Raw genomic sequence first — 72,089 nt, 5'->3', positions numbered from 1 at the left:
TAAGTTTGAAAGTAGCAGTTAGTGAAAAAAATGTATGGATTATTTAGGTCTCCTTGTTCCTGTACAATCTGTTCCCTATGCATGACTTTTTCTTCTCTTTGGAAAGTTTCTATTTATCCTTCAAGATTCAGCTCAAGCCTCATCTCTTCTGTAAAACTTATTTTCTATCCATCTCTTCTTTCCTACTAATTTTTTCCAGATAGACAGATGCTCTCCCCACTCTGTTCCCATGACACCTTCTACATAACATTTTTTAATTTTTTGTTTATATTGCAGCGAAATTATTTATTTAAAAATGTAGCCTGGCCAGTGTGACTCAGTGGATTGAGCATTGTCCCATGCACCAAGAGGTCACTGGTTTGATTCCCAGTGAGGGCATATGCCCCGGTTGCAGGCTCAATCCCCAGTAGGGGATGTGCCAGAGGCAAGCTGATCGATGTTTATCATCAATGTTTCTATTTTCTCACCCTCTCCTTTCAAAAAATCAATTAAAAAACCCATATTTAAAAAATAAAATAAAAAGAAATGGAACTGGGGCTTAGCATTTTGAGGATTCAACAAAAATAGGTACTATATCAATCAACAGTGTCTTAGTCATAAATAAAGATTGTTGTCCAAGGAAACACAGAGAAAGCCAATAAAAGAAAGAGAGCCGAAACTGGTTTGGCTCAGTGGATAGAGCGTCGGCCTGCGGACTGAAAGGTCCCAGGTTCGATTCCAGTCAAGGGCATGTACCTGGGTTGTGGGCATATCCCCAGTGGGAGATGTGCAGGAGGCAGCTGATTGATGTTTCTCTCTCATCGATGTTTCTGACTATCTCTCTCCCTTCCTCTCTGTGAAAAATCAATAAAATATATTAAAAAAAAAGAAAGTGACTATATAATAATTCTTGTTCTGAATACATGTTTATCATTTTCTCAAATAATTGTTTTATCATGTAGAAAGCTAATATGCTAGTTTGCCAATATTCTGAAATTTTCTCCATTTTCCTGTATAGAGTATTTTCTGTATAGTTCCTGTGAACTTCACTAACATTACTTAACTGAGCCAATTTGGAATCAATCCTGGGACAGCCTCAGGCCTAGAATGAGAATCAGGACTTATTTTAATAATAAGAAGAATTCATCAGAATAACTAAGCTAATAAAACATCTTAGCATCTAACTGGTAAGAACCTTCTGTAAAAACACTACATGTTTTGAAATGTGTGAAGGTAATAGTCCATCAGCTTAAATGTACAATAGTGACACTTTAAAGATTAAAATATCGGAAGTGCCAGGATCATTTGTTTTCTAAGATTATTGTCAGAATTAGAGAGACAAACATATATAGCTTTTATTTCACCAAGTTTATGTGGCTGAATCTCACAAATACTAGTGAAAGGCTTGGGGAGTTTCTGGAGTCAAACTCCCTGGGTTCCAAGATTAGTTTCACCAGTAACAAACTATGTGATTTGGGCAAGATGCTTAAAATCTCTGTATTTTAATTTCTCTATTAATTTAATTTCTTTATAAGAATAGTAAATAAACATGGGAATAATACTCTACTTCATGGGGTTGTGTAAAAAATTAACAAGCCATACATAACTTAAAAAATGCCTGGCCGGTATGGCTCAGTGGTTGATTGTTGACCTATGAACCAGGAGGTCACAGTTCAATTCCTGGTAGGGCACATGCCTAGTTTTTGGGTTGGATCCCAAGTAGGGGACATGCAGGAAGCAGCTGATCCATGTTGCTCTCTCACATTGATGTTTTTTCTCCTTCTACTTTCCTTTCTCTCTAAAATAAAAACATATTAAGTTAGACTAAGTGCTTATATAGGTAATAAAGAAGGTGGCTGATTCAAGATGGTGATGAATTTTTTTTTAAATATATTTTATTGATTTTTTCACAGAGAGGAAAGGAGAGGGATAGAAAGTTAGAAACATTGATTCCACTGGGGATGTGCCCGCAACCAAGGTACATGCCCTTGGCCAGAATCGAACCTGGGACCTTTCAGTCTGCAGGCCGTCACTCTATCCACTGAGCCAAACTGGTTAGGGCAAGATGGTGATAAATTTTATTTGCCGAAATAAATGTGCTAACTTTTTAAAAAGCTCTTACTAAATTGAAAATGATTTTCTCTTGTTTTCACAAAAATGTTTTCTGTTAAGAACAGAAAAAATAAGGGAAATAAATTGAGCAAACTCTAAGTCTACTTGGGAAGGAAAGCCTTATGTCCTCATAATAATATTGAGGACTAATGTGAATGTTCTATGCCATGAGAGTCTGTAGACACACATTCTCTGAGGAAGACCATAATAATAAATTTTGAAACATTACAATTGTCTGAAACCTATTCTCAACAATTAACTTTCATGTTATCACTAAAGAGTACTAGCAATATAATTATTTAGTGCTTAGATATTTTTAGCTGCTTACCTTTATCTAAAAAGCAAAAAGAGAACATGATTTCAACGATAAATATAAATAAATAATAATAAAATAAAAAAGCGCTGTCCTTAATAGGCTGTTCTGTTATCATATGAGGTAGGTGAACTATGTTTTATTTTTTACCACAATTTTCATGGATTCTGACAGCACAAAAGGAAAATGGCTGATTCAGATTTGCAGAAGTTCCTTTGATTCCTGAGAGAAAGCAGAAGGTGAAATCTAAGAGAGGTTAGGTCATTGAGAGCAAGCAGCACCTCTTTGAATTTAAGAGGAGGTGATAGGTTTCTCAATCCGAGAACATCTGGCTTGTGTACTTCAGTTGTCATACTCAGGGTCAAAAGAAGTTTCGAAGCTGCTGCTTGATTTAAGTTCACTATGTATTTGGAGCTCCAAATCTGAAAGAAGTTTTCCATAATCAAGGACAAAGAAGGATACTTTCTATAAAATCTTTATATATTAAGAGTTTCGCCCTAACCGGTTTGGCTCAGTGGACAGAGCGTCGGCCTGCGGACTGAAGGGTCCCGGGTTCAATTCCGGTCAAGGGCATGTACCTTGCTTGCGGGCACATCCTCAGTAGGGGCTGTGCAGGAGGCAGCTGGTCGATGTTTCTCTCTCATCGACATTTCTAACACCCTATCCCTCTCCCTTCCTCTCTGTAAAAAATCAATAAAATATGTTTTTAAAAAAAGTTTCATTCTTTAATATTTATATGAGACATTAAAATATTGGTTAATCACCTAGCAAAACACAGGACCTTTCAGTATGTAAGAGTAAGTGATTGAATTACAGGCCAGAATATTAAAGAAATCTTCTGCATAATTGGTAAAAAATTATTGTAATGATTACTTTGTATGCTTAAACTCATAAGGGGTATTTTTACTTATTTTATGTTTTAATATTCATAGTCAAGAGTAAAGAAAGCTAGTGATATCTCATTTTTCCATTTGAATGTGGACATATGTTGGTAATGCATGTGTTGGCAGTAATAAGAGTTATAGAATCAGATATTAAAATACTCCACTGCCGGGAGAGAGGTACCTATAATAGTTTTTTCCTAGGATTTCATCATTGCTAAGGACCAGTGCCTGCTGTTTGCTTCCCCTTCTTCTCCTCTCTGAATTTGAGTTTGTAATATTTATTCAGTACCTTCTCCAACACTGCATACTGGTTGTGGAATAGAGCAGATGACTTGTCATTTTAGATTGCAGCTTGCAGAACCGTAAGCAGCCCCAACCAGGTTAGGTGGAGAGGGCTGCACACCACCTGGACACTGATCTTGGAGCTGGAGGCAGTAACTGAATGTTATGCCCTATGCCTACGATGGCTGTGTGAGGGTACATGGTGCCCTCCCACAGTGCGGAGTTGGTGCTGAGAAGTAGCTACCCAGCCAGAGTCTCTCTTTCTCTGGCTCCTTTGCATCTAGACTGTACCATGTGTCCAGCTTTTATGAGTGGAATAGAGTTAGAAATCAGGTGTGCCCAAGATTCCCCCCCTCATGCCTTGATTCAAGAAAGCACACTCACATTGGAAACTAGATTTTGAAGATACTGAACTTACAGGGGGCACGAGCCCTGTTCATTGACTCAGAGTTGGAGACCGCATCCTCTTAACGCAGGGATTCTATCTATGGGTCTCATGTGAGAAATAAACTCTTTCAGATATTATACATGTTGGGCATCATACATTTAGTTGATCATTACTTAATGCAAATATATGTTTGGTACTTAAAAGTCAAATGTTCAAAAGAAATCACTTAAATTTTATTTATTGGTGACTGAATTGACTACATGTGAGGACAAACATGTGAGGACTATTTTCAAGTTTTGTCTTTAAATGAATAGCACATCTGATTTTTAAAACTACTGCTCAGTTTCTTTTTGTTGAGGAAGTTAAGCTATCAACTTTAGTAAATTCATCGTGGATCTACGTTTGCCATGCTATCACCTTGTTCTTTACGTTGTAGCACGAAGGAATCACTTGCGCCCCCCCCCCCCGCCCCCCGCCCTCCCCATGTTCTTAAAGCTTCCGCATTTCCAGACAACTATCTCTGTGCCATTCCCATTGTTAGTGTTGCAGACCCACCTTGGGATAGTGTAAAGGTAGGACAAAAGCAGACCCTGACTTGGCCAGGGGTGGTGCTGGATGGATGGGATGGATAGGAAGCAGCATGAAGGGATTAAGTGGGATGAGGTAGAATTCCTGGGGAGTTGCAGGGCCTACTTTGGTGAATATTAAATAAATCTACTGCATAAATATTTGGTACTTAAAAGCAAGATTCAGCCTCCCATTTTAGAAGTACTAAACCTAACACTTATTTTCAGCCGGCCTGGGAGCTACGGGCACAAATAAATCTAGTGCTTTTCTTAGCCTGGTGCATAAGCTCATGCTCAAGGTTTGCATTCATTACAATGGTTTTGTCCTCTTAGACCACCTAGGACTGCCCACAGGGGATCTTAGAGGTTAGAGAAAGAGGGAATCCAACAATTGAGACCTCTGGTACCGGTAAAAATTCTGAGTTAGAACATGGAACAATATTCTGATGCCTTTCATTCATAAACTAGGATCCTATTCTCTAGCCCTTTCTGTACATTTTAGAATGAACTGTGAGCATCTTGTTATACACTGAAAAAAATTTTCATTAGTAATAAAATGTAAGTTAATTAAAATAGGTCTTCACCTTTTCTTGAAATCTCAGACCAGGCAGAGATTCAAGTTCTTTAGGAGAAGATTAGACCATTCATCATTGCTTGTTTGGCTTGTCAGACACAGGAGTTTTTGTTTTTTAATTTATACAGTGTCTTTATGAATATGATATTATATCTAGAGAGTAATTATGTTAATTTCTCCTAATTGTGATATCATCTGCCTAACAATAGCCAAATATTCTAACCTTTAACAACCCCATAGCTATTGTTTTTCATGTTTGCAAAGCATTGCCATAGTAAGCTTGAAAAATATGGAGATATTTCCTGTGAATTCAGGTAAAACAGAAAGCTTCTTGCTTTTCCTCAGAATAAAGCTATTTAAAATTTGTTACTCATGCAGTATGTGCTTATTATGAAAAATATGGTTAACAAACACACACAAAAAATTTGTAACATTTAGATATATTTTCTTTACTCAAGGCAACTAAAACAGACATCTGCTATTCTTTCTGAACACCCAACACCCACGTTTGGGGAATTTCTACCTTATGAAGCAGATTCAGCCTCCCATTTTAGAAGTACTAAACCTAACACTTATTTTCAGCCGGCCTGGGAGCTACGGGCAAGCACACAGCCTAGGCCGCACCAATCCATGCAGCCAACCTAGCCCGAGCTTTGGATTGAAAGCTAGTGAAGCAAAGCGGCAGAGCTGCAGGGAAACCCATCCAGTGAGGGTGGTGCAGTGGCCTTTCATCCCAAGTACCCCCAGGTGACAGTTTAAGTCACCATGGTTACACTGCAGGCTATGGATGATCAATGCCTAATTTTCCGTTGGTTAGGAGTTCAGAGAATGCTCAAGATCAAAGAGTTAAAATGAACTAGAATGCCCTGTGACCACTCCTGGTATCAAACACTATATCAGTCGGGGATTGAGTTAAAAAAATGTCCATCATCTTAGGTATTTCAAGCAGAGATTTTTGTTCCCATAAATGTTAGAAGCCTGAAAGAGCAAAATAAAAGCGTGTTGAGGCAACCCAAAGATTCGCACTTGGAGACAACAGGTATTGTATGGAGTGCTTGGATATAAAAAAGAAAGGTAAGATATTGCTAGACTGAGAACACAGAGAGGGGACCTCAGAGGGCTGATGCTTGCATCTTTATGAAGGTGTCATAGGCCTTCAGGTGAGGAAATGTGGGGTGGTGGTAATCTGATTGCTAAGGGGACACAGAACATTTGTTACCATTACCTTGGAAGGGCATGGAAAGCTAGTACGGGGGAGAGGTGGGTGTTGAAAGAGCTAGTGTTAGGTGTCAATGGTTTGCTGTTGCTGGAATGTCACTTACCAAAGTTTTTCTCCATCTATATTCTGATTTCCCTCTAGTGACTCTCATTACAGAATCTAGCAGAAAAGTCAGGTAACAAGGAAGTCTGGAGAGTGTTTTTCATGAAGTCCCATTGCTGATATTATGGAGAGGAGTGGTGTACAAGGGGGCTTGGTGATACAGCTGGAAAATAGCTGACATACTCTGACATTGAGAAATGAATGATAGATATATGAAGAACTTCAATCTCCATGATACCTTACATAAAAACTCATTTTTTCCCATTTATTTAATAACTATTGAATGACCCCCATTCCCTAATAGATTTTATATATCAATTCAGGGGAATAAGTAGTAAATATGATGAATCATAAATTATATGTTATATTAGTGTGGAGAGCAGCTACAGTGTTTGGACAGGTTCAAGCTTCAGACTAATGAGAGGGCACAGTCCTCTCATGGCCACATGAAAGTTCCAGCTTGGAGGGCACAGCCCTCCCAGCACAATTATAGCCAACAGCTATAGCTGTAAGCTTGAACCTATGGTCCAAACCTGTGGTCCCACGTGCCTGAATAACGTGGGCTTGATAGAGTTCAGGTGCATGTAATTGAGTAGATTGGAAACCCACCAGCATATTGTGAACATCTTGACTACACCCTTCCTTTGCCTCATGGAATCTGACTATAAAATAAAGACAGGGCTTGTAGTCCATGGCGCTGTCTCTCCATCCGGGAGCTGCGTCCCACCCAAACCCAGCTCATTCTCTTGTCTGTCTTTTCTCCATCCTTCACTGCCCCCTCTCAGGGTCACTGAACCTGGCTGAGTTGGCATGGCACATAAGGCGCCCTGTGGCTGAGTATGCCATGGCCGTGCTGGCTCGCCACATTTTAGAAAATGAGAAATGCTATGAAAAATAAAGAGCAGAATGGAGGACCGGGAGGAATAGTTTGGGGTGGGAGTGAGGATTGGTGATATTAAATAAGATAATCAGGGTTAGCCTCGCGGGGAAAAGATTTGGAGAAAATGGAATCTGTCATATAACTATGTTGGTGGCCTACATTCTAAACAACAGGAACAGGCAGTACCAGAAGGTGATGCTTGCTTGGCTGCATGTGGCATGCCAAGGGAGAAGGCAATGTTGATGGGTCCCTGGATCCCAGTGATCATGGGAGAGAACAGCAGGAACAGTAAGAAGGGCCACATCATGAAGCCATGAGAGGGTTTTGAGCAGATGAGAGATATGATGCGATGCTGTTTTAAAAGCATCACTCTGGTTGCTTTATTGAGAATCAACTTTAGGGGAGGGATGGGATGGAGGCTATTGCAACAATCCAGGCAGGGGATGATGGTGGCTTGGATCAGGGAATATAGTGTGAATCAGCAGAATATTGGGAATCTTTTAAGAGCCTAGAGCAGTGGTTGGCAAACTCATTAGTCAACAGAGCCAAATATCAACAGTACAACGATTGAAATTTCTTTTGAGAGCCAAATTTTTTGAACTTAAACTATACAGGTAGGTACATTGTTATCAACCTAACTATAGAGTTTAAGTACTGTTGATATTTGGCGCCTCCCCCGCACTGCGTATCCCGCGGCCCGCCTGCGCCCCATCTCCCATCACCCAACTGGACCGACCCACTTCTTCTAACGCCACTTCTTCAAAATAGACTCGCCCAGGCCGAAAACCGACTTCTGCACACGGGCCACGAAGTTTCAATCGCACTGTACGTGCGCGCCTGCACGTGGTATTTTGTGGAAGAGCCACACTCAAGGGGCCAAAGAGCCGCATGTGGCTTGCGAGCCGCGGTTTGCCGACCACTGGCCTAGAGGATTTCCTGATGTTTTGGATGTTTCGTGGGCTGGTAAAGATATGCTGCTTCTTTCTCTTTTCCCCTTTAGAATGAGTTGGTATAACAGGGTAAGGGATGCGTGGCTTATCTCTGAGTGGGGTGGTAACTGGTGGAAATGCATAGGCAGTGAGGGTCGTTGCTGCCCCGTGACATGTAATTGTCCCTGTTCATTTGCTGGGGTCCAACCCCAGCAGGTCCAGGGGTCCCCAAAGGTGTGGATGGAGTCGGCAAAGAAGGAATGACACAGAGACAGCGTTCAGTTGATCAGCAGCCTAGCCAGGATCTCTAGCCAGGATCTCCAGCCAAGTTCTGGTCTGGATCTCCAGCGAAGTTCTGCTGTTTATTGTCTTGTTACATCCGTATTTATCCCAGTTGATTTTAATCCTGTCAATTTCTATTACAAAGGTTAGGGCGTTTCTTATCTCCATTCCAGGGAGTAAAGATTATGTAGCTTAAGCATGATTGTTTGTAGTGATTAACTACCCGCCTGGCACTTAGTTAAGGAGTTTCATCCCCTCCCTGACTTCAGGGAAAAATTCCTACCTGGGGAAACAACCTTTCTTGGAGAGGTGACCTTGGTTAAAACACACAGCGCTAAGGGGAGCAAACATATTAAGAACAGTATGCTATATACGCCAGGTCCCTTGAAACATATGCTGTGCAGATGTTTCTTTCCTGCAGCGACTGTGTCAAGCAGCAAGGATGGACCGGCTTCTGGCCTTCATTCTTCCTCAGAACTGGGGGTGGGGGGAGGCATTGAGAGATCAGTCAGTGATGCTGCCAAGGGAACCCAAAAAGAAAAAAATTCTGCTTTCATCTATTATCTTCTTATTCTTTAACCTAAGATGGCTGTATCTTTCCTAAGAAGTGAGCTTAGTTTCACGTCTCCACAGCCACTCCTGTGAATGGGCCTTTTCTTTTGTTATTGTTAATCCTCACTCTAGGATATATTTTTCGATGATTTTTAGAGAGAGTGGTAGGGAATGGGATAGACAGAGAGAGACGCATCGATTGGTTGCCTCCCACATGAGCCTGCAACCGAGGTATATGCTTTTGACCGGAATCAAACCCAGGACCTTCAGTGTGCAGGCCAACACTCTATCCAGAGCCAAACCGGTTAGGGCTGAATTGGCCATTTTTAACTTTTCACCTATACAGCTTTTCTTACTCAGGGCCCAGGGCCAAGAAGCAAATTCCCAGACCAATCACGCAGAATCCATGAGCTCTTGTTTGGGTTCTGAAAGCAGCCCAAGCCTAAGTGATAGGATGCCACAATGCTGCATATGCCCCTCAGAGAGCTTTGGATGGGGACAGATGATAAAGGTTTCTCTAATGTTCTCCCCATGCACACAATGATACTAATGATGTTTCAGGGCATTTACTTACTGTTTGTCTCTGACCCATTTATGCATTACAGTATTCAATCCTCACACCAGCACTTAAAGAAATTAATATTTTGTCTCTTTCTTTGATGAGTTAAAAGAGGCTCAGAGCAGAGAATCACTTGGCCCAGGTCTCTCAGCTCGCAGGCGGTGGGACTCAGATGGCAACTCAAGTCTGTGGGTGGATACAGCCCTGATGCCATAGCTCTAAAATGCTATGCTCTGTGTTCAACTATGTGCACTTTCAACTCTGCATGCCAACTCACCTGCTCCTGCTACCTGAACAAAATGTGTCTCTACATTTTGATGCATTTACTCTGCATAATTTTTTTTCAAATTAGGGTAACTTAGGAAAATTAGACATTTTTGTGAGAAAAAATAAGGATGAAAGCACAATAGTCTTGAGGGATGGTTGAGTGATTGTGTTTAGACAAGATAGCACCCTCCATAGCATGTTTTGCTAGCCAGTAAGAAAATATTAGGGATGCTTTCACTTTTAATATCCTTTTTAATGTTTTTAAAGAGAAAAAAAATAGTATCTGTCACATATACCACATATACAAAGGGTATGAATGTATTAAACCGTTTCAGTAGAATTACCACAACTCAAAGATACTTTATTCACTAGCTACAAACTTTATGTACATTTATTTCTTATATTCAAAGAATTTTTGCCAAGCTATTTTACAACACATAATTAGTGACCTTGTACAGAACTACTGGACATTATTCTCCATCCCTGCTTGGCCCTGGGGGAAATTATTACATTATTATTCTATATGGCCAGTGTCATGCTTGATTGCCTTATTTTTGGCACACTATCAACAATGAGTGGGAACTCAAATTGTTACTGTGAAAAGGGTGAGCAGTTGTTGTAACTCTCCCACCTTTGTAGTTGATGAAATAGCTTATCAGACACTAATCAGAAGTTTTCTGATAAAATCCTGAATTAACAAAAATCAAATTATGAGCTGGCCACCATTGCTTTTCACATTCATTTTGTGCTTCTGAGTTATGATACCAAGTTTCTTTGCATTTTTCTGTGTGCTTTGTAAGGGTGAAGTTCACTGTAAACTTGGGAGGATCTCTGTTTAGGAGAGATTGAAAGGATCTGGAAAAGAATATGAATTTGGCTGCTGGGTCAGAAATGTCACCAGCGTAAAGTTGGGAGATGGAATGAATAATGCTAGCTAAAAGCCAGGTGATGTTAGTTTGGATTCTATAATACTTATGTTTACTTTAATTTTTCCCCATGCAGGTAATTTCAAAAGCACTTTGTCCAGGGGCAAAATACTGAAAATACAATGTTTACTATTTATTAATTTTTGTCTTTCATAAAGAGAATATCTAAAGCAATGCAAAGCTTTTTTATTCTTTCAGATTTCTTTCAAAATAGTGTGCATTTTTCTTCAGCTGATCTAAATCCAAAAATATCTTAGAACATTGTAACTATCTGCCTAGTATTTCTAGCCAGTCTTTGCCTATAAATAATAAAAAAGATTCACAGTGAACTATTAATATCAGAGGGTAGGGTGAATTTTGGTGGCAAATTTTTCCAAACCCTGACAAACATATTGGCATAGCCTTATTTAAAGTGACACCTCCTGAAGCTGATTTCCATGTGTATTCTATAATTCTCAGTGACAAAATTCATACAAAAAGGATAAAATCTCACCTGTTTTGTATTGTATTCACTTATTTTACTGTTATTATTTTTCAAATTTTGAACTTAAAAAATTATTTTATAAGTATTGGTTTAAGAGTCATTTTAGTATTGAGTGAATGATGTCAGTCTTTTTCTAAAATATATTTAAAAAGATACTGTCTAGACCAGCCGTGGGCAAACTACAGCCCGTGGGCCGGACCTGGCCTGTTTGAAATGAATAAAACTATTGAAAAAAAGACCGTACCCTTTTATGTAATGATGTTTACTTTGAATTTATATAAGTTCACACAAACACTCCATCCATGCTTATGTGCCGGCCCTCCGGTCCAGTTTAAGAACCCATTGTGGCCCTCGAGTCAAAAAGTTTGCCCATCCCTGGTCTAGACCTTAGTTATTTCTGTCATTCTAGAAAGGTGACACTTGGTTAATAAAACAACAAATCTACTAAAAAAGAAAGAAAGAAAAGAAAACAAACAATATGGCTGACTGGAGCAAATTTTTCTTTAGATGTCTTAACAAGTTATACTGAATTTCTCTAGCATATGTGAAGGCCAAGAATTGTTCTTCAAATGTATTTTGCTGGTGGCTGACCACATTGACTCTGAGCGCCACACTTTACATTTGCATTCTATAGCTGAATATGGCCCCATGTATCAGAGAGGATTCATTACCGCTAGTCCCGTAATCATTCACAAATTTGAGAAGATAATGTGTACTTTAAAATATTAGGCTTTTTTCTTGACACCCACATTGTATGATAAGCATAAGCATTTACATTTTTTTGAAGTGAACATTTAAAAACATTACATTCAACAATTAGATGCTAAATAGTAATACATTTGCTTATCTAAAGCATGCAAACTTCAGAGTTCACTGAATATTGTGGCAACTCTCATGATCGTTGACTATTTCAGCATCCAATTTATAATTTAGTTCTTTGAATTTGTTACATACATTAAAATGTATGTGTCCGCACACTCAAATGTGCGTGTATGTATGTGTGTCTGCTTATTGGTGTAATCAGAAGAAATTCAGCTTAAACACATATGGTGGGGTTGTTTAGACTTTTAACATATTATAACAATTAGATATTTCTAGTTTGGGGTCCAAAATAAAGAGGTTGATTGAAAAATTTAATGTCTTGGCAGCAAAAGACCACGTTTGCTCTTGAATAATTGCTTTAATCTTGTTCTTCAAAAAGCAAATAGTGGGCTCTATATTGATGGAGGCGTAACAATTCTGTAAAGTGTTACAGGTAATTATTTTAGCTGGATAGCTTTAAAAATACAACTGTTTATTTTCAAGTTCTTAGAAAGTTTCTGCTTTCTTGAGCAGGATTGAGAATATCTCTAATTCAAGGAAAGATGATTTATAAGCACTGATGTCTGGAAGATAAATTTCACACTTAATGGTGTATCTTGTTTTGTTATGCTCTCAGAAATGTGTCAGTGTATTTTTCTTATAGTAAAACTAGTGGCCTGGTGCATGAAATTCATGCACATTAAAAGAAAACTAATTAGAGGAAATATTTTAATATTGCTATTTGTCCTTTCTCTATAATAGAAGTGTCAGAGATGAAAGAAAATTAGTAAAATGTATATGAAAATCTCTCTCCTGTTCGAGTCTGGGGCACATAGCAGGACCCAGAGTCAAGTCCCCACCCACCTGCATGTGCCTTGCAATCGCCCGAGACCCAGACCCGGCCGGCCCCATCTCTGTCAAGTCTCACAGGGCGGGGGGCACAGCCTCAGGTTCCCCAGCCTGGCGCTAGGTAGGGGGCAAGGCCTCAGGTCCCCCGGCCCCAGCCCGAGGGTGTGAGGGCCTGACAACCATTTGCATATTAGCTCTTTATTATATAGGATAGATGCTTCTTTAGGACCATTAGTTCATTTCTTTCAGGGAGAGGGGTACTTCTGAAATATCTAAGCAAACATAAGGAAAGCTCTCTCTGTGGGAAGATGTGTATTATACTCTTGTTTGCTGGGTATTAGTTCATATGCATCCAAATTATCGTCTGGCTTTCTATTGTAATAGATGATTCACCTTTCTACATTTTGCTTGATTTCCTGATATGTATATTTGTATATTTCTTAAGGGTTTGCCTTTAAGCATATATTATCATATTTTCCTACATCCCTTACTCTTTTCTTCAATGGGGAGAGAGGAGAGGTAAAGGTCTGTACAATTTATAAAGTTGATGTTCACCTTAAACTTTTTCCTTGGGTTATGGAGGAGAAACACACTTTCCTTTGGAGTAGATAGATGCTCCTGTCTGCCATCGTAACTATGAATTAGTATTTTTAATTCTTGCCTAAAAATTGGTAGGCAGTTTCAAAGATAAATGAGATTCTTCCCTTCTTCATTAGAAGGCATGTTTAGTGTTTTATAATCTACACATGGACAGAGACAACAATATGGTGATTGCTGAGGGAAAGTGGGGGTGGGAGGTACAAGAGGGTAAAGAGGGGAATAAATAGTGATGGAAGAAGACTTGACTTGGGGTGGTAAACACAATAAAATATACAGATGATGTATTATAGAACTGTACACCTGAAACCTATATAATTTTATTAACAAATGAAAAAGAAAATAAAGAATATCATAGGAATTTGCTTTGTCATTTTAAGGTTCAACTTTGACTCTTCTTAGTTTGGCACTTTAAAATATGTAATGGTCAAGGAGTAAATGATTATTTTTTTTTGAAGCAACTTTCTCAGAAAAAAATAAAGAGAATGACATGTAGCTGCTTAGTGATTTGACTAGATTTCCTTTTCAGTTACATTTCAAGGAGACACTTTTTAAATCTTAAATTTTTAAATTAAAAATTTTAAATCATTCTATAAAATTGTTCTCATGAGCAAAAAAATGCTCATCAATTTCTACTCTTTGAGGTTATTTTTCCATTATTCTAGTGGAAAAATTAGTCATTTAACATTTTTTTTCTGTTAAAGCTATAGATGAAGTTGTTTTATTTTATATAGCTTTTGATTGTATTCACTCACAACATTGCATTTGAAAGCTTCTTTAATCTTTTGGAAAAATCATATGTCACTTTAGTTTCACTAATGTATATTATAAGTTTTAAATGGAAAACAAAGCACTTTACAAGTATTTTTCAGTTTGTTACATATAATAATTTAGAATTTTCAAAGGATGGATTTAAAGCCCGTTTTCTTTTTGAGGGAGGCAAATATCCTAGTAATGTCTTTGTGATATGTATATGCTCCCTTTCCCTACTGAAGCAGCCCTGCCTAAAAATTGCCCTTTTCTTTCGGGAGAGTAGGCAGGACAGGACTGATACATGGTGAGGAGAAAGGGGCCTAGGCTGCCACCACGGTGGCCTCACCCTCTCACCTCAGGGAATGGATTTAGGGACACTCGTCCACAGAGGTATAGGGTGAGCTTATGAAACTGGAGGTGGTGGAGGCGGACTTGGAATTCCTGCGGGAGCAGCTATTGGAGCTTGGGTCTCTTGGTGTTGCTCTCTTCTTCTGGCTGGATTTGGCGTTGACAGAGTCGCTGGGATCAAACACCACTGACACGGACTCCATCCTTGTCACCGTGTACAGGCTGCTTTGCCCGGTGGGGTGGAACCTGGTGGCCTTGAGCTCCAGCTCATCATAGCTAGACACTTCGATGAAAGGACACCAGCGAAAGGCTCTCTTGAAACCAGCTCGAAACCTGAGAAGTGGGTCACAGGGAGGAAGTCATGTTTTCAAGAGGAAATTTCTTTCACTGCCACAGAAAGCCCTAGGTAAGGCATTTAGCCAACTCAGTGTTTTAATCTGATTTTCTAGTCACACTCTTAGAATTTAGGCCACAGCATTGGTACTAGTCTTTTAAGTTCTTCTTGTTTGCTTTGAATCTTAATTTACCATCGAAGAGAAGCAAGTCATCAAAGAGTAAAAGGACAGCATCAGGTAATCAATATAACAAAGAAACAGTGTACATTTCTTCAATAATTGTATACATTTGCATAAGTGCAATTGAATTAGTCTTGGCACTTAAATATGACATATTTGGAAACAGCTTTTTTCAGTCATAATTACACATTTATAAATTAAAGTCTTATTTAGTGTTAGAATTAGTTGCTAAACTTGATGGGTGTTTTTTTTATTTTTATTTTTAGAAGAGTTTATTTGAGCCAAACTGACAACATGTACCAGGGAGCAAGATCTCAAATGCCCCCAAATCATGATGGTTTTTATCTAATGACATGTGAAAGTAATCCTCGGCTTTGTAAACTATTAAATGAAGTTGATCAAAAAAAGATGTACTGCTTGTGGGGTGGCTTGAATTGATATATGGCTTATGCAATGAGTTAAAAAAGAGTAAGAATTAAGTAACAAACTTAAGGCACAGTGTGGGGGAGGCCCCGTTGGAAAGAGAGCTTAGAATTTAGCTCAGGCAGTTACTTAGAGGAAGTTCCGTTTCTCCTTGTGCTAAAAGTAGCTCAAAACGCATTGGTTTATTAAGGAAATTATCAGCCCTATGAAATTAACCCCACTCATCCACGTGCTGACCTTACAACTTAGGTGATTTTTACCTGGAAACCACATTTTACTTTTTATTCTAGCCTTAAATTTAACTGTAAATATTCCTTTTTCTTTTTTTTTTTTTTTAACTTCACTTTAAAAACAGCTTTTCCCTGACCACCTCAGCTTCTTCACAACCCATTCCCATGGTGCACCCTCTCTTATTCACTGAGCTCCTTATGCAGGAAGGTAGATTGGAATTCCCCTTGTCTGTATTGTTGCCTCTATCACACTCACAGCAACATCTTCCATTTACAAGTTTATTTACAAAACACCCCTTTTAGTAGCGTACACTCACATATGCCATCATCTGTGCAGGCCTATGGAGTATCTGCATTTCTTTGAGGACCTGAGCACATCTTCAGCTCCCCCTCTTCATCATGAGTGCATCCCTTTTTCCTTGGCATATACAACTATGAAAGGCTTGGAGGGAGGATTTGGCCCCTATAAAAACTGCCCGGTTAGAATCTCTGAGAGCATTGTTTTGAGGTGAGGTATTTTATGTGATAGGGGAGAGTCTAGAAAAATATCCAGCTCTGTGCTCCTCTCAGAGAATTTTTCCATTTTAAATTCACACCAAGAAGCTGGAACAACATTATATGCTTCCAGTGATGCCAGGAGGGAGAAGAAACTGGCATTGGGCAATTTTGTTTTTACCTTTTATTCAGACAGCAGTAGATGATGGGATTGTACATGGTGGAGCTCATGGCCAGCCAAAAGCTCGCCAGGTAGACCTGCTGGATGTATTTCCACCGATTTAGTTGTTGATAGATTGCAGTGAGGATGAAGTAAATATGATAGGGCAGCCAGCAGATGGCAAATGTCACCACAACAATAATCATCATTTTTACAACCTAGAAGAAAAGAAGGAAAAGGTCATATTTGGAAAATTTAAAAGTCATGAAATATATTACTTTCAATAGCTTCCTGAAAATCATATTTTTCTTGGCAGTGCAGTTAAATCCATAGCATGCCTACGGAATAGTCAAGATATGTTTTTATTTTTATTTATTTATTTTTTTAAATATATTTTATTGATTTTTTACAGAGAGGAAGGGAGAGAGATAGAGAGTTAGAAACATCGATGAGAGAGAAACATCGATTAGCTGCCTCCTGCACATCTCCTACTGGGGATGTGCCCGCAACCCAGGTACATGCCCTTGACCGGAATCGAACCTGGGACCTTTAAGTCCGCAGGCTGACGCTCTATCCACTGAGCCAAACCGGTTTCAGCAAGATATGTTTTTAAATGGGAGGTAATAAAGGGACATTGCTATGATAAATCTCAAGGAAACATGCTTGGTCACCATTCCATCTTTACCTAACCTGAGTGAATGGGTGGCACTAAATTAAACTGAAACAAATTTGGTTTAATAGGTCTGTCTACTAAATTTTTTCATACTTCTTTTGGGAGTTTAGAAATAATATAATGTTCAGAATATCTTAAAATAATTTTGAGGCTTACCCACAGATAGATCAGAACACAAACTAGAGAGTTTTGACATAAATGGCCTATATAGCACCTTAGAACTATGAAAATATATCATCTGTGTACTGGGCTTGTCAGTTTTTAAAAATATTTTTAAAACTGATTTTTAGAGAGAGAGGATGGGAGAGGGAGAGAGAAAAATATCTATGTGAGGGAAACATTGATTGATTACCTCCTGCACATCCCCTACAGGGGAGATAGTTCACAACTTGGGCATGTGCCCTGATCACGAATCAAACCAGCAACCTTTTGGTGGGTGCACAGAACAACACCCAACCAACTGAGCCCCACAGGCCAGGGCTGGACTTGTCATTTGACTACAAGCTGGAGATTCAAATGAAAGCTGGCAAGATTGAAGATCACAAGAGACACGATTCTAGAAATAGACAAAGCATGAAATGGATCAGTGTGGAAGGCAAAGCTTTCCCAAGGGCCTAGTCACTGTACCATCAGGTGACTAGTACTGAGCTGATAGAAACTGGCCACCAGAGCTGAAAATCCAGGTCAGTAGCTCATAGAATGTCATCATTGACTCTACCATGTAAAGTCTTTTGATTTTCTCAGAATTCTTTGAATTGTATTTTCCCCCTAAAGATCTGTGTTCAGAGTTCTGCATTTTATCTCTCCTCTTTCTTATTCATATATTTGTAGAATAGAAGTAAGAGCCATATTTTATTACTATCTATGACAATGTGAATAGTGCAGGCTACTATGTTACATATAGTATCAGCAAATGAATGTTTTTGTACAGACTGACCACAAACTCCCTAAGCGTAAACTTGCTTTCCAACAATACCAGTAGCTGAAGAGTTACATAGGCTATGAGAGTCTTTTAAAGTGGCTTCTAATCGCCAAGTCTAGAACATGGGGAAATGAAAGTAAATGTGCAGAATTTTATTAAGTTAAAATGCACCTGGAACAGGAGGTATCAGAAAACTTATTATTCACATATATATGGTCTTAAGGATCTTGTTGCAAAACATTTAGTAACTTATTAGAAGGTTTCTTTTAAAAAAATCTAAAAGACCCTAGGCATAGGCCTCTGCTCACACAATCTTTTTTTTAAAAATATATTTTATTGATTTTTCACAGAGAGGAAGGGAGAGGGATAGAGAATTAGAAACATCAATGAGAGAGGAACATCGATCAGCTGCGTCCTGCACACCCCCTACTGGGGATGTGCCCGCAACCCAGGTACATGCCCTTGGCCGGAATCGAACCTGGGACCTTTCAGTCCACAGGCCGATGCTCTATCCACTGAACCAAACCGGTTAGGGCCTCACACAATCTTGTGAAGTGATTTTTGATATATCAAACTTAGACCCCAGGTTTCCTGTAAATGCAAAAGCAAGCTCTTGGGTGAAAAAAAATTGCCTTGCTTTGTGAAATGCTGAAATGATTAAATTGAAATTGTAATCCTGTCCCTCACAAAATGTCAAGTAAAAGAGTACTTTGCAGCACAAACCTTGAGAAATGATAAACGTGAAAATGCTGTGAGCAGTTCCCCTGTGTGAGTCATGGCTGGACAGTGGCATTAGCACAGACAGGGTATAAATGCTAAGCAGGAAAATTGTCAAGAGTTCTTGAAACTCCTGAGATTTTTAAGCAAGATAAGAGAGTGGGATAGAGATGATGCAAATCTGTCACCATGTATTGACAAATTTTATTACAACTTGACATAAAGATTGATTGACAATGACAGATGATTACTAGAATTAGTGGGGTGATCACATTATGATATATAAAAATGTTGAATCACAATGTGTACACCTGAAACTAATATAACTAATATAATATTGTATACCAACTATAAAATAAAAAACTTTATAAGCCAAATAAAAAAAAGGCAAATCTTAGAACAAAAAAAAGACTAATCTATAAATCCTAAGCTCTGATTTTTATTATTCACTTAGTAGAGTTTGTTGAAAAAGTGAATTTTTTAAAATTTCAAATAGGAACCTTTGAATGAAAAGGAGGTAGAGAAGACACAACTGATTTCTGTATGCACTGAGGTAACTGTTAATGTTTTAATCAAGATTCAGGTTAAGTGGTAGATATAAAAACCTTACTTTTCTGGGGGCTAAACAGGGGTTTCAGAAGGCTGTGTATTCATTTTGAGCAAACAGATGCAAACAAAGGAAATACCAGTTGACAAAGAGTGGTATCACCAGATTGATAAATGATCTGCATTAAGTATGATAATCCTTTTGTGTAACTTTAGATTTCTGCTTTTGTAGTTCATATCCAGTATGCTCCCGGTATCTTTCATAGCTTCAGATACAGTAAAATAAAGTAAGCTTTTGGGACTTCCTTTTGAATCTAATTAGGTGCAAATTATTGTATCTAGAGATAAGATAAAACAGCCCCTGACTTTTTTTTCAAAATTTTATTGTGATAAACATCTACACTAATAAAAGGGAAAGATGCAAATTGACTGTACCTTCGTGATGCCCACCAGCCAATCAGGAGTATGCAAATTAACCCAACAAAGATGGCCATCTTTGTTGGGTTAATTTGCATACACCGATGCTGAGTGGCCGGGGGTGGGGAGGGACGCTTGCATCACCATGGCGATGATGCAGGCGTTCTGCACCACCCCAGCCACTCAGGGCCTCTGGGCAGCATGGGAAGGCGGAAAGGAGGCTCCGGCCAGAGCCAAGGCGGTGCTGGCAGCCAGGGGAAGGAAGGCCCATTCTTGCATGAATCTTCATGCATCAGGTCTCTAGTATATAATATGAAATTTATCGTCTTAATCATTTTAAGTTCAGTTATACTAACTTTTTTTAAAAAAATTAAAATATATTTTATTGATTTTTTACAGAGAGGAAGGGAGAGGAATAGAGAGTTAGAAACATCAATGAGAGAGGAAAACATTGATCAGCTGCCTCCTGCACACCTCCTATTGGGGATGTGCCCGCAACCAAGGTACATGCCCTTGACCAGAATCGAACCCGGGACCTTTTAATCCACAGGCCAACACTCTATCCACTGAGCCAAACCGGTTAGGGCCAGTTATACTAATTAATATTGTTGTGCAGCCATCTCCACCATCCATCTCTAGAACTCTTTACATCTGGCGAAATTGAAACTCTATTCCCATTAAATAACACCTCTCCATTCTCTCCTCTCCCTAGGGCCTTTACTCAAATAAAAAGAATTCTAAATGTTTTTCTTTAAGGTTGATTGATATTGGGTATTCATGAAGCTGAAAGACTTATCCAGCTTCCGAGGCAATGGGATTTATTTTTCATGGTAATGTGGACATTGCAGCCATCCATTGTCCTTGGCACAGAAACTTACCAGTAGGAGGAATAAGGGAGGTGGGACAAATGAAGAAGCACTTGCAGTAACATTGCCTATTTCTCATAGTTAAGAATCCATTTTAATTATATAGGCAGGGTTGAAATGCATGTCATCCTTAGTTAGAAGCAGCTTTGGGCACCTTTTCTTCATGTATTAAAAGGAAAAAAAGACCTTTGATTTTTGTACCCTGTGTAGGTTAGACTGGAATGCCTGTAGCTGTTCTTATCTGCCATGTTAAGTTAGTGCAGGATAGATGATTTTGAGGGTTGGGACATAAAAGAAAAAAAAAATCAGTCTAGGAAATGAAATAAAATACTGCCAACCAGAAAATAAGTTTAGGAGTTATAGTCTTCAGGGTATTATTTATTCTTTTAAAATGTCTGAATGGAAATTCAACTCTACATGAGGAGGAACTTCTTGTTTTGATTAGAACCTCCCCAGAGTATATTATTGGAAGAACCATCCCATGGACCACACATACCTTATCACTTCTCTATACCTTTTGTCAGCCCAAATGTTCTCAAGTGGTAATTATATCTTTTTAAGTCAAAATTACAGGCCTGTTTATTTTAACCGCATATTAGCAAAGTAAAATATTTTTACGAGTAAGATATGAAAAAAAACTTTAATGAAAAGCATCAAAATCTAACATACTCCTTCCTGAGGTATTTAGGTTGGGTTTTGCTGCTTCAGTTTCAAGGCTGTGGTTAAAAATGTCATTCCCAGCAAGAAAATAAGAACTAAGTAGTAACACCTGTGGAAAAAAGTGCACAATGTTCCAGAAGAGTTGAATTTTGCCAGTAATTTCAAAATTAGATGAGCATAGAGGCATATTATTTTAGTGTTATCTGAGAAATTTGACACTGTTGCCTAATCCAAGATGTATATCTAATTAACATTAGCTTAGAGCAATACCTGTAAGTAATTATGTCAAGCCCAAACCACGAGTTTGGGTGTGTAGATTTACAACGATCTATAGCAAAAGAAATGCGTGCAGCCATCAAAAGCAAGACAAGATGAAATAAAAAAGAAGTACATTAAGGCAAAGGGAATAAAAACTGGTGTTATGGGATTATGGTTAGAGATAAAAACTTAGGCTTATTATAAACTAAATTGTGTCCCCTCAAAATTCTTTTTTAAGTTTACAAAGTCCTTTTATTTATTTAAGTTTAGTTCTAGCTCTATTGAGATATAATTGGCATGTAACATTATGTAAATTTAAGGTGTACAATATGACAATTTGATACATGCGTATATCATGAGGTGATCATAATAGTAGGATTAGTTAACAAACACTTCCACCACTTCACATAATTATCTCTCTTTTTTGTGGTGACTATATTTAAGATTTACTCTTTTAGTGACTTTCAAGTATATAGTACAATATTGTTAATTATAGTCATTATGCTGTACACTGGATTTCCAGAGTGTGTTCATTTCATAACGGGGCAGTTGGAGGGCCTGCAGTTAAGGTCCCCAGCAACTTGTGGGCTGGCTTCCAGATTTTAGTAAAAGGCTTAGTGCTTCTTACATTCATTTAAAAATCTTATGAATATATATGAACTTATTAATCTTCATTACAAACCCTTGACCACAATATTTATCCATTTTATGGATGAGAGACTTAAAACCAAAATGGTATAGTCATTTCTCAAAATCCCAAAGGCAAGTTCATAGCTAGAGTTACTGGGTACTTTAATTCTTAATTAGCCAAGGTTCATTTTGTATACATTCTGCTTCTCAAGATCCTTAGAAATAGACTTTGCTTCTTTCCTCATTTAGCATGCTCAATTACAATTAAAAATCTAATAGATATGTATTTCTCTTCTAATAGTGTTGTCAAGACATAGAAGAGGCTGATTCTGGAAGTAAATGTAAATAAAACATTCGTAGAGCATTATGCTAAGTGAAATAAGCCAGTCAATGAAAGAAAAATACCACATGATCTCACTCATTTATGGATAATTAAGACCATTATAAACTAATAAACAAAAATAGATACAGAGGCAGAGCAACATCGAACAGACTGTCAAACTACAGCGGGAAGGCTGGGGAGGGATGGGGGGGTGGGTGGGTAAGAGATCAACCAAAGGACTTGTATGCATGCATATAAGTATAACCAATGGACACAAGACACTGGGGGGTATGAGAGGCCAGGGGAAGGTCAAGGGGAGAAAAAAAAAAGGAGACATATGTAATACTCTTTGTAATACTTTAAGCAATAAAACAATTAAAAAACAAACAAAATCAAACAAACAAAAAAAACCATTCTTATGTACATTAAATCCTTGGGTATTCAGGTGCATGGATTTATATCCCTAATCTAGACCTCTCCACTACCCTTGTGTATTTTTTTCCCTTATGAACTTTAGGTATTTTGTATATTTGTTTGTGTTTTGATATATTTCTTCACTTCTCAACAGTGACAAATTCTTTTTCAACAATTGGAGTTTTAAAACTTAAATATCATTTATTTAGTCCCATAATCCTCTTGCCATAACTCAGTGATTTTGTTTTTTGTGTTTAGTTCACAAAGTACAGCTTATTCTATTCCTCTCCTTCTTTGTCTTGTTTCTAGCAACTGATTTTCCTATGATTTGTTTTTATTTTTTCCAACTCTAAACTCTTCATCCTTGCATGTATTTTTATCTTTTATTTGTTATTTTTAAAATTATTATTATTTTTTATTGATTTTCAGAGAGGAAGGAAGAGGGAGAGAGAGATAGAAACATCATTGATGAGAGAGAATCATTGATCAGCTGCCTCCTGCACGCCACCTACTGAGGATGGAGCCCACAACCTGGGCATGTGCCCTTGACTAGAATCAAACACAGGACCCTTCAGTCCTCAGGCCAACGCTCTAGCCACTGAGCCAAACTAGGTAGGGCTGCATGTACCTTTAAACTGAAAGTGTTCTTTTCAGGGTTACAAATCTGCAAATCATAAAGAAGGAGCAGGCTCCTCTCCTGTTGGCCAGCTATGTGTCCTCCAGGATGGCAAAGCATTGAAACTCTCATAGTCTTTAAAAGGAATAGTGAGATGAGTAAAACAGTGTCTTTCTCTCCTGTACTGCGGCACCCTCCACACTTCACACATCCCTCTGCGCTCTGCCCACTGTCTTATTGCAGATGCTGCATCACTCCAGAAAATTAGCCAAGTGGCAGATGAACAAGCAAAACTTTAAAAGAACCCCTTTAAGCCACCGCTGCCCCTCAGATAGGTGACTGAATCAAAGACATCTCAAAATGTCATGTTTAAAACAAGCTCCTTCTCTTGTCCGGCTCCCCACCCCAAAGCTTTCTTCCTGTGAAGGGAATCTCGGTAAGTGGCGCCACCACCTCTCCAATACCTGAAGTTAGAGACTTAGAAGGTATGCTTGTTTCTTTGCTTTCCCCCATTTTCACTGCCCCATTCAATACCTACAGTGGTTCTCAACTTTCTGGCCCTTTAAATACAGTTCCTCATGTTGTGACCCAACCATAAAATTATTTTCGTTGCTACTTCATAACTGTAATGTTGCTACTGTTATGAATCGTAATGTAAATATCTGATATGCAGGATGGTCTTAGGCGACCCCTGTGAAAGGGTCGTTCGGCCGCCAAAGAGGTCGCGACCCACAGGTTGAGAACCACTGAATACCTAGGAAAATGCTAATGGCCAAGTCACCAAAATAGGCCTGAGCCTTTTCATGGCTTGTCATCTCTACTGCTATAACCTCTGAGCAAGCATCATTATCTTTCTCCTGGGCAACTGCAATAACCACCTAATTGGACTTTGCTTCCAAACAGCAGTTAAAGTGACTTTCTCAAATAAAACCAAATCTTCTTACTCTTGCTCAAAACTTCTGCTGTGTTTTGCTTCTCCTGCCTTATTCTCCAGTCTCACCCATCACATACCCCTTTGGTTCTTTCTGCTCCAGCACTCTTGTTTCTGATCCTTCAACGTATCAGTCACATTCCCTTTCCAGACATTGCTCACTTAGTCTTTCCTGTCTGGGGTGCTCTTCATCCAGGTCTTTTTTCTTTCTTTCTTTTTTTTTTTTTTTTGGCGGGGGGAGACTTATTTCTTCTAACTGATAAAAGCTCAGCTATAGTGATATATTCTCTAGCAGGTATCACCTTGTTTAATAGTGACCCTAATACTATCACCTTGTTTAAAGGTGACCCTCACTGCAGTTATTTTTTTTTTCATATTACTCTATTTCCTTCAGCATTCCAAGTACAATTGGTCCTTATTTTGTTACTAGAGGCCTGGTGCACAGATTCGTGCACTGGTGGGGTCCCTCAGCCTGGCCTGTGCCCTCTTGCAATCCGGGACCCCTCAGCGGATGTTGGACTGCTTGTTTTGGGCCTTCGGGGATCGGGCCAAAACCAGCAGTCTGACATCCCCCAAGGGATGTAGTAGTGCGCAAAGCAGCAAGAAGCTGGGGAGGAGCCAGAATCCGGGCCCAGTGCCGCTCTGTTCCCGCTCATCCTGGCCCCACTGTGCCTGCTGCTACCACTGGGTAGCGCTGCCGCAGAGACAGGAGAGGTTCATGCCGTTGCAGCTGGACTTGCCAGCCATGAGCCCAGCATCTGATGCCCATCTGCTGAGTGGCGCTCCTGCTGTGGGAGTGCACTGACCAGTAGCTCCTGTGTTGAGCATCTGCCCCCTGGTTTTTAGTGTGGGTCGTAGCTACCAGTTGAGCGGTCAAGCCGTCGATCAGTAGCTTAAGGTTTTATATAGAGAGATTCTAGAGAGTCTTTGTGTCCTGCCAGAATGTAAATCCTTTGAGGGCCTTGGACACATCAGTTTTGTTTACGCTATATCTCTATAGCATAGAAGAATACATATAGCACAGGATGGCCCTCCTTTGAATAAATGAATAAATAAATACATGAATAATATAGTAATGATTGACATTCTCACATAGGGTATAGGGCTATGATAGCTTGTATAAAATACACCTTCAACCTCATACAGGCTACTGAGAGAACATTATCAAGTTTCTCTTCAGATTCTCTCTATATTGCAAAAAAATAATATTATATTGATAATTTTGCACTGTGCATTATGGTCTATAACACTGGTCATATTTTTAGCAGTCATAGGTAGTGCTGGTCATAAGAGTCTTCATATAGTTAAGTATGGTGCTGTGATAAATGAATGGATGAAGAACCAGAAGCTATAAGTTTTAGTGTCAACTTTCCTAGCAAATTATCTGTGTGATCTTGCAGAAGTTATTTAACCTCTTTAAGTCTCAGTTTTCTCATATGTAAAATGAGATGAATCTCACAGCATTGAGATAAAGGTTATTTAAAAATGATGCCTTTAAGGATCTGAGGAAAACTATTAAAATTATAATTATGTTTTAATAGCTAAAATATAATAACTGTCTTAGCTTGGGCTGCTATAATAACATATCATATAGTGTGGTGGCTTAAATAACAGACATTTATTTTCTTACAATGATCAGTTTTCAATTTTCAGCAAGGCACTGTATATGAAGGGAATTATTATCTCCTAACTGATTTTCTGCTTTTTAATCAGCATGGTAGCATGTGAAGGACCTTTTTCCTTCTTCTAATTAATATTGACGTCCCTATTCCCATTGGTATGCAACTACTATTCTGTCCATCATCCTCAGTTCTTGTTGGGGGCTCTTTTCCTTTACAGATTTAGCATGTGAAGCATGCCTGGTGTTTCTTTAAAGTGTCAGTGACAATCATTGTCATCTAGGTTTAGTTGGCTGTGGCAAAAGGATTTAGAAATTCCTATTTCAGAGATTTGTAAAATGCTGCCAGATCATGTTGAAGAACGATGAAATAATGAAGCAGAAATAATCCGAGGTTAATACCTGAGAATAAAAAGGTAAGAAACATTCACAATATATTATTTCACCTGTTCTAAGTATTTCCAAATAAAAACAGATTAGAGACAGGGTTTGGAGGACTACAAAGGATTAGAAAAATCCAATCATTTGGAAATACACTGCATAAAGCATGTTGAAGTACAGACACTCATAGTCCTTTTGGGATCTAATATCTAAGCAAAGTAGGAGAGAAAAGTCTCTGAAATCTTTACAGAAATGAAATAAATATGAAGTCAGTAACAGAAAGACATCTGAAAAGACTTAGAACAAGTAATTAAAATCACACACGTAAAGGGTTTGTGCAAAATAGCGTGAGAGAAAACAACAGCGTTATTTTTCTGTTTATAAGCTCTCCTGACATGATGGAAAGTGAAATTGAGTATATAAAGGATATTTTGTTTGCTGAGACAGGGAATAGATATAGATGGGAATTTGCAAGTTTGGAATTATTTAAATAACAGGGCTACAGTTTGAATAGTAGGAACAGTGCTAAATTTGTCTTGAAAAATTGTGGGTGAAAGGTTTTTCTGGAGCACAGAAATGTATTAAGGAGGTGACTGCAAGCAGGAAAGGGGAAAGGTGGAGAAAGAGATAAAGAGGAAAAGACATACACACAATTGCCTGAGGGGTATGAAGTTCTGAGAGGCAAACCCCCTTTGAACTAATTTACAAAATCCTCAGTGAAATTCATTTTTCATTCAGGACACACAAAAATGAAAAACAGTGATATATGACGTTTGCTAAAATCTTGGTCACAAAAAATAATGGTAAATAGAAACTGTAGATTACTGGGAACAGGCTATCATAAAAAACTGAAGGGGTAAAAGTTACTTATAGGCACTATGTTGCAGGGAGGAAGTTGTCCTGCTAGGCACTTTAAAAAATGGCATTGTCCATTTCTGCAAAGATTATGTAAAAATGGAAAGGTGCAATAATTTTAACAGAAACTGTTTCCTCTAAGGCAGGAATGAAGAAAGAGCTAGACTAGAAAGTAAAATGAAAAGGGCTCAGTAGCTAACTGCCAACGAGGGATGAGAAAAAGAAGGAAAACATCCAAGTCAAACAAACAGAGAATTAGTTTCCTCAATTTCCTTTCAGCTAAAGGGTGAACTGTTACAGAATGGAGTGGAGAGAAGCACCACCCTAGTTCCTCAATTAATACCACTCACACTTGCCAAGACCTCACATCTTCAAAACAGAGCAGAGATCCTTGTTGGCTCCAGGAAGCTACCAGAAACTATGAAATGACTTAACCAGAGGGACACATTTCTAAAAATCTTAAGTAATGACTTTGTTATAGATTAAATTGTGTCCCCCTATAATTCATATGGTAAAGCCCTAACCCTCAAGTACTTCAGAATGTGACTATCTCTACAGATAGGTCTTTAAGGAGCTAATTATGTTTCAATGAGGTCATATAGATCAGTGGTTCCCAGTGTGGAGCACACACCCACGGGGGGCCATTTGATTTTTAAGGGGGGCAATTCAAGAATGAGTTATTAATAGTGATTTTTTTTTACATTTCTTATGGTACTAGGTTCCTCATGTATGGTATATAAATACATATTGTGACATATTAATGCATTTCAGTTCTCTATTATATATTTTAAGACTTTATTTGCTACTTTTTCATATCACTTCATATTATTATTTTTTAAACAATTTCTTAGTGATTTCTTCCTCAGTACTTCAACTGTCCTTTCGTTCTTTTATTTTTCTCTTTCATGGATGCCATGTTCTTTGGAAGCTTGTTTAGAACAAGTTAATGGCCTTTTAGGTTTTCTCCACATGAATAGGAGTGCACTTTTTGAATAATAAGAATTACATATCATGGGGGGGGGTGGGCATCAAGATTTTAGAGATGCTTAGGTGGGGCATAGTAAAAAAAAAAGATTGGGAACCACTGATATAGATGGACCTTAATTTAATAAGACTGGTGTCCTAATAAGAAGAGGAGACTAGGATGCAGACAAAGATAGAGGGAAGACCACATGAAGACACTAGAAGACGGCCATCTACAAGACAGGGAAAGAGACCTCGAAGGAACCAACCTGATGACACCTTGACCTTCTATCGTCAAGAACTGCAGGAGGATAAATTTCTTTTTTTAAGGCATTTAGTCTGTGGTACCTTGTGTAGCATCTCTAACAAAACCAACAGACTCTTCTTTCCACTTTCCCTCACTCATCACCTCACCCACTTCTAAATCATATGTGGCAGATATCATGGCATATAACTTATATTTGTATTCTGTTACTTAACCAAGGCGAGCCATATACTAATACATTGTAATTCAGATAGCTGCTTCTGTAACTGAAATAGCTAACTTAATCGAGCATATATTATTCATTACTTCCAGCAGAGACAGCCCTTGACTAGGTCAATCCCTGTGTCCTAGATGTCAACCAAAGGGACATGGGGAAAGAAAAGCCTGTCCTTTGTGTGTTCTTTGGGTTTCTGGAAAAAATTTCTGTTTTCAGAAAAAAAAAACATTTATAGCAGATTTTATCAGTTGAGAGTCTGGGGCAAAATGGGGGACTGGTGGAAATGTTTGTTAGACTAGTAAATATGCTATGGAGATTTGCAACACTTACACCTATGAGTGTACTAGATGCTATCTGTCATCTGGTGATCAGCATTATTTGACCAGGCAGTTTATATTTGATGCTAATGCAGTCAGTCCTGCACAACACTGAAGCAGTTTTCTTCTCTATGAAATAAAGAAGGTCTCCCCCCCCCCCCGCCACTTCAGCATAATTTAATGTTGAGGAAATTTGGAATTTTATAATGAGTAGCATATGTATAATACAAACTTTTTACTTACTAGAATTATTTGCTTACTGGAATGCTATATCGATAATCTATACAATAGGAATACTCATATATTTTTTCTTGTGGCTAGGTGAAGAAATATTTTTATTCAATGAAATAAGGAAAAATTTCAAGAACAGTTTAATTCATTCTGTAATAGAAAAGTAAACCTCATGTTCAGTCCTGAGATTATTAATATACTCTCGAAGACATTCCCTTTGACCTGAAGAGTCAGTCTTCCTGTTTGTACTGGGGTGAAGAGCAGAGTACTCAGGAAGCTTAAATTCCAAAACTGGCTCTCCCTTTTAATGATTTTTGACCTTTAGCAAATCACATACATAACAGCACATTTTCTTATGTATAAAATGAGGTCATTGGTTCATAAAACCTTATTCTTTCCTTCATTTTTCCATTCATCTGCCCATCCATCCATTTATCTATCTATCCATTCAACCCAGAAGGCATTATGCTAGGCACCGAGGACACAATGGAGAGTAAAGCACATTTCTTGCTCAGTATTCTACAACAGGGTTGAGAATTTACCGGTGATAAAATGTCCACATTTCTTACAGACATTTACTTTAACCTAATTTAAACCACCTTATTTTTTCCTTTTCTTTTTTTTTTTTTTTTTTTTGTATACTCTAACAGTATTGGAACTTATTATTAAATGAAGTTTAATTTTTAAACTGAAGACTTGTAAAGGGTTATTAGACAATATATCATTGTGAATATAAGTAAGTACTTCATGTATTCACACATAACCTAGTTAAAACTACTTAAATTTACATTAAAAACTACTCAAGCAAAGCAGAACAGAATATGGATAACATGTAGAAATGGGCATTAGTCTTAGAACAGGAAAGAAACACAAGTTTGTGGCAATTTGTCAGACAAGAAGTGGGAAGCATTGAAATAAATTCTGATAAAAATGTTATCTAAAAGCTGCACTGAAAGCTCACGGACAAAAAACATAATACATATGAGAACAAAGGTAAATCCATTTCCAGATAAGAGATTCCATATAGAATCATTTTAGCATTAAATAAAAATATAAAAATGGATTATTCGATTATGAATGGGTTATTCATAGATAAGTAAAGGGGGTGAGATATACTGTGATTTACATGGACAATAGAATTAGAGAAATTTAGTTTATAAAAGGAACTTATTTTCTTTTAAAAAAAATATATTTTATTGATTTTTTACAGAGAGGAAGGGAGAGAGATAGAGAGTTAGAAACATCGATGAGAGAGAAACATCAACCAGCTGCTTCCTGCACACCCCCTACTGGGGATGTGCCCGCAACCAAGGTACACGCCCTTGACCGGAATCCAAGCTGGGACCCTTGAGTCCGCAGGCTGACGCTCTATCCACTGAGCCAAACCGGTTAGGGCTAAAAGGAACTTATTTTCTTAAAACATTATGCATTGAGTATACATTATATAAAGGCAAAAAAGTGTTAGAATGCTGATATTATGAATTATTCCCCCCCTTTTTTTTTACCTTTTACTGACATTATCTATAATGCACTTTAACTGTATAAAAAGATATAAAAAGGCCATGGATTATTTCTTGTACTTAAATGTTAGCTTGGGATCTACACCAGATTCCTCTACTTATTTGAAAACATAATGTTAAGCAAGTTAAACTCCCTAAGCCTTTATTACATCACTAGTTAGATAAGTATAATAATATCTCAGAGTGTTAATGAGGTTACTAAATGAGGTAACATATGGACTAACAATGCTTAGGCGTATGGCCTTATAATTAAAGATAAAAAATTAAATTAAAAATTGAGCATCTGAAGGAATATACATCCAGATTTTATAATCTTACTAGTCACTTATTTCTAGGTGTATAATGTAACAGAGATCCAAGGTAGCTTATTTACCTTGGATTTAAATGAGATAATTTTTTTTCTTTAATTGAATCAATAAAAATAAAAAAAAGCCTGCTTTTTTTTTTTTTTTTTTTTTTAAGTTCATCATCTTGAGTTTTAGGTTAATTAATTGTATTTGCTTTATTTTTTTTTTTTATCATAGATTTCCCTAAATTGGCTTTTTAAAAAAACAAATCAGGTCTTTCTCAAGATGGATAAAATACTTAAATGTAAGTCTTGAAACATTAAAAATACTAGAAGAAAATGTAGGCAGCAAAATCTCAGATATCTCTCATAGCAATATGTTTACTGATACATCTCTTAGTTCAAGGGAAACAAAGGAGAAAATAAACAAGTGGGATTGCATAAAAATAAAACGCTTCTGTACAGCAAAAAAAAAAAAAAAAAGAAAAGAAAAAAATGAAAAAGGAGCCCACTGTATAGGGGGGCATATTTGCCAATGATACGTCTGATGCATCCAAAATATATAATGAATGCATACAACTTAACAAAAGGAGGTTGACAAACAATCCAATTGGGTGGGTGCATGGGAAGAGATCAACCAAAGAACTTGTATGCATATATGTATAACCCATGGACACAGATAATAGTGTGGTGAAGGCCTAGGGTAGGGGGCTAGGGGTATGGGATGGAGGGAGTCAATAGGAAAAACAGGGAACATCTGTAATACTTTCAACAACAAAGATAAATTTTAAAAAATTTAGACATTAAAACACCAGAAAGCTGGGGGGAGGGGGCGGAGGGAGGAGAGGGAAAGAAGCTGAAGAAAGTATATGAATATGAGTCAGCACTAATTAATCACAATGCTGAATAAACAGCTACAAATGCATCTCCCTCTGACAAATGGTCAGAAGGTAAAAGACTACACATAATTATTAACACAGGCCATAAATAAGACACAAAATGAAATAGGAATAGAAAACAGGTGGTATCTACTCTCTAGCTGCATGAATTGTAAGTTAGCAACTCATCTTTTTACAAAGGAGATTTTATTAATCTGTTGTAAACTGGTAATCCCTACTAGAGAGGAACAATGCTATCAGTGAATTTTTCTATATTGGTTGAAAATTCTATTACAAAATTAAAAATAACAAAGATAGAAATAATAAAATAAATAGAAATAGAAACTGGCAGTTCTTGCAAAGGGATTTGTCTCTGCTCCTCTGACTTGGGTTCCAGGAAGTTGGGGGTGTGGAATTCAGGAGGAGGGAACATTGAGAGCTGAGCAGAGGAATTTGGGCTAATGATCCCGGTAGCTGGTGTATCTGTGTTCACTATTATCTCATTCGGAGGGTGTGACAGAATGTTCTTATGAAAATTTCTAATCAGAATACAGAATGGGTTGGCATAAAGCTGTGGTCATAGATTACTGAGTGTGAACTGTTTCCTGCAGTAATAACGTTAGTTGTTACCTCCGTCAGCATAAAGGAAGTCTTCCCTCTGCTGGTAGATACTGTCAGCTGTGTACACACCATCTCCACCTTGTTGTGTTCTCCTAAAGTGCATTCATCTTCTTCATCAAAACTGCTTTATTTTCTCACAGGCTGCCTATTTCCTGTCAATAGTGTCCTAATTTTCAAAGCAATTGAATCTTTAAATAGAACTTTCATTTCTTCTCCCTCAGTGTTTATATCTGATCAGTTATCACACACTGATGATTAGTTTAAAAGTTTTTCACATTGATCCCTTGTTTTCACCTTTACCTTTTTGCTTCAACTTTCTTGCCTACCTATCTCTAAAATAAGATAACACCGTTCTTCTTTATTCCAGAGCACTATTATGAGTATAAAATAAAATAATATATAGAATTTGTGTTATAAAACGTTATAGAATTGTGACACTCTCTCAACACAGATTCTGAACTAGTTTTGAACTCCAAGAAGCCTGTGTATATAAATCTTGTTGGGGTTTTTATTGTTGCTTTTTTTGTTACTAATTTATTACCCATGCCCAAACTTGGCTTAGATTCCTCACTAATGATCACTCCAACCTAAGTTTCTTTGTCTTGTCAAAGCCTCACAAATTATTGTTTCTTTGTGTAAAGAGATATAAAGATCTGTCTACGTTTTGGTCACTCTCTTAGTATCAACTTACCATCTCCCATAAACATGAAATTAAATGTTTTGTTGTCTGCTAGTCTGTCTTGTATCAATGTTATTATTAGTCTAGCCGTAAGAACTTAAGAGGGGTAAGAGGGAAAATTCCTCCTCCTGATACCCCAACTAGATAGGGCTAGGGGTAGGAGAAGAAGGAAATGGAGGGGTATCCGAGACTGGAGAGACAGAAATATAGAAATTGAAGTCACACATTAGTAGAAAAATAATTTTTTAAAATATATTTTATTGATTTTTTACAGAGAAGAAGGGAGAGGGATAGAGAGTTAGAAACATCGATGGGAGAGAAACATCGATCAGCTGCCTCCTGCACACTCCCTACTGGGGATGTGCCTGCAACCAATGTACATGCCCTTGACGGAATCGAACCTGGGACCCATGAGTCTGCAGGTCAATACTCTATCCACTGAGCCAAACTGGTTAGGGCTAGAAAAATAAAATTTATTTTTGAGAGGAGGCAGTTTCATGCTGAACTGACCGTAAATGTGGGTCTTTCTATCCCTACCCCTCTGCACAATCCACCACTTGTGGACAACAGTGTAATATGGGTGAGTGGTTACATGTATGGGATCAAAGGTACGAAGGAAAACTTGGGCTCTCAATAAAACCCATTAGAAAATGTCCTATTAGTTCGGCCTACTAATTTTCCTGACCTGAAATATACCCTCTTTTATAGGATTTTATAAGGTGTAAGTAAAATCATTGTGCACAAATGCCTGATACACATTAGATGTTGAGTATCTGATGAATCACTATTATGGATGTTTATAGTTAGAAGGTAACTTAGAACTACTCTAGTCCAATCTTCTCATCTATCTCTATAAAAGCCTAAGCGACTGTTCGACAGGTAGCTATGACCCACACTGACCACCAGGGGACAGATGCTCAATGCACAGGCATGGAAACATGGAACAGACTGATGAATCTCAGAGGGAAGAGGGGAGGGCAGGAAGAGATTAAACAAAGGTCTTATATGCATACTAGAGGCCCAATGCACGGATTTGGGCACCGGTGGGGTCCCTCGGCCTGACCTGCGGGGATTGGGCTGAAACCAGCAGTCCAACATCCCTGGAGGGTCCTGGATTGCGAGAGGGAGCAGGCCATGCCGAGGGACCCCACTGGTGCACGAATCCATGCACCGGGCCTCTAGTTTTATAAATAAGACTAAACCCAGAGAAAAGTGGTGATTCAAACAAGATAATGCTCTCTCTCTCTCTCAGGTACAGACAAAATATTGGGCTTATTTGGATTTTAGATTTTTCTCTAAATACAAAAACAATTATATTTATATTTGTCTACTGATATTTGGCAATGACAACGTAGTTATTGTGGAATTGTTTTAGATGTTTCAAAACCATGAATTAATATCCATATGTTTTAGGGTATTATACTAACTAAGGAGAATTTGTTAAGATTTTTGTGTATTGTTTTTATTCAGTATGTATTAAAGTGAGCTTTATTACGTTAAAAACTCATTTAAACTAAAACAAAAAAAACAATTAAGTGACACAATTTTTAATAATAAAAAACAGATTTTATATTAGTGGACATTTTTATATATCTAAATTAGATATTTCCTCACTTTGTTAATTGCATGCAGTCCCAGTTCCTGATGAATAATTTTTAAGCTTTTTAAAAATATATTTTTATTGATTTCAAAGAGGAAGGGAGAGAAAGAGAGATAGAAAGATCAACGATGATAGAGAATCATTATTGTCTGCCTCCTTCATACCTCATACTAGGGATTGAGCCTGCAACCTGGTCATATAGACTGACTAGGAATTGAACCATGACCTCCTAGTTCATAGGTTGATGCTCAACTACTGAGCCATACCCAGCCAAGCATGAATTAATTTTTAAAAAATATATATTTTTATTGATTTCAGAGAGGATGGGAGAGGGAGAGAGAGATAGAAACATCAATGATGAGAGAGAATCATTGATTGGCTGCCTACTGCTCACCCCCTTCTGGGGATCGAGCCCGTGAACTTGAGCATGTGCCCTTGACCAGAATCAAACCCAGGACCCTTCAATCTGCATGTTGATGCTCTAGCCCAGTGGTCGGCAAACCGCGGTTCATGAGCCACATGCGGCTCTTTGGCCCCTTGAGTGTGGCTGTTCCACAAAATACCACATGCGGGCGCACACTTACAGGGAACGTTGTGGAGTGAAAGAAGATGTAGTGTCGAGGATTGAGAAAGGTATGTTGACATGGTTTGGACATATAGAGAGGATGACCGAAAGGAGACAGATGAAACAAGTATACAAGACGAGTGTGGCCGAAACCGGCTTAGCTCAGTGGATAGAGCGTCGGCCTGCGGACTGAAAGGTCCCAGGTTCGATTCCAGTCAAGGGCATGTACCTGGGTTGCGGGCACATCCCCAGTAGGAGATGTGCAGGAGGCAGCTGATCGATGTTTCTCTCTCATCGATGTTTCTAACTCTCTATCTCTCTCCCTCTCTGTAAAAAATCAATAAAAAACAAAACAAAACAAAACAAACAAAAAAAAGACGAGTGTGGATGGGAAAGTTGGAAGGGGTCGACCTCAGCAAACATACCTCAGTCAGGTTGAGGACGTTTTTAGCAAAGGCCAGCTTAAGAGTACCCTAATTAAGTTAATAACAATGTACCTACCTATATAGTTTAAGTTTAAAAAATTTGGCTCTCAAAAGAAATTTCAATTGTTGTACTGTTGATATTTGGCTCTGTTGACTAATGACTTTGCCGACCACTGCTCTAGCCACTGAGCCAAACCAGCTAGGGCAAGAATTAATTTCTAAGTTGATTGCTGGTACTGGAAAATATTTTTTCCCCTTAAGTATTATTTATTTTTAATATATTAGTTTAATATACAAAAGCCTTTAAAGGCAGAATATGTCAACAAATAATACAAAAATGTACTACTGTTAAATAAATGTAAAAATAACTAAGAAATTACTTTATCTTATTTACTTCCCTACCCTCACCCTGGAACAAAGTTCAGAAGTGATCAGTATAATATAGAGGTTAAGAACACATTCTCTAGAGTCAGAAATTCTGGATTCAAATTCTGACTGTCATTCAATAGGCTAGGCAATTACTTAATCTACTTGGTTAATCTTTCTTCATCTGTAAAATGAAAATAACAATACCGCCTACCTTGTGCACTTGTCAGAATTCAACTATCTACCCAACACACGTAAATCAAGCACCGGGCTTAGTGATAGGCACCATAAATGCTAGTTGCTTTAACGGAGCTATCACAAGCACTGTTCTTGCTATCAGTGATCATAAGTAGGTTTATTTTTGTCTTATGGAAAGACAGAAGTAAATGAAGATTGGGATTGCATATTTATGAGCATTAGGTACCAGATGCTTCAACACATACATTAACTTGATTAACCCTCATCAAAAATCTTTAAGAAAAGAAGTAGTATTGTAGTATTTTAGTATTTAGCTAAATGTGGCTAATAGCTACCACATTAAATAGTACAGATATGGGCCATTTCCATTATTGCAGTAATTTCTATTAGACAGACTATATTCTAGAGCAGCGGTTCTTAACCTGTGGGTCGCGACCCCTTTGGGGGTCAAATGACCCTTTCACAGGGGTCACCTAAGACCATCGGAAAACACATACATAATTACATATTGTTTTGTGATTAATCACTATGCTTTAATTATGTTCAATTTGTAACAATGAAAATGCATACTGCATATCAGATATTTACATTACAATTCATAACAGTAGCAAAATTACAGTTATGAAGCAGCAACGAAAATAATTTTATGGTTGGGGGTCACCACAACATGAGGAACTGTATTAAAGGGTTGTGTCATTAGGAAGGGTGAGAACCACTGTTCTAAAGTCAGGAAGTATAAAAAAAAAAAAAAAAAAAGTCAGGAAGTATAATGGAATAATGGGCAGGAAAATTTAATGGGTAAGAGAGTGGCTAAGGGTAGCCACCAGTTCTTTGCAGTTCATTGTAATGGAATGAATGGTTGTCTTGCATTCCACAGGACTGAATGGATTTGCACAATTACCAGCCATATGAATTTGGGCAACTTTCACCTATCCAGAACTTCAGTTCCTTATTTGTTAAATTTGTCCCAGGCCTACCACACAGGGATATTGTGAAGATTAGTATAGATAATGGATGAAAAAGCACCTTGTTTAATACAACAAATATCTTATATAATAAAAGACTAATATGCAAATCAACCGAATGGCAAATGACCTGTCACTATGACACCCACTGACCACAAGAGAGCAGATGCTCAAAGCAAGAACTGCCCTGTGGTGGTCAGTGCACTCCCCCTGTGGGAGCGCCACTCAGCCAGAAGCCCTGAGCAAGGCGCACAGCTGGCGAGCGCAGCGGCAGTGGTGGGAGACTCTCCTGCCTCTGCAGCAGCACTAATGATGTCTGACTGCTGGCTTAGGCCCGCTCCCCAAAGGGCTCCTGGACTGCGAGAGGATGCAGGCTGGGCTGAGAGATCCCCAAGCCACCCCTCTCCCTGCCAGTGCACAAATTTTGTGCATGGGGCCTCTAGTTCAGAGATAAAATGTCATTCTGAAACCTGGTCCTTTGAGTTCTTTAAAACAACACAACCCTAAAATCTTTTGTCCAGGATTCATATCCAAGTTCTGGCACTTATTAATTTTGTACATTTGAGACTCAGTTTTATTTTTCTGTAAAAAAAGAAAAAAATATGAGAAATAAATAATATATATGTGGAAGTTATTTGCAAACTATGACTCACTATAAAATATAGGTCACTATGATGTTTTAAAAAATAAATGGCCAGTTTGATAACTTTTTACTTTCTACCATATGATGCTTTCTGATGTTCACAATACTAGCACATATATTCACAATATATTGCCTGAAGTAATAGGTACTATTTACTGAGATCAGTTCTATAAGCCAGGCACTTTTTAAAATGCTTGATATGTATTGCCTTGTTTAATCTCTATGCAACTACATGAGTATGTATTATTATTTCATTTCATTTTATAGGGATTGTAACCTCTCCAAAGAGCAATATTTTATATTGCTCAAGATATGTGCCAGAGTGAGCCTTTGAACTTGGCACACCTACTAAGAATCTACTTCTAGTCGCTACATTCAATTGCCTGAGTTACATAAAGGAATGCCAATTTTTTATCCACACATCAAAGTTAATAAATAATCCAATTTCATAAATAAAAATAATTTTAAACTAGACAAACTGATATTTATAAATTTTATATGTAAAAATAAACAAGCAAGAATATCTAAGAAAATTCTGGAAAAATAAAGAAGACTAAATAGGGGTAGAGAGTTGCCCTGATAGCTAGGGCTATTAAAATACATTATAATGCTTGATTAATTTAATCAGTGTGTTGATAATGCATGAACAGCCAGAGAGGCTATAGATACAGAAGAGAAAATACTGACTGAATTTCAAACACATTTGAGACATTAGAATGACAATTGTGAGATTTTAAATTAGTGTTGGAAAAAATGGGTTACTCAATACATGGTAGTAGGTAAAACAGGAAGCATCTAAAAAATAAAACGGAAGTCTCATCCACAGCTTAAATAAATAAACTTCAGATGGATCTAAGTTTTAAATAACAAACACATTATGAAATCACTAGAAGAGTGTGACTCAATCTAATCTATTTAGAAATTTTCTAATATCTACAATGACAGACTCTTTGTTTGTGCGTGTGTATATGTATCCTGAATACTGTGAATTATCCCACTTGTTATAGATTTTTATATGCTAAGTTCCATTTTTCTTTCAGAAATCCATGATGCTTGAATCTAGTTCTAATTTTCTGGCCCCAGTAATTGTGGGATGAGAAATGTTAACGGGAAATCCATATTGAAACCATCTCAAGTGATTGCAAGCTCTCAGAGACAGCAGGTAATTCCTTCTAAAGTGCCATCTTTTATCTTTTGAAAAGGAATAACATTCCTAGTTTCCAAGTACTACTGTTAAGAAACACACAGAAACCTTTTTAGGCTTTTCAAAATGTTTCCCATCCATTGTCACACTTACAGAGCTTGGAAAAGATTTAATCGAGGTGTTTAAAGAAAATGGCAATTGCAATCAATGGAAAGCTCAGGTGTAGAAGACACTCCTGATTGCAGGTACAGCCCCAAGGAGGGCCCAGGTTAGCCAGTGGGAACAAATAGCTGTTAGTTTTCTTTAAATTCCAATGTTTTAATTAGAGGTATTTCATGGTAATATTATTCTTTCTTATCATAAAATTCAGGTGTTTTTGCCTTTTTAACTTTGTTTTGATTTACTTCTTTTCTTTTATAAAAATGAGGCCTTTAAAGACCCAACTGGATACATTTTTATCATATTCCAATGGGTGAAACTAGATATATAATTTTAGTAATATAAAAAACAAATATGTCCTATTGGTGTTTATTGATTTATCTATAAAAACACACACGTTTTCCAAAATATGTGCATGAATAATAGTTGGTAAATAATTGAAAACTTCTATATAAAATTGCTTACAATATTTTTCTTCATTGAGGAGAGAGGTTGTGATACATGAGAGAAATTTACAAACATATTTTATGGTTCTTGATTTTCATTTTCCTAGGAAATCTACTACTGAAATGTTGGTTTTATGCCTGGATAATAATACATATTTTCAAAAGAAAGTAGGATACATGAAGTATGTATTTTTTAAAAATATAAAAATATTTTAAAGGAATAAGTGGCTTTATGATTAATAATATAATATTATTATGACAAATGATTGGGGAAAGATGCATGAAAATAAGTGAAAATGTGTCCTAAAGGTATGGAAATGAGGAGGGACAGAAAGATAAGTAAATCACACTGCATTATATACAAGCTTGTACAGCTATATAATGTATTAATATTTAAAATCTAAGACATGTGGATAATATCAAAGTTTTTTATTACAAAAAGCAAATGAAGTACATAAAGATAAAAAATTGGTTATGGGTAATATGCCAGACAGAAAAATTCTAGTTCCTTCACAGAGCCAATAGTTCAGCGGTTTCTCAATTACTCCTGAACATTTACCAATACTGATATTGCACAATATACTCTCTTTTAGAAAAATATATTCATATTGTATTATTTTATTTGCTATATCTAGGTAGCTAACAAAAAGATAATGGTGAAGCAAAAATTCAGATTTATAGAATAAACTATAATGTAAATATTAAAACACAGAGAAGGAAATGTGCTACCAAGTTCTTGAGTCACCTTGTTTTAATGAATATTTCTCCAAGAGTAAGAGGTTTATAGGCTAAACCTGAACAATTGAAAATAACTTTTTTTTCTTTTTTGTTGACCTGCTGTTGTTTCTTGGTTAAATATAGTTACAGAAAATTTACGCTTTATATTTCTTGTGAAACTAATAATTAGAAAAAAACCAAGCTACTTTAGGCCCCTTGGAAATTGATTTTAGCCTTAATGTAATTTATCTTGACTATAAATCTTGATAAAATCTACAATGGTCTTAAATACAAATTCTTGATTAACTAAAAAGCGTAAAATGAGAATCAGATATAAATGTCTGGACATGAATTCTACATGTAATTTTAGGCTCTCTATATTGAAAAAAGTAGAAAATGGAAGAAGAAAGAGGAAATATCAATACGAATTAAGTGTCTGCTATATAAAAGGCATCATGCTGGGCATTAGAACTACAGATTTTAATTCCAAAAGGTCCTTCCTACAACTTCCACAATTTTCAGTCAACAGAGCCTAGGAAAATTAAAGAGATGTGTCTAAGATCACACATAGACAGGGCAAGAACTAGAAAACGGATCCTTGACATCCAAGACCTCATTCTTTCTAGTCAGCCAAGAGATCTAGACCCTATAGCATATGCAACCTATCAGTCACATGGCACGGCGCTCAGTTCCTAATTCAGTCATTTAATACTCTGTCTTTACCTGTTGATTTATTTATCATGGTCACAGAACTGATATCCTTGTTATTGATCAATTTGAACAAGTTAATACTGAGGTATGAACTTGTAGCATGTCCCTCAAACACTCCATCCAGATGGACATCATTCTCTTCATCAGCACACCTGAAGCGTCCACATTCAACCAATAGTAATACAGTTTACAATAGTCCATTTTTCTTTACCTGATTTATAAGGATAGCACAAGACTGCAAATGTTTTTCCTGATATGAGAAAAATTTCGTCCATGGTACTTCCACAATAGAAAAATTTAATGAATAGCCTTTGATGAATGAATTGAAATTGATATAACTATTTTCACTCCCTATCTAGCCACAATTTATTTTTCATATAGATAAATTTAATAATTTAATCATTTATATATTATGTGTGTTTTATGTCCAACTTATATATCTATTAATTAGTATAATTTATTTTCTTCCCATCTTGCTAATCACTAGACTTTTAGCATTTATCTTCTAAATAGTTATTCCAAGATGCTGGCAAACTCAGATATATTTTGGGATAAGTTTTGTCATTATCAATAATTTTAATTCCATTACTTTTTTTTTTCACCCAAATTGCCAAGAATGTAGTCTTAGTTTGGGATAATACTAGGAGAGATGGATTGCAAATCTTTTGTTTCGTAAGTGTATGAGTTAAAATTGGAGTCATATGGATATACTAATCCTATATAATAAAGAGGTAATATGCAAATTGACCGTCAAGCCCTCACACAAGATGGCCTCCCCCATTGGTCACAAGATGGCCAACACAAGATGGCCAACAGGGGTGGGAAGCTGGGGGCAATTGGGCCAGCAGGGGAGCAGTTAAGTATTGATCAGGCTGGCAGGGGAGTGGTTAGGGGGTGATCAGGCTGGCAAGCAGAAGTGGTTATGGGCAATCAGGCAGGCAAGTGGTTGGGAGCCAGCAGTCCCAGATTGTGAGAGGGATGTCCGACTGCCAGTTTAGGCCCAATCCCTGCTGGTTTAGGTCCCAGATTGGAGAGGGTGCAGGCTAGATTGAGGGACACCCCTCTCCAGTGCACGGATTTCATGCACCAGGCCTCTAGTTATACATAAGATTTAACTCAAATAAATATTCAATGGCTTATGAGTCAACATCTATGTTTTATATCTAGATATTTAGGAAACAGATGCTACTGCCAAAACTGAAAAAAAATTAAAGAGTGTATTTGATTTACTTTACCAAAACATCCTAAATATGAGATCTGTTAGCCTCCTTTACTTATTTTTCCTTATACTGCATTTGATTTTAATTCAAAATAGCAATAAGGCAAAAGAGACTCATGAAATTTTAGGTTCTGATAAGATCTATCATTCTAGAAGAGATTTTTTGAACTGCAAAAACATTTTATATCAATCCTACAATAGTCTGTACACATTTCCTGAAGGAAGATGTTGGCAAAAATAATAATTACCACAAAAAAAAGCACTAACTTAGACAAGAACTTGAGTTTTGTGTGATATTTTATATTTTGCAATTGTCTGAAGGTATTTCTATTTCAAGTGCAGGCATTCTTATGTTAACTACTTTGTTACATTAAAGAGACTATTAAGTCAATATACATATTTAAATAGACATACTTAAAGCCAATGGATGCATAACATGCAGACGTTTAAGACCTAGAATATTTGCTATAAATTGAGAATATCTTTGGCTATGTTATGAGGTATTCAAAGTCTTTTTAAATTATAAAATACTTTATATTAGAAAATTTATTAATGTGCTTGCTAACATTTTTGAAAGTATACTATACATGTAACTCAAATGTTAGTCAATTCTATAGATTACCTTCTAGACCTTAGTAAGTTGTTTGGAGCCATAGAATTTTAATATTGACTTTTAGGTTCTTCAAAAAACTAATTTTATTTTTATTTTTATTTTTTTTTATTTTTATTTTTTAATTTTTATTTTTTTATTGCTTAAAGTATTACAAAGGGTATTACATATGTGTCCATTTTTTTATAATAAGGAAATATTTCTAGAGATATTAATTTATTTTTTAAGACTAATATTTCATCTTTTTAATATTTAGTGCTAGCTAGATCTACTAGTATTATTTTCAAAGAGAATACATATTTTGGCAGAACTTATGCAAAGATCAAGTGGGGATTGTTATTCTGAAACTTTTTAGACATGCAAGGTTCTGTATAATAGATATGTAATTTATTTCTACTGGCTGTTCTTTAAAGAATTTAATCTATAAGATTTGAAATTAAGCCTAATTCCTAAAGACTGTAGGAGAAAGAATAATGGAAGCAATGCTTCTCAATAGTTGTAAAGATTTTCTCAGTGATTTGACAAATTTTTATTTATTTCAGTTCATATGTATTTGGGAGCTCAATCAACATTCACTATTTTTTATTGCTAGGAGGTTGGCTCAGTGTTGTTCATGGAATTGTTGTTTTTTCCAACAGTCAGAATGAATTTACACTATTTTAATCAATAACTCTCTTATTTTATCTCTGAAGTCAAATCTGTAACTTCAAAGATGTATTTTCTACGAGACAGTATATAATTACCTGGCCCATTCAGAGAAGGTCTTACTATATCTTAGACCTAAGTAGACATATTAAAGTATAAATATAGCACAATTACTAGAAATAACTCTTTCAAACATACCAGACAATATTTAATTTCGGATTTTAAAAAAAGCAATTTAGAGGAGAGCTAGCTATATTCTGAAATTTAAAATTTTTGGAAAACAGTGTTACTTTTGAGATACTCACAGTAATACCAATAAGTGACTGTGAAAGCATTCTAAGAACAAGGTAATTTATTATAGGAAGTCCATAACATAAATGTCATTTTGTATTATTTCAACCTAGAACACAATCTGAGAGAAAGACATATGGACTGAAAAATTAAAATGTTTTATATTTTTTGAACATTCCAAAAGGATTACACTCTCCATTTAAGTTGATATTTATACTTTAAAATTAGAGAATGAAATCATAAGGAAATATTTATGTCTTACTTTTATAAGTTATACAGAGGCAAAGGCAGAGTATCCTCTCTTGCTTTTGTTCCTTCTGGGACTCAGTGCAAAAATAAAAAGTAACATTCATTAAATTTTAATTTCTTGCTAGAAAAATATTACATGTATATGAAGAAAAAGGAGCTATCATATACAATTATTGGACTTATTTAAAATTTTCTAGGAGTGAACAGGGGAAAACTGTTAAGGAAAAAAAAAAAGATGCCTAAACCAATAAGAAACAAAAGACAGGAAACTAAGTGAGTAATAGCAAGGCAGAAATTATTCTGAAATATGTAGAACATCACATCAGTTATTTTATGTGATGTTGCCTAAAACATAGCTATAAGAAAATATCCCTCCAAAGATCACCTTTCAATATGAGTAGGATGTTATGAAATGAAGGTTGAAATTGCAAAAGAGAAACTGTTCACTTAAGACAACCAAGTTATTGAAATTCTCCTAGTTTAAGATTCTTTTTTAGATGCTAAAAGCATAATGTGGTGGTTTGTGCACTTCATTTTCAAGATTTTTTTAAAAAAGAGAAATAAAATAAAAAATAAGTGTTATAGGCTGAAATTAGGTAGAAAAGATCATGTATACTTTTTGTTTTCAAATACTAGAGATCATAATAAATTAACGGAAAGTAAGTCTTATCTACCATTATTTGTCAATAACAGAAGAAAAACATATTAGTACTAAAATGTAATCCATTTTCTACATTAAATTTTTAAAACCTAATTTTATTGTTGTTAAGTGAGTGTTTGTAGGTAAGAGATTTTTAAGATGTTCAGAGTTTTTTAAGGGAAGTATCCATGTAGTAGGTAGTTCTATATAAATAAGTGAATCATAAATTGAATAAATACTAATTGGCATAATTAGCATGACTCTCTTATCCTTGGAAAAATCTCTCAGATTTGCATTAGGTACACATCAGTTGGAGAGAGGGAGATGGAATACATGACTGTGATTCTTTTTAACTCTACAAATTTATCAAAAATCTCACTCACTGAGTCACATAATGGTAGTCTGAATAAAATCTTAATTAAAAATCCTGGTAAATGTCAATATTATAATTTTGGAGCATTTCTTGTTTAATCTTTGAATATCTGTTGAATAATCTTGTGAATATTCAGAAGTTGGCTTAGTAATGTCACCCAATAAGTTGTAGAAGAGTATTAATGCAACTCTCATCTTTTAATCAGCTATACATGATGGCTATGTAGAAATCAAATGTGGGGTGAGGGAAAGGGTGAGGAACGGTGTCAGGAAAGTAGGGAAGGAGAGATAGGTAAATGGATATTAGGAAATTATAACATATAAAAGAGATGCCATTATTGGGATCAAAGAAGCTTCTGGAAAATTATAAAGTGCATCAGAGGATTCTGTTACATAAAGGAGAAACATAGCTAGAACTTCAGAAATATAGTAAATGGGACTCCACTTAAAGTAAGATTTCAGAAGTTTCTTGTGGAGTAATTGAGGATACTCTGAACAAGGTAATTAAAAAGACTTTCTGTAGGGAAGTGACTATTCTACCACAGACTGAAATTGCACATGATCAGTGGCTTATAGAAGATAAAAAAAAAAGCAAAAGAAAAATTGGATAAAAAGAAAGAAAACATGAGACAAATAAAAGTAGAAGCAAAGCATCAAATGATATTATACAGTATTAAAATACCATAGGTAGGTATTCTCGATCTCTGATGTGCCACAACTTACACAAATGCGAGGTAAATCATATGTAACAGTACCTTTCTTTTAGCCTTTAGCTGCTCATGATACTTGTCACAGGTGTCTCCCGGGATCTCTCCTCCCCAGAGAGTGATTCCAACAATGGTGTATGTGATGCCCATGACAAGCAATGGGAAACAGTACACCAATATAATGACAATAATATGGTACCTGAAATTAAAAAAAACAACAACAAAACTCACATGCTGAAGAGCATATTGGGATGAAATAGTGGGATTTTGAATTCATGCCATTTTAAATCATAATTTAAAATGCTAAAGAATATTTCCACATTTTCTCTAAGTCTTCATTTCACACTCATTAACATACCAAGCTATTGTCGCCTACAGTTGTCCAAATGCTACCAGTTGATTTCAATCCATCTTTACTTTATACATGAAAAACATAGGTGAGCTGCAGTGTTCATTTAAACCACACCTCACCCCATCCCCACCTCCTTGCCTAGAGGGTCAGGATAAATGCCTTTCCTCTGCTTGGTAAGTAGTGGGTTAACCTAATTAAACGTATCGCCAGAATAAAAGAGATGGGGCAGAATAAAGTAATCAACTGACGATATTTTCTCCTATGTAAAACTATTCTATATGTTCAGTGACATCATTCATACTTGAAATAAATTATTTTTCATCCAAATGAAAAAAAATGTTACGTGATACTGTGAGCCACATTGAATTCACAAGCTATTTGACAGTGATTTTAAAAATCAGGTAAAGACATTTACATGTATTTTTCCAAAGTCATGGAACATTTCATTGCATTGTTAATTTGGTAAATAATATATAGACGTATCAGTCACAACCTAGTCATGATGTTATACATTATCAAACAAAATTCTAGGATTTCATTGCCTTCAATCAAAATTATAAGGAGGCAATTAGGGAGGAATAGAAGGTAAACAATAATATAACAGTCGAATTAGAATTTGTATAAACTTTTGTTTGGCTTCCTCTTTCTTAAGAGGCTTTAAAGTAATTACAGAGTTTGGTATGCTAATATTCTCAATACTTTGGTGTTTGTTTTTTTTTTTACTCCCTTTACCCTTTACTACTTCCCCACCCTCCCTTCCCTCTGATCAGCACCATACTATTGTCTGTGTCTAAGAGGTTTTGTTTATTTCTTTGTCTTGATTGTTCATTTGTTGCTTTCAGTTTTATATCCCACATATGAGTTAAATCCTATTGTTCTTGACTTTTTCCCTTATGACTTATTTCACTTAGAACGATATTCTCAAGACCCATCCATGTTGTCACAAATAGCAGTATTTCATCTTTTTTAAGGTGGGTCCAAAATATGAAATGTCAAATTCTATCATACAACATTCCTATTTTCTTTTCAACCTAGTGTTTAAATTTCTTTAACGTTAAAACAAAGGAACACAACCAAGAGCCTACCAGGACTCCCCTTCCTTTCAACCAGGCTTCTTAAAAGAGCAATCAACACCTTTGGCCTCCAGTTTCTCCCTTCTCACTCATTTCTCAGTCAATAACAACCCTCCCCTTCTCTGGGTATTGCTTTCATCTCCAATGAGCTTATTACCTCCTCTAGGAAATTCTCCAGAGCTGTCCCATACAGAAGACATTACATTTTTTCAATTATAAATCTTTATGATTTACACCAACTTAGTGACCATGTCATAATGTATGTTAGTATTTGTATGTGTCCGTCTTCACAAGTAATATGTGAGACATTGAGGCAAACACCTATGTCTTATCTGTTTAATTGTTGCTCCCAACCTACAGTTCCTTAATTGTTCAATAAATTGAATTGAAAATTACAATAGAGAACTAACTTAACTTACGTGAAATGTTGTTTGGGACCTTCTGGCCATTGCACATAGCAAAGAGTACGGCCCGGCATAACTTTGGTTTTGGAGTAAAGACACTGAGGAAAGGCTAGTAGAAACGCTAGAATCCAAATGCTGCCAATGACAATCTTGGTTGCTGTGGCAGACAGTCTGGGTTTCAAGGGATCAATAATGGCCATATACCTATATGAAAACAAATAAACCATTTTGTCAATCTCTTGTTAGTGAAGTTTAAAAAGTAGTTTCAAAGGAGTTTCAGTGGCCAGGGTTCTTTCTCTTCTAGTAAACAAGTTGATAAGGATTTTGCTTGGGTAGAGGCAGCATAGAGTAATAACTACAACTTAGTCTTTGGAATCAGACAAATTTGGTTCAAATCCTATTTTGTCATTTTTCTAAACCGTTTTGAACCTCAACTTCATTATTTTAAAAATAGAAATAAGAACATCCACCTCTTATGGGTGAAGACAAGATCAATAAAAATAATGTAAGTTAAAAGCTTTGATTATTTGGTGCTGTGCCTCGCACATTATCAGCATTCATAAAGGTCTGCTGAATGGAATTGGAAATGTGAGTAATAAGTGCTTAAAAAATGAATTCAGTACCTCAAGACCTCCATTTTTTCTTTGATATGTTTAAGTTTTTAAAAGATATTCTAGTGACAATATGGGTAATACCTACATGATTGATCAAGATGAAGAACCCCTATAAAGGATATCATCAACATTTCCATCTAAAAGCATGAAGAGACAAGTTCAGGATTCAAATAAAGATGAATAAATCAAGTGTGATTGAGGTTATGCCTTCCTGCTACCTCCAAAATTGAATTCATACTGCATCATGAAAATTTTCATAGTATCTATCAACATAAATATATAAATTTTTTATAAAAATATCTTTGATGCCCTAGCCGGCTTGGCTCAGTGGATAGAGCGTCAGCCTGCGGACTGAAGGGTCCCTGGTTCGATTCCAGCCAAGGGCACATGCCTGGGTTGCAGGCTCGATCCCCAGTAAGGGGCATGCAGGAGGCAGCCGATCAATGATTCTCTCTCATCATTGATGCTTCTATCTCTCCCCCTCTCCCTTCCTCTCTGAAATCAATAAAGAAATATATTTAAAAAAATATCTTTGAGGCTCTAAAAATCACACATTACATATGATTTTTAGAGTGTAGTTTTTTAGAAGTTGTCAAATCTCTGAATATGGTAACCAAATTCAAGTTTTATTCACCTAGTAAAATAGTGACAATATGTCTGGAAGGATCAAAATCTGGTTTTAAATTGCGTAATATGGCTAACTGCCAAATTTTGGCTAATAGAGAAAAAAATAATGTACAACAAATTAATTACATTTTTGCATTTCTAGTTATAAATCACATTATTTAAATGGTTTTATTTTTACTGTTGGCCATTTTGTGTGTCTCAAACATATACTGATTTATGCAAATTTTAAAAGGCAACACTTTTATCAGATAGTTAGTATTACTTAAGCAAAAACATTTTAACTTTAAGAATAAATACCTCAAAATAAGAATAAAAATAAGGATAATTAATTAATTTGTGTTTGTTTTGTGCTTTTGTAATTATTAGGCGTTTGATCTGCAGTAGAATATTGGAACTTATCTGTATACTATTTGTAATATTAACTTTTGTTATAATTTACTTAAAGGAAATATTCTTAATTTATTATATATGACAGCCAATAGGTAAAAGTGCATGTTGAATATATAAGCAATTATCAAAACAGTATCTTGGTTTAAGAAGATAAAGTAAACCATAGAAAGAATGTAAAATGAAAACTTTAAAATTTACTTCTCATGCTTATGTTGATGAAGATAATAGCAACATTTATTGATTGTCAATCATTACCAGGCATTTTATTACAATTACACACCTTATATATATTTAATATCTAGATTAATCCAGTAAATAAAATAATATTATCTTTTTTTTTTTTTTAGCAGAAAAGAAAACTGAGGCTTAAAAAAATTAAGTAAATTTCTCAAAATGATTCAGATGGTAAGAGCTGGAATTCTAAACTAGTTCTGCCAGTCTTCAAAGTCCATATAGATACAGATTATGGCTTTGAATATAGCCATTTAGGTAAGAAATTGTGAGAGAAAAAATATATGTGAGCTAGATGCCTTCCAAAGAATCAGAAGTTGCATTTTGCCTTATGAATCCAAAAGTATTCATGTGCAACATAAAAAATAAAAGTCAAACATATAAAGACAATAATTGTAGTTGGGCATTTCTGTTTCCATTATTGCTGATTATAACTCACCGTAGTATTTCTCATTGTATTAAATTGTTGTCCTTTGGGTGTTTCCAGAGTCAACCACAGCAATTATCAATAAATTTTCTTTTACTGAACTGAATATTTCTCAAACTCTATTATAATCTTTTGCTCTGGAATTTCTGAACACAATTTGGATGTTTAAACAGTTGATTTTTTGAGACTAAAAAGAGAAATTGAGTGACATGAGTACGGTTAGAGTCCTGTATAGCTACTGTAGCATGGATAATTCAAAATAAACTGCAAATTTCTTATATATTTTTTTTAGACAATTAGCCTAATGATGGAGGAAAATTTCCCTAACAGGTAGAATATTATATGGAAACAATTTATGTTCTCACTAACACTTTAATAAAAGTAGAAATTTTGAAACTTCAAGTTGACAGTTTTGTCATTTCTGATCTGAGCTATTGCTTATTCATTCAGCCAAACATTTAATGAATGCCTGCTGTGGTATTCCAAACACTGTGGTGATACAAACATAAGGAAAGATGGCAGAGTTCACAGTCTACTGAAGTAGAAGGATATTAATTAAATAATCTCACCAATAAATGTGAAATTACAGATATGGTGTTACAAAGGCCAGGCATATATGATCATGTGAATTCATTTACTGAGAAAATATATTTAGACTAGTGGCCCAGTGCATGAAATTCGTGCACGGAGGGTGGGAGGGTGGGGGGTTTGTCCCTCAGCCCAGCTTGCACCCTTTCCAATGGGGGACCCTTTGGGGAATGTCCCACAAGGATCGGGCCTAAACTGGCAGTCAGACATCACTCTCACAATCTCAGACTGCTGGCTCCTAACCGCTCACCTGCCTGCCTGCCTGATCACCCCTAACTGCCCTCCGCTGCTGGCCTGATCTTGCTCCCAACTGCCCTCCCCCACTGACCTGATTGCCCCTAAGCCCCTGCTGGCCTGATCTCGCCCCAACTGCCCTCCCCTGCCAGCCTGATTGCCACTAACTGCCTCTTCCTTGGCCCCCAACACCTTGGCTTTGTCCAGAAGGAAATTGGACATCTGGAAGATGGCCGGTTGATCCAGTCTAATTAGCATATTACCCTTTTATTAGTATAGACTAGAGGCCCGGTGCACAAAAATTTGTGCACTCGGCGGGGAGGTGGTCCCTCAGCCCGGGCTGTGCCCTCTCGCAGTCTGGGGCCCATTGGGAGATAATGACCTGCTGGCTTAGGCCTGCTCCCGGGTGGCAAAGGGCAGGCTCAATCCCTAGGTACAGCCCCTGGTCGGGCTCAGAGCAGGGCCGATTGGGGAGTTGGGGCACCGCCCCCTGTCATGCACAGAGCAGGGCGATCAGGAGGTTGTGATGCCACCCTCAGTCACGCTCAGGGTAGGGCCAATTGGGGGGTTGGGGCACTGTCCCCTGTCACACTCAAGGCAGGGTCGATGGGGAGGTTGCAGAGCCACCCCCTGTCACGCACAGAGCAGGGCCTCTATCACTCACAGAGCAGGGCCGATCAGGGGGTTGGGGCGCCACCACTCTCACACTCAGGGCAGGGCTGATGGGGAGGTTATGGCTCTACCCCATCACACACAGAGCAGGGCCCGTGGGGGGGTGTGGGTTGGGGCGCTGCACCCTGTCACACACAGAGCAGGGCCGATCAGGCGGTTGGGGCGCCGCTCCATCACACACAGAGCCGCAGGGCGATCAGGGGGTTGGGGAGCTCCCCCCTATCAGGCACAGAGCAGGGCTGATCAGGGGTTTGGGGCGCCTTCCCCTGTCACGAACAGAGCAGGGTGGATAGGGAGGTTGTAGCCCCGCCCCCTGTCACACACAGAGCCACAGGGTGATCAGGGGGTTTGGGCGCTGCCCCCTGTCACGCTGATCCCGGTGCCGGGAGGCCTCTCGGCTCCGCTGATCCTGGTGCTGGGAGGCATATTACCCTTTTACTATATAGGGTAGAGGTCTGGTGCACGGGTGGGTGCCGGCTGTTTTGCCCTGAAGGGTGTCCTGGATCAGGGTGGGGGTCCCCACTGGGGTGCCTGGCCAGCCTGGGTAAGGGGATGATGGCTGTTTGCAGCTGGTCACACATCCTTCAGGGTGGGGGTCCCCACTGGGGTGCCTGGCCAATCTGGGTGAGGAGCTGAGGGCTGTTTTCAGGCTGGGGGTGACTGAAGCTCCCAACCGCTACTTTTTTTCTTTTTTCTTTTTTATTCTGGGCCAGCTTTAGCTTTGAGGCTTGGCTCCAGCTCTTAGGCCTCCGCTGCTGAAAGTAGGTTTCTGGCCTTTGCTTACAATGTTGCAATCCTGCTGGCTGAAGCCTGGCAGGTTTCTGGGGTTTTGTTTAGCTTCTATGTTTGGTACATAGTTGCTTGCAGCTCAGAGGCCTGCAGCAGCAGGCAGGGAATGTTGGAGTCCTCCGTCACTGAAGCAAGCAAGCCTCATGTTAGTTTCAAGCTGCCTGGCTGCCGGCCAACATCTTGGCTGACAGTTAATTTGCATATTGCCCTGATTAGCCAATGGGAAGGGTAGCGGTCGTATGCCAATTACCATGTTTCTCTTTTATTAGATAGGATAGATTATATAGCATAGGTTTGCTTAAATGGGGAGGGAAAGCCTTTTTCAGCAGGAGGAGGTGCTCTTGGCAGACAAAATTACATAATCCCGGTATCTGGACTGATAGCCAGCCATATGCACTATATTGCCAAACCGGTCATTAAAAAATTGAACAGCTTTCTTACACCTTACACCAAACAGCTGTTGCCCTTAAAACCCCTCCTCGGGCCCCACCTTAGGTTCTCCCTTCGCAGTTCACCTAGATTACGTTCTGATTGGTCAGTTTCTATGCCAGTCAGCGTCTCTGGGCCTATCTCTGGGACTGATCAGATATGTGGGGCTGATCAACAGCCACCCCAGGCTGCTGGTGAAGGGGCTGAACTGCTGATCTGTCGGAGAGAGAGAGAGGCATGGCTGCTGGCTAGGCCCAGAAAGAGAAAGAAGCAGGGTCTGATCTGTAGCCTGCTTCTCATTCTCTCTGGGCCTCACCAGCAGCCGTGGTAGCCACTGATCAGCCCTGCCTCTCTCTCTCCCAGAGAGGTCAGCAGTTCAGCTCACTCTCCAGTCCCTGCCCACCGGAGCCTGCTGCGTGCACAGCCTGGCATTCGGTCGAGCCTTCGGTCGTTTTGGACATTACGGACCCTGGGTTTTTATATATTAGGATTGTGAATCAATCTTCCCTAGGAAAAGTCATTCTGCGTTGAAAGTTGGACAGGTGGCTAAGCAAGGTGACAGAAGGGTGAAGTTGCAAAGAAGACTTCTTGGAGAAGAAGCACTATGTGAAAAAATCCTATGCTAATGGTTGGCTTTTAAGTTTTGAATGGTGTCCCCTTAAAAAGATACATTGAAATCCTATGTTAATGGTTGGCTTTTAAGTTTTGAATGGTGTCCCCTTAAAAAGATACATTGAAATCCTAACTCTCAGTATCAGAGAAGGTGACCTTACTGGGAAAGAGAGTCGTTATATAGGGAATGAAGTTAAAATGAGTCATGAAGGTGAGTCTTAATCCAGTGACTGGTACAAAGAAGAAATTTGGGAACAGGAATACATGGAGAAGGCCATGTGAAGATGGAGGACTGCGTGATGCATTACAAACCAAGGAATTCCAAAGACTGCCGGCAAATCCCCAGAGGCTTGGAAGAGGAAAGAAAGGATTTTCCTACAGCTTTCAGAAGGAGCATGGCCCTGACAACACCATCATTCCAGAACCGTGAGACAATAGATTTCTGTTGTTCTGAGGCACTGTTTATGTACTTTGTTACAGCAGCCCTAGGAATCCACATGATGAGTCAGGGTGAGAGAAGCATTATACACTTGAGTAATGAAAGGGTAATTGAAACACAGAAAGTGAAGGGGGAAAATGGTTTGAGACAAACTTGTAATACAGGTTATAGATTTTATTTTTGTCTCATGGAAAGTAATTGATGCAATTCAATTAGGGAAAGAGAGTAATCAGATTTTAGTCTGGGGAATGGACTGAAGGATGGAAAGAATGGAAGTAGGGAAATGAGTTACCTGACTGTTGTTTTGCTTTGGGTGAGAGATGATTGATGCTTGAAATAGAGTGTTGCTACACGGTAATAGTCTGAGGAAAGTAAAAAAAAAAAAAAAAATGTTGAAATATTGCAGAAAGAATCAGTTGGCCAAAGTAGTGGGTAGAATTGCCAGGCACTGCTGAAGACCAATTTGAAATTAGTGATTTGGAATCCATTGTGGCATTATTCCCTATTCTGTAGCTCTCTCCGGTAATAATAACCTGCTCAACAGCAGGCATGAAGAAGATTGCTGCATAAGCTCATCCAGATAAACATTCTCTGGACCTTGAGAAGAAATGTTAGAATCTCAGATATAAACTCACTCAAATACTCACTCAGTACTTTTTTCTTCCTTTAAAGAAATATATATCTTTGAAGTGGTCACATTAGCTTTTCCTAGGTGTTTTTCTGAGCTTCTCACTACCATTCTTCCCTCACCAAACAGACTCCCAAATAAGTTAGTCTCCTGAGTATGACTATTTCATGTATAATAACTAAGATTGGGTTCTTATTGTACCAATTAGGACATCATCTAAAATAGTTTTAAAGTCACTTTTTATAGAAACTGAAATTCTTGGATGCATCCATTGGAAGCTTGTTTTTTTGTTTTGTTTTGTTTTGTTTTGTTTTGTTAATCCTCATCAAGGATATTTTTTTCCATTGATTTTTAGAGAGAGTAGGAGGGAGGGATTGGGGGGGCGGGGAGAGAAACATTGATGTGAGAGAGACACATGGATTGGTTGGCTCCTGCATTACCCTGATCAGGACTGCAGATCGAACCTGCAGCCCAGGTACATGCGCTTGACCAGGAATCAAATCTGTGACCCTTTGGTGTGTGGGCTAACCACTGACCAACACTGGGCAGAGTGGAAGCTCATATTTTTATTGACATTTTAAAAAATCAGTTTTCCTTTCCACTTTATTAGACCACTTTGCTTTACCACTTACTATTCTTCTGATATAATTGAGGGGTTCTTTTCTCTTTACTTTGAGGTATATTGCAGAATACTATTTTTGATATAACTTTACTTACTCAGTAACTGATCATTTTCCATTTTTTAATTGTTCTTGGTATCTTGTATAATTCTTTTTTTTGACAATATTTTTATTAAACTCTCTGGATCTTTTCTTGTTTCTACACATTTCAAAATGAAGACAGAGTGCTATCTTCAGATGATTACTTGATTATATTAACCATGCAAAGAACATTTGTCTGAAGTGATATGGATTTTACTGTTTTCTAGTTTGATTCTGGCCACAGCAATGTTTTAGCTTGTAAATGACAAACATAAGTTGCTGTTTGACTTCCATGCAAAATAAAGATTGGTTGCAACAGTTGCTCATGACCCATAAAATTTCAACTTTTGGCCTATGGTACTAGAACATTTTTTGCTTGGACAAATCACTAGAAATACAACCTTTCTTCAACCTGCAATTTTTAGACAAATTTTATTGTGCACTTTTCTATAACAGTTCTAAATTAACTTAAGAATGAATGAATTATTATTGTCAGTGAATTTTGAAGTGAATGAGTATTTATGAAAATAAACCTATATATAAACATTCATATGAGTGTACATATATAACAGGGACTTCAAAATATTATCCAGCAAAAAAGAAGTCACTTGTTCATTTATTCAAAATTTTTTATTTGAATAAATAAAATGTATACACTGGCATTTGAGGAAAATTACATTTAAAGAATAAATTATCAAAATAGTGAAAGTATTAGACTTTCATTGCATATGCTTTCAATTTAAATTTAGCAATTAATTTTATCTATTTAACTATTTATATATTTATTTATTAAATATCAAGCATTTATTTTCAACTATTTCTTAAATGCCAACAACTTTTTCAGGATTGTGCGACATACTTTGGCTATGTTGATAAACAAAATAGATGTTGTTCCTAATCTTGTGGAGTCGGAGTCTAATGTAGAAGAAATATATTATTAAAATAGACAGAACATAGGTAAGAAATTATTATCTAACTAGAGGCTCGGTGCACAAAATTCATGCGCAGGTGGTGTGTGTGTCCCTCAGCCCAGCCTGCACCCTCTCCAATCTGGGACCCCTCGAGGGATGTCCTACTGCCCACTGGGATCAGGCCTAAACGGGCAGTCGAACATCCCTCTCACAATCCAGGACTGCTGGCTCCCAACCGCTCGCCAGCCTGCCTGCCTGATTGCCCGTAATCGCTTCTGCCTGCCAGCCTGATCAACGCCTAACTGCTCCCTTGCCAGCCTGATCTATGCCTAACTGTTCCCCTGCCAGCCTGGTCGCCCCCAACTGCCCTCCCCTGCTGGCCCAATCACCCCCAACTGCCCTCCCCTGCAGGTCCGGTTACCCCTAACTGCCCTCCCCTGCAGGCCTGATCACCCCCAACTGCCCTCCCTTTCAGGCCTGGTCCCTTCTAACTGCCCTCCCCTGCAGGCCTAATCACCCACAACTGCCCTCCCCTGCTGGCCATCTTGTGGCAGCCATCTCTTACCACATGGGGCTGGCCATCTTGTGTGTTGGAGTGATGGTCAATTTGCATATTACCTCTTTATTAGATAGGATTGTTGTTTGGGACAACATTACCTCTTCAATATTAGGTAAACTTCCTTGGAGTTTTAGTGTAATGACTGTGTGAGTTCAGCACACGCCCCTCTGATTTCTAAAACCTGCTCCCTGACCTATTTGGTGCCCTCTGTTTTCATTTTTGAATATATATAACATACATTCATCTCACCCAGTATAAACCTGGATAGATAATTGTACTGTCATGTGATTTCCACAAAAAAGCCAATTATAGAAAGCATTTCAGATTTCACAATTTTATTGGATTTACATGTTCAGGGGAGGAAAAACTAGATCACCATTTTTTTCATCCTGATGGTCCCAAACCTGGCTTTCTTTTTTTGTTATACTAACCTGTTATTCTGTCATTTCCTAAAACAGTACATGCACCATCAGTAATCCTGTCACTTATAACCTTTGAGAAATTTAGCCCAGTTCCCCATCTCATCATCAGGCAACTCTGTCTTGTTTAATACTTTAGAAATTCTCCTGAATAAAATTGTTCCCACTGTGTACACTGTGATATTATAAAGACATATATTAGTAATTATAAAGCTTAAAATAGAGAATTTGACCTAATCTGAGGTATAGGTTGAAATGATGGGAGAGACATTCTGTGACCTCCCAGAATTAATTAGAATGAAGGTGGGATTAGAAGAGAAACTGGAACAGCAAGCCCTGAGGTTAGAGAAAGCATGAGGTATTTGAAGAACAAAATAAGGCCAGCTTTTCTATAACCCAGAGGAAGAGAAAAGCAGAAGAATCAAATGAGCTGGAGATGTAGGTATTAAGGATGGCTTCATCAATATAATATAGTCAATATCAACTTAGATTTTCTTTTTTAACAACAAAAGCAATAACTGCTAGCACATTAAATGTTTACTATGTATTAGATACTGTTCTAAGAGCCTTATATAGAAACCATTTAAACTTTAAATTCTAATTATTTATAGCAACCTTAAAACTATTTATATAAAAAATTCTATCTTATTGATAAACATTACATAAAACAGTTTCTCCACAAAATTTCAGACACAGATTTATAAGTGGTTTTCTATGTTGACAATATAAAACTTACTGCTAAAGACTATTTTATGCTTCCTGTACTATCTCTGATGATAAATAATTTAAAAATCAGAATATAATAGGTTATTTTATTCAGGTATACCAGTATTATAAAATTTTAAGTTACTTTTTTTGTAGCATAATTTACTACCTGTATCATTTCTATACTGTGTCAGGAAATTAATGATATGATATGTTATATAACCTTGTATATACCATTTCCAAAGCCCTGCTTTCACAAAGTCAATCATATATTGAATACTTAATTTTGTTAAGATATTAATTTCCAATGGAAATCTTTTAAAACTCTTGGCAGATTATCTTTGTGGAAGTAATACCTTTATAAAAATGTATTTAAAGTTCACATTCACTATAAGTATTTCCAGTATTCAATGTTTTGTAAAGATAAAACAAATTACTATAAATAACAGTGTGCAGTATGCATAACTGTACATGATATTCTATTTGTATATAAGGTAATATGCATACAAAGCCCTTTTTCAGGGCAATAGAAAATAAAGGTAAATCAATTTTACTTCATTTTGTAAGGGGAACAGTTTTTAGATGAAGAAAGAATTCAAGATGTTGCCCAAAGTGGATTTAGAGAGAATAACAGCTAAAAAAACCCTCAGGTAAGATTGATGGAAATGTTATATAATAATAAATGGGTAAAGAAAGTGAAAATTTTAAACAGAAGAATCTCAGGACACTTGCTAGTTTTAGTCAAATATATGGAGTGCTATAATATAGAACAAATATTAGAGCAGTTTGATATCACTATAGAGGGTAGAGCTCAGTTTCTGGAGAAAGATGAATCACATATACTCTCCAAGGCTCCAAGGGTATATGGATTGTCTTCAGTGGTATTAAGATTTTTTTTTTTGGCTCCGTTGTTAAAGGTACTCAGGAATAGAATGAGTGGCAATTTTTTTTATGAATTAAAAGACTATAAACTTCCAAATGAACTGTTGAAATAGAAAAAAGTAGACTTCATCATGACTTTGAGATTCCAAACTTAATCAGAGAAAGGTTGTCTGAAAGCTAATTACTAGTATAATCAGAATTATGACAGGAATCAGGTTGATGAAGACGAGCTAGTGTATTGAAAATTATATATGTTTGAAGTAATTTTAGCTGTATAATTTGCAGATTACTACAAATGTGACTCACATAGAAAATAGTATGAGACCAAATTCCCTTCCATCAACTTCATGATTTGGCTTCCCTATTTATACGCCTTCTAGGCATGTGATTAAATAAAGCTACATATTATATTTGGCACTACAAGTCAAATTCTGGCAGACATTTTCCTTTTTTATATATATTTTTATATATATTTATATATTTTTAAATATATTTTATTGATTTTTTTTTACAGAAGGGAAGGGAGAGGGATAGAGAGTTAGAAATATTGATGAGAAACATCGATCAGCTGCCTCCTGCACACCCCCTACTGGGGATGTGCCCACAACCAAAGTACATGCCCTTGACTGGAATCGAACCTGGGACCCTTCAGTCCGCAGGCTGACGCTCTATCCACTGAGCCAAACTGGTTAGGGCCAGATATTTTTCTTAACCAATAGCAGCACTGAGTTCTATGAAAGTGAGTGGAAACAATTTTATATCTACGCTCCTTCAGTATGAATTACTTCAGAAGAAACATGACTATTACTAATGTATATAAGAATATGTGTATTTCATAAATAAGTTCTTTTACTCTTGGAAAACTAATACTACTTGAGTATGATCATTGTAAATATTATTCATATGTACATATGAGTTTTTCTGAACCTCTTCTCTTTTCATTTCCTTTGTACGGTCATAAATAATATCAGCCCAATTTCTGACATTACCCATTACGTTCTTTACTTCCCTTCCAACTATCAATGCCTGGACTACTAGAACACCATCATTGTGGGTTTCTTTGATGCTACTCTTTTCTAACTTTCTTCACATAGTCTTCAAAATTCTCATTCTAAAATATTTTACTGTTTCTTCACTTCCAACAGGATTAACTGCAATTCTGCACACCCTTTACTATAGTGACACTAAATATCTTACCCTTTCCTCAAGCTGACTATAATGCACAAGTCAGAGCTCCAGGGAAAACAAGGCACACTCAAATGAGAAACTGAAGAGAGCTTAATAAATAGGTCATTTGTAAAATTCAATAAAGAAGCCATTTGAAAGCCCCATTTTCAAATGATGAAAGGACACCAAGTTGAAATGAACGTTCCTAGGATTAGCAATAGCAAAGAGTGGGTGTCCCTCACCCCGGGCCTGAAGGATGAAAGAATCCTATAATCAGAAGTGAGGAGGTGAAGCCTTAGGAGAGAAGCTCTTGACACAAGATATGGCTACAATTGGGCTTTAGCAAATTTGCAGCAATTCTGAAAAGAGGGTGTGGTTCATATATCCTAAAGTTATTCTCTCTTCCTCCTACCGCTTCCAGGTGTCTCCCATTAGGCAAAGCCAAGAAGAGGCCAGACAGCAAGGGACCCCATCCATGCAGTTAGTCCATAGAAATAGCCAGGTGGGGAGGGGGAGGAAAAAAGAGTGCAATAGGTAGAGAATGGATCCCAACTGAAAAGAGGGAAAGCACCCGGATCAAATATCCTTTCACAATTTCATGTTTTTCACATGCTAGTTTCCTGACTGAAATGACTTTCCCCTTGCTCACACCTTATTCTAAAGTTCCACAACTAAGCTCTACGCAGATTACAAAATGTTCACTGTGAATTCTTTCCCTTCTCTACATCCAGTTAATTTTTATCTCCTCAGAGCTCCAGCACATTATGCACTTACTTTGATTTTAGCTTGTTGGAGATACTGATTTTATTCTTCTCTATGTTCTTTGGCACTTAAAAAGTATCTGTAGTAGTCAAATGATTGTTGAATAGTGATTACAAATGGTTATTGAATGTTTGTTTACAAATGAGAATTTCAACACATACTAGTATATTAATTTTTAAATTGCTAAATGGGAATAATGAACAAAACATAGAGTATGATTAGAAGGTAAAAATGACATTAAATGACACAATGTATACAAAGAGATAGACAATGTCAAGCACAGTAGACAATCTAAATTATCCTAAACTATGCCAAATAACATGAAATTAACACTTATGACAAAAACAACAACAAACAAACAACAACAAAAACCCAGCTATAGTGATAAGCTTGAAACAAAAGCAAACAAAAAATAACTTATTTTAAGTGGTCCTTTGGTATTTGTGATTGGCATGGAAAGAGAAATAAGCTTATGCCAAAATTCTGATGTAAGAATTTAAAAAGCTTCTTTTGATATTGTCTCTAGCTCTTCAACAGAAACCTAGTCCATTGGGGCACTAGAGTTATAGTATAGGTTATTTCTCTTCTAATTCTCTCCTTTTTAAAACAAATTCCTGTATGAAAGCAATGAGTAATGAGATCTATGCAACTTTAATTAGGACAACTTGTTCTGAGTGAGTCAGTGATTAAATAAAAATATTTAATGTTACAGTTGGAGACTGTAAGTTCTTTGGGGAAAGTAGGAGTTAATTGCTTTCAATTTTGTCTAATGTGGCTCTACATCAGGTAAAACTTTTTCCTGAAGTAAATAGTGGCAGGTAGCAGTTCCATTGTATTATCCTTAAACTCATAGAGATGATGGTGTACATCAAGCAGAGGATGTCTAAATATTTGAGTATTTAAGTTGTGATGGAATAAATGCTTATTTAACTGTTAATGGAAGAAATTAGATAGTAGATAACCTCTACACTTGGAAAATAAAGATGGAAAATAGAGGCTATTTTCATATCTAATTCAAAATTTTAAATTATATTTTCATGATATCTCAATAAGGTAATTTGAATATAAATTATTCAATGATAGAAAATGATAGGAAAACAATTTGTATTGAGTGTCAAATATATGCAGTCATTATCCTAGATGCTATGAATTTAGTAGTAAACAAAACAAATAATAGCAAATAGAAGAAAAATAAAGCAGAATAAGTAGATAGAAAATGATATGAGGCTACTGTTTTAGATAGTAATCAGGACACATGAGCTACCCTGAGAAATGAAAAGATAACTATTCATTCCTTTGTATGAATAACTTCTCTGTCCTCTTATAACAAACCTACAAATGTAATATACTTTTATTCTAACAGTAAAAAAGAAGGATCTCTTACCCTTTGAGACAGCATGGAGGGACTTGGAGAGTATTATGCTACGCAAAATAAGCCAGTCAGTGAAAGATGTGTATCACATGATCTCACTCATATATGGATTCTAATGAGCAAAATAAATTGATGAACAAGGTCTATCTAGAGATACAGAAGCATGGACCAGACTGACGAATCTCAGAGGGAAGACAGGGGTGATGAATCTCAGAGGGAAGGAAGGGTGGGGAGGTGCATGGGAAGAGATCAACCAAAGAACTTGTATGCATATATGCATAACCCAAGGCCATAGACAATAAGGTAATGGTGGCTGGGGTGGAGGGTGGGGCTGGGAGAGAGGGGTCAATAGAGGAAAAAAGGGGACATGTGTAATACTTTGAACAATACAGATGAAAAATAATAGTATTTCTTCTTTGTTCTCATGGACTTTACATGGGTAGACAGACCAAAATAAAATACACAAAAAAAACCCAATAAACATTAACAAGGAACTAGCTATTTAGTATCTTAGAAGGTGATACATATGATAAAGAAAAAATAAAGCAATTTAAAACAGAGTATTCAGAGCCTAGAAATAGTTCAGGGAATGAGTAACATGGTCACCTGGAGGATGAGTGTTTCACACAGATGTAAGACCCTGAGGTGGAAACATGCCTAATGTGTTGATGAAACAGAGGGGGCCCATGATCGTAGAGCAGAGTGGTGGAGTGCTGAGTAGGCAATAAGGTCAGACAATAGCCTACGACCAGTTACTATAAATTCTTACAGACCACCGTAGGGACATTTGTACTGTGCAATCATCAGCACCGTCCATCTTCAGAACTTTAATTAACACTTTATTTGGTTTTATGTAAAAATGTGCATTTCATTGACCATAGTTAGAAAAGGAAAAAATATAAAAGAAAATAAAATTACCCGAAGTCTCATGATTCAGAGCAAATCAAATCTACATCAACCTTATTGCACATATAGAATTATATCAGACTATTAAACCCCTGGTCCAAAAATTCCTCATGTGTTAGAGATCCCGCTGAGTCTAGCATGGCTCCACCTGTGTCTAATGAAGCCGTGAGGCTGCACACCCCAGTTGTCTGTTTTACAGCATTTATTTAATGTACCAGTGATCAAGCTTCATAAAAATGATTTATACTTAGAGCGATGAGGCACAGGGAAAAAGAGGTACGGGCAGTTCATCGTTCTGGAAAAATGGTCCGTAGCTGAGACCCAGCAAGTGAGAGTCGTAAGTAGAAGACGAAAGAACACTTGGTCATTAAGAAATTGTTAATGGAGCGAAGGTAAGGGACAAGACTCTTTTTTTCCCCAAATTCTATTTGGAACACAGATAGACATCACCAATATTTCAGGCATAGGGCAAAGTTTGTAACTTAGGAATTTTGCAGATTTGGGTGTAACAATGTGCCAAAACAGCTATCTGGAGAAGGACATGGGGTTTTTGTTTGTTTGTTTGTTTGGTTTTTCAATTGATATCTGAGAGGAAGGGAGAGGGAGAGATAGAAACATCAATGATGAGAGAGAATTATTTCTTGGCTTCCTCCTGCATGTCCCACACCAGGAATCAAGCCTGCAAAACCGGGCATGTGCCCTGACCAGGAATTGAACCGTGACCTCCTGGTTCATAGGTTGACACTCAACCACTGAGCAACTCAGGCTGGGCAGACATGGCTTCTTCCTCCCAAGAAACCGTCATGTTCTGTACCAGAGTGTTGGCATTGCTCGCCTCTCCTCCCCTCCCTACCGATTCCCTCCCCGACTCTCTTCTCCTTTCCTCTTCTCCTCTGTTCTCTTCTCTTCTCTCTGGCCAGAGTGTGGTGAGGAGAATGGAAGTGCTAAATTGCCTATTGATACACTCTTGTCACACCTCCCTAGGGAGTCTTTGAAATAATTGGGGGAATAGCAAGAAATGGTTTATAAGTAAAGGTTATGGAATAAAAAATATTCATTTTAATGTTACTACATTTATACACATGTGTCTGGAGATTTGGGAAAATTGATCTTATATTCAAACATGATTTTTTTCTATCTTTGAATAAGAAGTACAAATTGTAGAAAGCACCAGTGATTCATAAATTTCCTAAAAGTAACCTTTCCTAAAACATAGGAAAAATTGACCAAAGTTTTTATATCCATAATATGTATAGCATTGTAACATTTACCACAATACATTGAACTAATTTCATTCATTTATAACATCTACGTTGTTGTATAAATTGTTATGTCGTATAATCCAGAAGAAAACCAATTAGATAAGAGAATAAATTGAAGGTCTCTATTCAAAACTGAAAAACAAACCCATGAAAGTGTAAGAGATCACTTGGAGTGAGATTCAGGCTTCATGATTTTTATAACTATTTTTTAATTGCCCATAATAAATTTCAAAGAAATAGAGGTCCTATGAATATGTTGCATAACAGCTTTATGAAAAATAATATTCCTGAAGAAATTAAGAAAACAATGAGTAGTATATAACATAGATTTTTATCTATTTGGCTAAAAATATAACTTAGGCCTAGCTGGTTTAGCTCAGTGGCTAGAGCAGTGGTTCTCAACCTTCCTAATGCCGCGACCCTTTAATACAGTTCCTCATGTTGTGGTGACCCTCAACTATAAAATTATTTTCATTGTTACTTCATAACTGTAAGTTTGCTACTGTTATGAATCGTAATGTAAATATCTAATATGCAGAATGTATTTTCATTGTTACAAATTGAACATAATTAAAGCAAAGTGATTAATCACAAAAAAATATGTAATTATATATGTGTTTCCCGATGGTCTTAGGCGACCCCTGTGAAAGGGTCGTTCGACCCCCAAAGGGGTCACAACCCACAGGTTGAGAACCGCTGAGCTAGAGCATCAGCCTGTGGACTAAAGGGTACCAAGTTCGATTCCGGTCAAGGGCACATGCCTGGGTTTTGGGCTGATCCCCAGTAGGGGATGTGCAGGAGGCAGCCGACCAATGATTCGCTCCCATCATTGATAATTTAGTCTCTCTCTCTCTCCCTTCCTCTCTGGACTCAATAAAAATATATTTTAAAATAAATAAATAAATAGATAAATAAATAAATAAAAATATAATTTAGTTCAGTTAGATTAAATGTTTTTAAATAATTATTCATGTCAGGTATGTTCCTATGTTTAAATAATGTAAATTTTTTTTACTATCTTTGTTAATGTTTTTGAACTATAAAATAAAATGTATTACATTACTTAAGGTTTTCAGGTAAGAAATAGTGAATGTCACCTTCAAAATTCTGTAATTAAATATTCCAATCAATACTAGACCATGTGCCCAGAAATTGTCCTTTACTCTATGTTTACTTAGATTTTCTAACTTAAACTAAAAATGTACTTAGAAAATATAAGAAAATATTTCCTATTTTCTAATGTCTCCATATATTGAATGGCACATTCACACACACACACATACACACAGGAATTATTTCACAATGAAGAATCACTTTTCCTACCACCATCCCTAAATTTGCCATTTTAAAATGTAACAATTAAATATAACATCTAAAAGATGCTAAGCTTTCTCAGGATTATGCAGTAGAGCCAAGATCCAAATCACTGCAGGCAGTCTATTCCCAGGCCAATGCTCTCCTGTGCTTCTACATTATTATGGCTCCTAAGAAGTTGTGATGACTGCAGGGTTTAATTCAGTGGTTCTCACCCTTCTGGCCCTTTAAATACAGTTCCTCATGTTGTGACCCAATCATAAAATTATTTTCGTTGCTACTTCATAACTGTAATGTTGCTACTGTTATGAATTGTAATGTAAATATCTGATATGCAGGATGGTCTTAGGCGACCCCTGTGAAAGGGTCATTCGACCGCCAAAGGGGTCGCGACCCACAGATTGAGAACCGCTAGTTTAATTAGACAAAGTTCTTCCTTCAACTAAATGAGAATTTAAGACTTGTTTATGCTATATATCTTACATGTATGTATAACACATCTTTCATAAATATTATGTATATCTTAATTGAGAATGTAGATGTTAGAAAAGTATTAATAGAACAGATAATATAATAAAAACATTGTCATTTTTATTCATTTATGACATGTGCCATTCAATACCAATTTCACATACACTAAATTTTCATCAAATTTCATGATGCACTAATAAAATTTCAAGAATATAGTGAGAAACAAAAATAGGACCAGAGTCATAGAAGCATTGAACAGACTGTCCAACCTATGATGGAAGGCAGGGCGTTGGGAGGTGAGGGGGTAAGAGATCAATCAAAGGACTTGTATGCATGCATATGAGCATAACCAATGGACACAGACAGTAGGGGGTTGAAGGCATGTGCTGGGGGGTGGGGGCGGCTGGGGAGAGGTCAATGGGGGACAAAGGAGACTCATGTAATACTTTAAACAATAAAGAATTAAAAAAATAAAGTACATTGATTTACAAATAATAAAAAGAATATAGTGAGAATTTCTTAACATGATATGCTAATGCCTCTCCCCCTGATCACATTAAAAATTATGTGCTTGTGCCCAGCTGGCGTGGCTCAGTGGTTGAACATTGACCTATGAACCAGGAGGTCAGGGTTCGATTCCCAGATGCCGGGGTTGCGGGCTTGATCCCCAGTTTGGGGTGTTCAGGATGCAGCTAATCAATGACTTTCTCTAATCATTGATGTTTCTATCTCTCTCTCCTTCTACCTTCCTCTCTGAAATCAATAAAAATATTGTTTTAAAAAATTATGTGCTTGCAAGAAATACAAAAGACAAAAAAAAAAAAAAAAAGAAGAAACAAAGACAAAATAAAAAAGAAAGGTGCTCAAACCAAAGCAACATTCATTTCTATCTTGAAGCAATTTTGCCTGTTCCCCAATTTGGGGCTGATATTGCTGCTGCTTCTTATTTCTGTCCCTCCTGAAATGAAGGGTTGAGACACATGTAGAAAATCAGAGGTAAAGGGGAAAGGGATGATTGATAGTTTCAGAGGTAGTAAAAAAAAATATGTGATTTTGTGCTTATTTCTCCTATTTAGTGGCAAGTAACCACTGTTCCTTCAGTTTAACTCTCTGGGTCTGGCATCCGAAACAGTGTCTAAAGATGTTATCAATACCTTTGTGCTCACTATTTCAAAATAGTAAACACAAAGGATACACTTATGGAAAGAACTTGTGTTAAATTGGTGGCTTAATGCAGTAAGAATTGATATTACAGCCTCATTTTATTTTGAAACAGTCTTGTTAATGTAAAAAACAAAATGCTCCTTTCCAGCGGTGAGAATATTGAGACTTGCAGGTAAAGTGAAATCATCCCTGTATATTCCATGCAGCTGTCAATCACAAAACTGAGACTGAAATCAACTGGCCTGGTCCATTTTTTAGCATAATGTTGAATTAAAGTGTAACCAGCTTCAATAACAGGTGGGAGCTTACCATTGTTCTAACACAGGCATGCATATTTCATGATGTCCAATATAAGAAAGCAAATGCACACAGAAACACTTAAAACTGAAACATGAGAACAAGTGTTGGAGGCCCATCCAGCTCTTTAAATTTGTTTGAGCATCTCAGAATCTCCTCTGTAGAAGAGGGAACAACGTAAAAGTTACCTTAAACAGCTATAAATTAGTATGTCTCATTTCTTTTAAAAAATTTTATTGAATTTATTGGGGTGGCATTGTTTAATAAAATTATATAGGTTTCAGGTGACGGTTGTATAACACATCATCTGTATATTGTATTGTGTTCACCACCTCAAGTCAAGTCTCCTTCCATCACCATTTCTACCCCCTTCACCCTCTTCTATCTCCCTTAACCCCTCTTAGTCACCATTCGGCTGTCTGTGTCTTTGAGTTTTGCTTTGTTTTTTCCTTTGCTGAATCCCTTCACCTTTTTACCCAACCCAACTCCCCTTCCCTCTGACAGCTGTCGTCTGTTCTCGAACCATTTATTCCTTGAACTCTTTGCTACTCATTATCTGAAAGATTGGATGTAACGTTTGAGGCACAGGGTTTACCCCGCTCCCAGTCTCCGCAGACTACTGGAAGTAACCTGTGCCAGAGACACTGGCTGGTGGCAATCTTTGGGAAGGGGTTTCTAGCCTCGGATGGATGGATGCTCCATGACTGGGAGGCCAAACCGGTGTTGGCCTTGGCATAAAGATAGGGAATGGATGGGTGGGGATGTAGACCCGCAAACCAGAGAGCAGAAGTTAGAGAAGACGTTGACTCTGTCCATTCCTCTAACATAGAGATGGAAGGCCCCAAAAGTTCATTTCACAGGGATGTAAGTTCTGCGGCAGTAGTTTGAAGCCATTTGATAAACTCGCTAGTATTGTTTCTAGCTGACTTTGTCCTACCTGGAATGGCAGATTTTCTCATCTCCCTCATCGGCCTCCTTCTGTCCCTCTAGATGCCCTCAGTGCCGATCAAGGGGTTGGGTGAGTGGGGGAAGCCTTAGAAACAGACACTGGTTCACCCCTGCAGGACTGACTATACATGGGTCCCTGACCTCCTTTCTCCAAGAACTCCTTCCCAGACTGGTTCCTTTTATCACCAAACCCATCTTGTCACCGTTTTCCTTTGTAACTTTATCCCCCCAACCCCGCTCTCCCCTCTCCCTTCTCCCTCCTTCCTTCCTGTTACCTCCTCACCTGTCCACCGAAATGGCCGTCATAGAGTAGATGCTGGCGAACACCGCCGTGATGGGAAAGAAATTCTGGAAGCGACAGTAGTTGGCGCCGAAGTACCACTCACTGTGAAGCGCGTAGATGAAGTTGACCAAGGTGTTGAAGGCGGCCATGGAGGCGTCGGAGAAAGCCAGGTTCACGAGGAAGTAGTTGGTGACGGTCCTCATGCGCTTGTGGGCCAGGATGATCCAGATGACGATGAGATTCCCGAAGACCGCCACGGCCACCACCACGCTGTAGGCGAGGGACCAGAGCGCGATTCGCCAGGACGGCTGCACGAACTGGTTGGTGAGGTTGGCCCGGGGCTGCAAGGGCTCGGGGGAGGTCGCGGGCAGTCCCGGCGCGGAGGACGAGGCGGACAGGTTGCCGTCCCGGGCCAGCAGCTGCAGCCACGCAGCCTCGGCCACCCCCGCCGCGAGCGCTTCGCTCAGGTTCCGGGCGCCAGCGCCAGCTCCTCCCGCGCCCGCCGTCCAGTTCCAGGCTGCGGGGAGAGAGGCCATCGCCGCGGGTCTGGAGCCCTGGATCTGCCCACTCACCCGCGGCCAGCCCGAGCCGAGCCTCCTGAAGCTCTTCGCCTCCTGGTCCCTGGAAGCGCCGCAGGGAAGGTGCGAGCGGCTCCCCTGGCTGGCGAAGGGATGCGATGAGCCAGCAAGTGATGGGGAGGACGGGCGCCACTTAGTCCAAGGAGTTTGAGACTTTGGCAGGATTGAGATGGTTGGGGCGATGTTAGGGCTGTCACCCGCCAGGATCTCGGGGTCCGCCCTGGCGGGAGCTCCGCACACCTGCTGGAGCACTGAGGTCCCGGCGCCTGGCGCGCTTTATAGTCTCCTAGTCCCCCACTTTGGTGACGTCGTGGGGGCTCCGGAGCTAACCAACCGCTTCGATGCGCTCCTTTCCTCCACCCGCCCTTCCTAGTTCATTCATTCGCTACCCGCCGCCCAGCAGCTGGGTCTTGGCGGGAGGTCGTGCTCCGGGAGGGGCTGCACTGTCTCAGATGTAATTAAAATCTCTCCAAGATTGTTTTTCCACTTTTAACTTCAAGATGTTTTGCTGAGGTCCCTGCTCTCAGGCGTTTACTGTTCCTTTTCTAAACCAATTAAACCGTTCACGGGTAAATCAAAAGCACACCCCAGGGGATTTTTTTCTGAGAGGAGGGGCGTAGGGGGGGGGGGCGCAGGGGGGTAGCTTGCCGAGGGCTGTGGGCACAGCTAGCCATGCCCGGTGGGTGTGTTGTGTTACTGGCTTTTGGAATGCCACTCAACTTTCTGCACGTGTGCTTATGTTAGCACTTCTCAGACCCCTTTTCCTCCAGCTCCCACTTTCAAATCCAGTCGCCCTCTTCCTCTAATCTCAAGCTCCAGGACAGACGATGGTTTCCCCTGGAGGATTCTGCCCTGGGTGGCATGCATGACGCACAGGGGGTATACCAGAAACCCCCCAGTTGTATTTTCTTGAAAAAAGAAGCAACAACAATTGGATTTCTTTATTTCTCTGGTATAAACGTATCCTGTAAGCAATCTAAATGCATACACTTGGTTATACAGTTGTGCACATCTGGCCCTTGGGTTTTCAAGGCCTGACCGTGAGGACACAGTGATGAAGATGAACAGCAAGATCCTTAGTTTCCTGGGCAGGTGGGCAGGCAGGACACAGTGATGAAGATGAACAGCAAGATCCTTAGTTTCCTGGGCAGGTGGGCAGGCCTGACTTCTGAGCTTTGGCTGGAGCCGGTGAGCTGGAGTGCACTGTGGAATGCGAGCTGGAGAAAATAGTCTGTGATTAGATAGATTTTATAGACAATGTATCTGTGTGTTCCAGAGGCTATGCTCTCTTTTACTAGTTTCTTGGGGTAGGTGTGCAGGGATTTCTGTTAAACATCACTTAGCAATCTCCTGAAAACACTTGGAATCTTTCAACCTCAGTTTTCTCATTTGAAAATGAAAATATATATATACTTTATAGAGTAATTATAAGGATGAGTGGTTTCAACAATTCCTTCAACAACACTGGGCAAGATGGAGACCTCAGTGAGTATTAGCTGTTTCCCTCTTGTTATTGTTTTGCGTTTTCATCTAAATGTTTTCAGGTAGCCGAAACCAGTTTGGCTCAGTGGATAGAGCGTCGGCCTGCGGACTGAAAGGTCCCAGGTTCGATTCCGGTCAAGGGCATGTACCTGGGTTGCGGGCACATCCCCAGTGGGGGATGTGCAGGAGGCGGCTGATCGATGTTTCTCTCTCATCGATGTTTCTGACTCTCTATCTCTCTCCTTTCCTCTCTGTAAAAATTCAATAAAATATATAAAAAAAAAAATAAATGTTTTCAGGTAAAATGAATCTGAAGGAGTTTGCTTTACTTCAAACAGAGGTACCTTCTAATTTGTGAATATTCTGTATTGTTTAATTTCCCAGTTCAGAATATGTTCTTTAAAAATCCTGCAATGATATGGCACAAATGGACATAGGGTGACTGGTCATGACTAGTGTTTTCCATTTTGTATTTTTTATGATGAAAACAGTAGTGTATAGAAATAAGTTTGAGGCAACCTGATAATTACATTGACAAAACCCTGCTTCAAGGTAAATGCATGCTGAAAGTGATAATTATCAAAGGTTATTATTTCCCAAAGAGGCCTGTGAAAATATATGATAAATGATAAGAGATTTTAACAGAGATTTCATATTTCCTGCTTACTAAAATTCTAAATTAAACAAATTTTAAAGGCAAGTTACTTCTTTCTGCCAATTTATCATCTAGAAATTACTTGAGTTACAAATGAAAGCCTCTTTCTTCCCTAATCAAATCGTGAATTTTTAAAAATTTCTTTGTATGGTACACACCATTTATCCTATCTAATAAAGGGAATATGCAAATTGACTGTCACATCATCACAAAGATGACTGTACCCACAGAAGAGGTGGGCTTTTCATAACACAAGTTGGCTGCACCCACTGCAGAGTCCGAGTTCCTGTAACGAGCCTTACTGAGCAATCAGCAGGGACCTGAGGCTGCGTGGCTCTGGGCCAGGGCAGGGGACCTGAGGCTGCACCCCCTGCCCAGGGGGGCTTGACAGGGGACCTCAGGCCATGACCCCCGCCTGGTGCCTGGCCAGGGGACCTGAGGCTGTGTCCCTTGCCCAGCAGGGCTTGACAGGGGACCTGAGGCGGTGCTCCCCCACTAGGCGAGGCTTGATGGAGGCCCTGAGGCTGCGCCCTCCCCCTCCGTGTCGGGCTGGGGGACCAGAGGCTGTGTCCCTCTCCCAATGGGGCTTAACAGGGGACCTCAGGTCATGCCCCCCTGCCCCAGCGCCGGGCCGGGGGACCTGAGGGTGCACTGGGGGACCTGAGGCTTTGCCCCCTGCCTGATGGGGCTTGACAGGGGACCTGAGGCTGTGCACCACACCCAGTGGGGCTTGACAAGGATGGGGCCGGCTGGGTCTGGATCTCACCCAATGGGGGTGGGTCCGTCTGGGTCTGGGTC

At 38.0% G+C, this 72,089-nt stretch overlaps 1 protein-coding gene across 1 annotated transcript; it reads right to left on the bottom strand.

Annotated features, from left to right (window-relative positions):
• Positions 1-14,631: 14,631 nt before the first annotated feature.
• On the bottom strand, positions 14,632-69,134 carry TACR3 (tachykinin receptor 3). Its single transcript, XM_036344390.1, has 5 exons — positions 68,577-69,134; positions 47,789-47,977; positions 45,993-46,143; positions 16,491-16,687; positions 14,632-14,979 (listed from the first exon to the last, which is right to left on the bottom strand). The coding sequence occupies exons 1-5, from the start codon at positions 69,110-69,112 to the stop codon at positions 14,667-14,669; spliced, it is 1,386 nt and encodes a 461-aa protein (XP_036200283.1). The 5' UTR covers positions 69,113-69,134; the 3' UTR covers positions 14,632-14,666.
• Between the last annotated feature and the right edge of the window lie 2,955 nt (positions 69,135-72,089).

The sequence above is a fragment of the Myotis myotis genome, unplaced genomic scaffold, assembly GCF_014108235.1.
Source record: "Myotis myotis isolate mMyoMyo1 unplaced genomic scaffold, mMyoMyo1.p scaffold_m19_p_1, whole genome shotgun sequence".
Taxonomy (NCBI): Eukaryota; Metazoa; Chordata; class Mammalia; order Chiroptera; family Vespertilionidae; genus Myotis; species Myotis myotis.
Note: the sequence above shows the minus strand (reverse complement) of the source record. Positions and strands in the feature narration are given on the sequence as shown.

Bases quoted from the DNA above. Each gene is read 5' to 3' on its own strand.
- TACR3 (XM_036344390.1), bottom strand. From the start codon at position 69,112: ATGGCCTCTCTCCCCGCAGCCTGGAACTGGACGGCGGGCGCGGGAGGA. The intron at 47,978-68,576 runs GTGAGGAGGTAA...GTTTTCATATAG, and splicing joins ACGGCCATTTCGGTGGACAG to GTATATGGCCATTATTGATC. The intron at 46,144-47,788 runs GTAAGTTAAGTT...TTTTAATTTCAG, and splicing joins GGTCCCAAACAACATTTCAC to GTACCATATTATTGTCATTA.